This window comes from Nerophis lumbriciformis, linkage group LG33, assembly GCF_033978685.3.
Source record: "Nerophis lumbriciformis linkage group LG33, RoL_Nlum_v2.1, whole genome shotgun sequence".
Taxonomy (NCBI): domain Eukaryota; kingdom Metazoa; phylum Chordata; class Actinopteri; order Syngnathiformes; family Syngnathidae; genus Nerophis; species Nerophis lumbriciformis.
In genome coordinates, this window is record NC_084580.2 from 24222972 (window position 1) to 24295060 (window position 72089).

A 72089-nucleotide genomic window follows, 5' to 3' on the forward strand; every position below is an offset into this window, starting at 1 on the left:
CAAGTCCTGCATTTTGAGTTTTGAGTCATTTCAAGTAATTTCAACGACAGACTAATATATTTACACAGAGTGTGTATTCTTTTAAAACGCTGTATTTATTTATTTATTAAAACAAGTGCATTTGAAATAGCAGGAAAAATAATAGTGCTGACATTGCACTTTATAATAGCACTATTAAAGGCCTACTGAAATGCCATTTTCTTATTCAAACGGGGATAGCAGGTCCATTCTATGTGTCATACTTGATCATTTCGCGATATTGCCATATTTTTGCTGAAAGGATTTAGTAGAGAACATCGACGATAAAAGTTCGCAACTTTTGGTCGCTGATAAAAAAGCCTTGCCTGTACCGGAAGTAGCAGACGAGTAGCGTGACGTCACAGGTTGTGGAGCTCCTCACATTTGCACATTGTTTACAATCATGGCCACCAGCAGCGAGAGCCATTCGGACCCAGAAAACGACAATTCCCCCATTAATTTGAGCGAGGATGAAAGATTTGTGGATGAGGAAAGTGAGAGTGAAGGACTAGAGGGCAGTGGGAGCGATTCAGATAGGGAAGATGCTGTGAGAGGCGGGTGCAGAGCCTGCCCAAGGCGGAGAGACATGAAACAAAAACCTATATGTAGGTCTGACTTAGACCTACATTTCATAATAGTACATTCTCGGGCTAATATCAACAGGAAGTTGGCAATTCCCCCTTCAAGACAAAAAAGTACTAAAAACAGTCACTTTTGCCTCTTTGAGCTGTAATTTGACCCCCTTAACATGCTTCAAAACTCACCAAACTGAACACACACATCAGGACTGGCAAAAATTGTGATCTAATAAAAAAACCTAACCCCAAATCTCAAATGCTTAGGGCCCCGCGGCCACCAGGGGGCCCCCAAAAGCAATTAACAAAAAATTATTATTTTTTATTTTTTTGCATGTACAAGTCTGACTGATGATTTCTAAATGATCAAAGATATATTATTGTACAAAAACACAATTTTAGGTCAACATTTTTGCACATTGCTGTTTCAGGTTTTTGTTACCAAAAATAATAAAGTGAATCAGAATCAGCTTTATTGTCCAGTTATGTTTAACACACGTGGAATTTAACTTCAGTAGACTGCGCTCTCTTTGTACAAAGTAAACATTAAATATGAACAATTAACTAAAAATATAAACTAGTAATTAAAGACTAATATGTCTGATTGTGGCGGTCCGCTCCCTGTATGATCAGTGTCAGAGCTTGGTTCGCATTGCCGGCAGTAAGTCGGACACGTTTCCGGTGAGGGTTGGACTCCGCCAAGGCTGCCCTTTGTCACCCATTCTGTTCATAACTTTTATGGACAGAATTTCTAGGCGCAGTCAAGGCGTTGAGGGGATCTGGTTTGGTGGCTGCAGGATTAGGTCTCTGCTTTTTGCAGATGATTTGGTACTGATGGCTTCATCTGGCCAGGATCTTCAGCTCTCATTGGATCGGTTCGCAGCGGAGTGTGAAGCGACTGGGATGAGAATCAGCACCTCCAAGTCCGAGTCCATGGTTCTCGCCCGGAAAAGGGTGGAGTGCCATCTCCGGGTTGGGGAGGAGATCTTGCCCCAAGTGGAGGAGTTCAAGTACCTCGGAGTCTTGTTCACGAGTGAGGGAAGAGTGGATCGTGAGATCGACAGGCGGCTCGGTGCGGCGTCTTCAGTAATGCGGACGCTGTATCGATCCGTTGTGGTGAAGAAGGAGCTGAGCCGGAAGGCAAAGCTCTCAATTTACCGGTCGATCTACGTTCCCATCATCACCTATGGTCATGAGCTTTGGGTTATGACTGAAAGGACAAGATCACGGGTACAAGCAGCCGAAATGAGTTTCCTCCGCCGGGTGGCGGGGCTCTCCCTTAGAGATAGGGTGAGAAGCGCTGTCATCCGGGGGGAGCTCAAAGTAAAGCCGCTGCTCCTCCACATCGAGAGGAGCCAGATGAGGTGGTTCGGGCATCTGGTCAGGATGCCACCCGAGCGCCTCCCTAAGGAGGTGTTTAGGGCACGTCCGACCGGTAGGAGGCCACGAGGAAGACCCAGGACACGTTGGGAAGACTATGTCTCCCGGCTGGCCTGGGAACGCCTCGGGATCCCCCGGGAGGAGCTGGACGAAGTGGCTGAGGAGAGGGAAGTCTGGGCTTCCCTGCTTAGGCTGCTGCCCCCGCGACCCGACCTCGGATAAGCGGAAGAATATGGATGGATGGATGGATGTACAAGACTGATGAGACAAGATGTGTCACGGCCAGGGCGCATTGGAATGCGTCCTCATCCTTGCGCGCTGCAAGCACCGCGGGACACGCCCACGACTGTGGCGCAGATCTAGGGACGCGCCGCGCGCGTCTCCGCCCTGCAGCTGCCGCCAGCTGCAATCAATTGCCGGCAATCATCACACCTGCCTGGAATGAAGGAGCTGACTTCATAAGCCTGGACATCTTGGCATGCCGGCGCCGGAATATAATCATCTGTTGGCGTATAGTAAGCGATCATCCTGCTTGATGCAATACTGTTCTCTCTGTCTGTTTTCCCTTCCGTGTTTCATTGTTGTGTCATCCTACTGCAGACCTCCGTTCCTGTGTTTTGACGTTGCTGTGTGTCTCGTCATTTCTCGTCGTCGTTCCCCTGCTTCTCGGACTGCTCCTTGGATCTCGACCTCCCGCTTGGACACGGATTCCCCTCTTCCCCTGGACTTCCTCATCTCTCGTTCAACACTTGGTAACGCACACCTCAGTTAAATACTACACATAGTCTTACACCATAAACACTCTTGGATTTTGCCACACTCCATTTCCTTAGTTCGTATATTTAGTGTTGTTTATTATTATATATATTACTATATATAATAAATCATTGAACATTACTGCCATCTAGTGTCTGTTGCCGTCACCTCCCCTGCAAACCTTAACAAGATGACACTTTTACTGTAAATACAAAGCTTTATCACTTGGACTGTTCAACCCCAGGCCACTCTTGTAGCTGAATGTTTTCTACATTTTAAGATTAGGAACCATATGTGGAACTCTGGACATCATTCGTTCATTCATTGGTATTATTTATGTTCTTAACTGGGCCACCCACATATCTTTATAAATGACATGTCATTTGTAAAGACATGCCAGGCTGACAATAGGATCATGTAAACAACACTGCCAGAGCCGCAATGATTTATAGTAGGTGTGTGAATGATCAATCAATATTATTGGCAGAAATAGAGGGCCCCAAAATCAAATTTTGCTTAGGGCCCCATGGAGGCTTGGGCCGGCACTGGGCGGGTGGGACCTGATATTCAGCTGGGAATGACTAAAACAGTAAATAAACACAAGACGTATATATACTCTATTAGCCACAACACAACCAGGCTTATATTTAATATGCCACAAATTAATCCCGCATAACAAACACTTCCCCCCTCCCGTCCATATAACCCGCCAATACAACTCAAACACCTGCACAACACACTCAATCCCACAGCCCAAAGTACCGTTCACCTCCCCAAAGTTCATACAGCACATATATTTCCCCAAAGTCCCCAAAGTTACGTACGTGACATGCACATAGCGGCACGCACGTACGGGCAAGCGATCAAATGTTTGGAAGCGTACTCACGGTACCGTGTCTGCGTATCCAACTCAAAGTCCTCCTGCTAAGAGTCTCTGTTGTCCCAGTTCTCCACAGGCCAATGGTAAAGCTTGACTGTCATCTTTCGGGAATGTAAACAATGAAACACCGGGCTGTGTTTGTGTTGCTGCAGCCGCCCTCAATACACCGCTTCCCACCTACAGCGTTCTTCTTTGCTGTCTCCATTGTTCATTGAACAAATTGCAAAAGATTCACCAACACAGATGTCCAGAATAATGTGGAATTTTGCGATGAAAACAGACGACTTAATAGCTGGCCACCATGCTGTCCCAGCAGGATATTTCAGCGAAATTTAAACTTGCACTTTAGTAAGCTAACCCGGCCGTATTGGCATGTGTTGCAATGTTAAGATTTCATCATTGATATATAAACTATCAGACTGCGTGGTCGGTAGTAGTGGCTTTCAGTAGGCCTTTAACCAGTCATTTTAAACATTTAACTCATTCCTTTACAGAATAAACACATTTAAAAAACAAGTGCAACTGTACTTATTTGCACAAAAGTGTATTTCCGTGGCGTATTTCATTGTAACTAGTTCCACAGCAGTTTCTATCCTGTTCTTACTTTATCTTATTGATCTCATCTCATACTGTATGTGTGTTGATGTGTGCGTACACATGAAAAACATAACAAATACATGAACGTAACAATGAACAGAGTTGTAATTTTTAGATGTCAGGGCCCTATGCAATATTTACACATATTGTTAATATAGTATACATTTTAATTGACCTTTATTTGACTATGTTTGTCTTTTTGTAGGTGGCTAAAATACGCGGTGCTGCTGACCGCCGTCTAACGTTACGTTACTGTGTGTGATACATTGACTAACGTAATGTTACTGTGTGTGATACATTGACTAACGTTACGTTACTGTGTGTGATACATTGACTAACGTAATGTTACTGTGTGTGATACATTGACTAACGTAACGTTATGTGTAGGTACCTCATGCAACCCTGCTTAAAAAAAAAAATCACTTGACAAAAAGTATGAATAATGTAGCGAACTGCAGTGGACGCAACAGATTGCCGTGTTTGCAATGACGTTATAACCACAGACATCTTATAAGTAGACGGAGCATTGGTTGCTGTGACGCGAGAAATTCGGCCGCCATCTTGAAGTGGTGATGAGAAGCCGGCGAGCAGCCTAAACTGACAGTTGACAGGTAGAAAACAAAGATGGTGTTCAGCGTTTTCCTACTCAAATGAGCGGACTGTTGAAAATAGGAATCGGGGGATTACTTTTCACAAGTAAGATTTGACATTAACGTACTATTGGTTGTATTTTGTGAAAAGAATATTAGCACAGAGTTGAGAAGGAGCAAAGATCTTCAATATTTGTATGTGGAAATCACTAAGAAATCTTTTGGGGGAGGATGACGCCCCTACAGGGGTTTGCTTTACAAACTTTCAGCCCCACCTAAAACAAAATTCACCAGCCGCCCCTGATTATGATGCATTCTCATTTTAGGCAAAGTATAAGACAATACTTTCTTAACAGTATACTTGTAACCAGGAATAAGTCTTCAAGTAACAATATTCAAATACTAACATTGTTGGGTTGAACAGAATTTGGTTTTATTCTGAATCCAGTGAAACAGATTGGTGGTTTTAGCTGATATGAAGACTTTCAGGTGTTTATATATGTTTTTGTTTAAGTATTTGGCAGACGCTTTTATCCAAAGTCCATCCATCCATCCATCCTCTTCCGCTTATCCGAGGTCGGGTCGCGGGGGCAGCAGACTAAGCAGGGAAGCCCAGACTTCCCTCTCCCCAGCCACTTCGTCCAGCTCTTCCTGTGGGACCCCGAGGCGTTCCCAGGCCAGCCGGGAGACATAGTCTTCCCAACGTGTCCTGGGTCTTCCCCGTGGCCTCCTACCGGTCGGACGTGCCCTAAACACCTCCCTAGGGAGGCGTTCGGGTGGCATCCTGACCAGATGCCCGAACCACCTCATCTGGCTCCTCTCGATGTGGAGGAGCAGCGGCTTTACTTTGAGCTCCCCCCGGATGGCAGAGCTTCTCACCCTATCTCTAAGGGAGAGCCCCGCCACCCGGCGGAGGAAACTCATTTCGGCCGCTTGTACCCGTGATCTTGTCCTTTCGGTCATAACCCAAAGCTCATGACCATAGGTGAGGATGGGAACGTAGATCGACCGGTAAATTGAGAGCTTTGCCTTCCGGCTCAGCTCCTTCTTCACCACAACGGATCGATACAGCGTCCGCATTACTGAAGACGCCGCACCGATCCGCCTGTCGATCTCACGATCCACTCGTCCCTCACTCGTGAACAAGACTCCGAGGTACTTGAACTCCTCCACTTGGGGCAAGAACTCCTCCCCAACCCGGAGATGGCACTCCACCCTCTTCCGGGCGAGAACCATGGACTCGGACTTGGAGGTGCTGATTCTCATCACAGTCGCTTCACACTCGGCTGCGAACCGATCCAGTGAGAGCTGAAGATCCTGGCCAGATGAAGCCATCAGGACCACATCATCTGCAAAAAGCAGAGACCTAATCCTGCAGCCACCAAACCGGATACCCTCAACGCCTTGACTGCGCCTAGAAATTCTGTCCATAAAAGTTATGAACAGAATCGGTGACAAAGGGCAGCCTTGGCGGAGTCCAACCCTCACTGGAAACGTGTCCGACTTACTGCCGGCAATGCGGACCAAGCTCTGACACTGATCATACAGGGAGCGGACTGCCACAATCAGACAGTCCGATACCCCGTACTCTCTGAGCACTCCCCACAGCACTTCCCGAGGGACACGGTCGAATGCCTTCTCCAAGTCCACAAAGCACATGTAGACTGGTTGGGCAAACTCCCATGCACCCTCAAGGACCCTGCCGAGAGTATAGAGCTGGTCCACAGTTCCACGACCAGGACGAAAACCACACTGTTCCTCCTGAATCCGAGGTTGGACTATCCGGCGTAGCCTCCTCTCCAGTACACCTGAATAGACCTTACCGGGACGGCTGAGGAGTGTGATCCCACGATAGTTAGAACACACCCTCCGGTTCCCCTTCTTAAAGAGAGGAACCACCACCCCGGTCTGCCAATCCAGTGGTACCGCCCCCGATGTCCACGCGATGCTGCAGAGTCTTGTCAACCAAGACAGCCCCACAGCATCCAGAGCCTTAAGGAACTCTGGGCGGATCTCATCCACCCCCGGGGCCTTGCCACCGAGGAGCTTTTTAACTACCTCAGCAACCTCAGCCCCAGAAATAGGAGAGCCCATCACAGACTCCCCAGGTACTGCTTCCTCATAGGAATACGTGTTGGTGGGATTGAGGAGGTCTTCGAAGTATTCCCTCCACCGATCCACAACATCCGCAGTCGAGGTCAGCAGAACACCATCCTCACCATACACGGTGTTGATAGTGCACTGCTTCCCCTTCCTGAGGCGGCGGATGGTGGTCCAGAATTGCTTCGAAGCCGTCCGGAAGTCCTTTTCCATGGCCTCACCGAACTCCTCCCATTTCCGAGTTTTTGCCTCTGCGACCGCTGAAGCCGCACACCGCTTGGCCTGTCGGTACCTGTCCGCTGCCTCAGGAGTCCTATGAGCCAAAAGAACCCGATAGGACTCCTTCTTCAGCTTGACGGCATCCCTCACCGCCGGTGTCCACCATCGGGTTCTAGAATTACCGCCACGACAGGCACCAACTACCTTGCGGCCACAGCTCCAATCAGCCGCCTCGACAATAGAGGTGCGGAACATGGTCCACTCGGACTCAATGTCCAGCACCTCCCTCGTGACATGTTCAAAGTTCTTCCGGAGGTGGGAATTGAAACTCTCTCTGACAGGAGACTCTGCCAGACGTTCCCAGCAAACCCTCACAATGCGTTTGGGCCTTACCAGGTCTGTCCGGCATCCTCCCCCACCATCGCAGCCAACTCACCACCAGGTGGTGATCGGTAGAAAGCTCCGCCCCTCTCTTCACCCGAGTGTCCAAAACATGAGGCCGCAAATCCGATGACACAACTACAAAGTCGATCATGGAACTGCGGCCTAGGGTGTCCTGGTGCCAAGTGCACATATGGACACCCTTATGTTCGAACATGGTGTTCGTTATGAAAAATCTGTGACGGGCACAAAAGTCCAATAACAAAACACCGCTCGGGTTCAGATCCGGGCAGCCATTCTTCCCAATCACGCCTCTTTTATTTTTTTATTTTTATTCTCCTTTTATCCAAAGTGACATACATAAAAAATACGTATAAAACAATGACTGTAAACATGATCATTTAAGGGAAGAATGTAATATAAAATATCAATACAAAGTGTCAAGACAGAATAAACTCTCTGCTGCTGCAGCAACAGAGATACAGTCTATAAGATATATAGATATCTAACGTATTCATGCATTGTTTATGTAGGATATACGCATGTTTATATAACTTAATAATATTGTTTCTTCAACTTAAAAATAGTTGACCGTTTTTTCCCCCCTTCTCTGGGATTATATTCCCAGTTTTGATCTCGGACATCTGGTCGCTTATAGCATATAAGAATATTCTATTGCTGTTAAGCAAACTGTGAATAATAAAACATGTGTCCTTTATCATAGCTACACGTATGACGATAAAGTGCGTGACGATCAGTGGTATTCAGTGAGGTAAAATGAATTAAATGTCATTGCTCCTGCCAAATGAATTGCACTGAGTGGAGCGGATCACCACTCCAAGATGGCGGCCCCGCGTCTCGTCAGCGCCAGCAGGCAGTAGCGCTCCATGCTGCGTACCCTGAGAAGATGTCTATGCCTGCGACATGTGAATGTTTTATTAATGTTTTGTATAAAAAATAGATTATCTAGGGATAAAAGGGAACAACAATAAAAACATGTGGAAGGGTAGATAAAAAAAATAAAAAAATCAGGCAGTAATATCGCTACAATTCCTACCACTTTCACTCTTGTCATTGCAATGAATGCCGCACGGGGGCGCCACTGAACCCCGTCATTAAAGGTTTGTTTGATATACTTTGAATTGTTTTTTTTAGAAACAAGACATTTTTTTATATCACATTATTATTGAAATAAATATTAGAGAAAAGAAAAGCATGGTAACAGTAACAGCAGATAATATCTTATATAGAGATGCCTCTTCGTCCACTCGGCTGTGACGTCATTCCCAGCTTCCGGGGTAAACGGCAGAACTGAACAGTCAGTCTTATTATTTGTTCTCCACTTTGAAATATTTACGTCGTTTAAAATACATCTTTGATTCTTTATTTAAGGATACAGTCGTCTCGGTGCTGCGAGAAGCACTTTGCTGCTTCTCCTGCTCGTTTATTGTCTGTTAGCATAGCTCGCTAGTTAGCTTAGCTTGTTAGCTGCTAACAGAAGTTATCAACACATCGCTAAGTAGAGATCAAGTGTGAGAGTAAAGTGTTGTGATTGTGTGAAAATGTCTACATTACACATGTTGAGAGCGTTGGTGGATCAGCGACTAACTGCTGCCGTCGAGGAAATATTTGTAGTGTTAGAAAGAACGATAGCAGAATACAAGGCGGAACTTTCTAGAACAAAAGAAGAGAATAATCAACTACTGGACGCTGTTTTCAAGAAACATCAAGTTGTGTTACACAGAACAGGTTTGTTGACTTCTTACTCTCACATCTTTACTAACTTTATATTTGACTAACAACAAGAAAATGACATTTGGAATATATAATATAATCACAATGACCAGTGGCGGAACAAGTCAGAGCTGGGCCGGGGGCGGGGCCCCCTAAACCCAAATAATAAAGCTAATTCTAACATCATTTCTGACAATCCAACCATACCTCGCTTTCCGCCCCCCCTGTGACCCCAAAAGGGACAAGAGGTAGAAAATGGATGTAAAAAGACACATAATAGAATGATATTTATATCCTTTAGATGCATGAAAGATAAAGTAGAGTTAATGAAACATGTGGAATAGATTGTGTTTTACACCCTCTGTTGTTTAAAAAGGGTACAGTTAGGGCTGGACCGTTATGACAAAAATAATAATCACCATTATTTTGATTGATATTGTAATCACGATGAATTACACAATTATTCATTCATTTGAAAACAGCAGTATTTATTTTACTACCAAAACTCAACTGTAAATATAGTTTAAAAAAAACGAATGTAATAAACCACAACAAGTAAAATAATAGTCAAAATACATTTAAATGACAATGGCAATATAAAAAACTATACAATTATTTTTTTTAGACACCACAACCCGGCTAACTTCTGACACCCCAACCAGGCTATCTTCTGACACCCCAACTCGGCTAACTTATGACACCCCAACTCGGCTAACGTCTGACACCCCAACCCGGCTAACTTATGACACCCCAACCCAGTTAACTTCTGACACCCCAATTCGGCTAACGTCTGACACCCCAACCAGGCTAACTTGTGATACCCCAACCCGGCTAACTTCTGACACCCCAACTCGGCTAACTTCTGACAACCCAACCCTGACGGCCCAACGAATAAAATATAACTTCTGACACCCCAACCCGGCTAACTTCTGACACCCCAACCCGGTAACTTCTGACACCCCAACCAGGCTAACTTGTGACACCCCAACCAGGCTAACTTGTGACACCCCAACCAGGCTAACTTCTGACACCCCAACCCGGCTAACTTCTGACACTCCAACCCGGCTAACTTCTGACACCCCAACTCGGCTAACTTCTGACAACCCAACCCTGACGGCCCAACGAATAAAATATAACTTCTGACACCCCAACCAGGCTATCTTCTGACACCCCAACCCGGCTAACTTCTGACAACCCAACCCTGACGGCCCAACGAATAAAATATAACTTCTGACACCCCAACCCGGCTAACTTCTGACACCCCAACCAGGCTATCTTCTGACACCCCAACCCGGCTAACTTCTGACACCCCAACCCGGCTAACTTCTGACTCCCAGACCTTGCTAACTTCTGACACCCCAACCCGGCTAACTTCTGACACCCAGACCTTGCTAACTTCTGACACCCCAACCCGGCTAACTTCTGACACCCCAACTCGGCTAACTTCTGACACCCCCAACCCGGCTAACTTCTGACAACCCAACCAGGCTAACTTCTGCCACCCAGACCTTGCTAACTTCTGACACCCCAACCCGGCTAACTTCTGACACCCAGACCTTGCTAACTTCTGACACCCCAACCCGGCTAACTTCTGACACCCCAACTCGGCTAACTTCTGACACCCCCAACCCGGCTAACTTCTGACACCCCAACCAGGCTATCTTCTGCCACCCAGACCTTGCTAACTTCTGACACCCCAACCCGGCTAACTTCTGACACCCAGACCTTGCTAACTTCTGACACCCCAACCCGGCTAACTTCTGCCACCCAGACCTTGCTAACTTCTGACACCCCAACCCGGCTAACTTCTGACACCCCAACCAGGCTAACTTCTGACACCCCAACCAGGCTAACTTCTGACAACCCAACACGGCTAACTTGTGACACCCCAACCCAGTTAACTTCTGACACCCCAACTCGGCTAACTTCTGACACCCCCAACCCGACTAACTTCTGATATCACAACCCGGCTAACTTTTGACATCACAACCCGGCCAACTTGTCACACCCAAACCCGGCTAACTTGTGACACCCCAACCAGGCTAACTTGTGACACCCCAACCCGGCTAACTTCTGACACCCCAACCCGGCTAACTTCTGACACCCCAACCAGGCTAACTTCTGACACCCCAACCAGGCTAACTTCTGACAACCCAACCCGGCTAACTTGTGACACCCCAACCCAGTTAACTTCTGACACCCCAACTCGGCTAACTTCTGACACCCCCAACCCGGCTAACTTCTGACACCCCAACCCGGCTAACTTCTGACAACCCAACCCTGACGGCCCAACAAATAAAATATAACTTCTGACAACCCAACCCGGCTAACTTCTGACACCCCAACCAGGCTAACTTCTGACACCCCAACCCGGTAACTTCTGACACCCCAACCAGGCTAACTTCTGACACCCCAACCCGGCTAACTTCTGACACCCCAACCCGGCTAACTTCTGACACCCCAACTCGGCTAACTTCTGACACCCCAACCAGGCTAACTTCTGACACCCCCAACCCGGCTAACTTCTGACTTCACAACCCGGCCAACTTCTGACACAGTTAAAATTTGAGGCCTGCAAAGTTTGATATCAGTCGCCGCTATACGGAGTCCATAAAAACGTTTTGCTATATAAAATGTGTGGCCGGTGGCTGCTATAGACAAGGTATACAACACTACTTTTTTCTGCGGGGGGAATCTTTGTGAGCGCCATAGACAGTTGGCCGCTAACACAGGTTTGACTGTATTATAGTTTTTATATTCACGTGTTCTTTTATCATGACCAGCCCCCTAAAACCATGTCAACATCTCCCCAATCTTGTTCACTACGTTTGTGCTGGATTGTGCCGCAAACATTTTTTGTCAAACAATAGTTTTCATGTTTACTTTTTAGAATTTTTATGTACGGTAGCTAATATGTTAATATTCATACTTTGTCAAAATGTCTCTCAACTTCTACGTGTATTGAATATTTTCATAGAGCATTAAAAACGGTTAAAAACCTTTGAAATATGTACAAACCCCGTTTCCATATGAGTTGGGAAATTGTGTTAGATGTAAATATAAACGGAATACAATGATTTGCAAATCATTTTCAAGCCATATTCAGTTGAATATGCTACAAAGACAACATATTTGATGTTCAAACTCATAAACTTTTAATAACTTAGAAATTCATGGCTGCAACACGTGCCAAAGTAGTTGGGAAAGGGCATGTTCACCACTGTGTTACATGGCCTTTCCTTTTAACAACACTCAGTAAAGGTTTGGGAACTGAGGAGACACATTTTTGAAGCTTCTCAGGTGGAATTCTTTCCCATTCTTGCTTGATGTACAGCTTAAGTTGTTCAACAGTCCGGGGGTCTCCGTTGTGCTATTTTAGCCTTCATAATGCGCCACACATTTTCAATGGGAGACAGGTCTGGACTGCAGGCGGGCCAGTCTAGTACCCGCACTCTTTTACTATGAAGCCACGTTGATGTAACACGTGGCTTGGCATTGTCTTGCTGAAATAAGCAGGGGCGTCCATGGTAACGTTGCTTGGATGGCAACATATGTTGCTGTATGTACCTTTCAGCATTAATGGCGCCTTCACAGATGTGTAAGTTACCCATGTCTTGGGCACTAATACACCCCCATACCATCACACATGCTGCCTTTTTACACTTTGCGCCTATAACAATCCGGATGGTTCTTTTCCTCTTTGGTCCGGGAGACATGACGTCCACCGTTTTCAAAAACAATTTGAAATGCGGACTCGTCAGAAACACTTTTCCACTTTTGTATCAGTCCATCTTAGATGAGCTCAGACCCAGCGAAGCCGACTGCGTTTCCGGGTGTTGTTGATAAACGGTTTTCGCCTTGCGTAGGAGAGTTTTAACTTGCACTTGCAGATGTAGCGACCAACTGTAGTTACTGACAGTGGGTTTATGAAGTGTTCCTGAGCCCTTGTGGTGATATCCTTTACACACTGATGTCGCTTGTTGATGCAGTACAGCCTGAGGGATGGAAGGTCACGGGCTTAGCTGCTTACGTGGAGTGATTTCTCCAGATTCTCTGAACCCTTTGATGATATTACGGAGCGTAGATGGTGAAATCCCTAAATTCCTTGCAATAGCTGGTTGAGAAACGTTGTTCTTAAACTGTTCAACAATTTGCTCAGGCATTTGTTGACAAAGTGGTGACCCTCGCCCCGTCCTTGTTTGTGAATGACTGAGCATTTCATGGAATCTACTTTTATACCCAATCATGGCACCCACCCGTTCCCAATTAGCCTGTTCACCTGTGGGATGTTCCAAATAAGTGTTTGATGAGCATTCCTCAACTTTATCAGTATTTATTGCCACCTTTCCCAACTTCTTTGTCACGTGTTGCTGCCATCAAATTCTAAAGTTAATGATTATTTGCACACAAAAAAAATGTTTATCAGTTTGAACATCAAATATGTTGTCTTTGTAGCATATTCAACTGAATATGAAAAGGATTTGCAAATAACTTTCATGCAGAGAAGGAAATCACAACTAAAAAAAAAATCACTATTTTTTTCGTACGGTGTTGATCTGGAAATGTTTGCCTCTGCATTTTGATGGTGTGGACATGTGGCACAGAATGGAGATGTTGACATGCGGAGTAAGCACTCTTCATTCTCTAGCTAGTGTGTGTGTGTGACAATCATTGGTACTTTAACAGGTGACTTTTCAAATGATGCTACATATTAGCAATTATAGCAATGCTTTCGCCCCACACTTGACAAAGTACGGTTGTCTGTTCGACATATTCCCACTTGAAGCCAAACCACCGCCAGACGATGGACCCCCTGCTGTTTTTTTGAGGGAATTAATTATTAATTTGTTACCAGATTCGCACCTTCTTTCGCTCGTATTACCGCTAGCATCACAGCTGACGTTAGCCATGCTGCTACCTCTCTGCTCGGGGAGGGCGTATACGTATGTGACGTATGTCGTGACAGTATGTGATGTGTGTAAGAAGGTGCGCTTGCTGTCTGTGAGAGGGAGGGACAGGAAAGAGCGAGTAGAGCCTGTAGTTTAATGCCCGCAGCTAAAAGCAACTGCGTGAGAACGCATACTCGAATATCACGATATAGTCATTTTCTATATCGCACAGAGACCAACCCGCGATATATCCAAGCATCACCCGGCCACCACAACATGATCACTACGTGGAAATAACCAGACAAATCTAAATGCGACAACAAACATCTTTATTTCTTATGCATAATTACCGTATTCTCCGGACTATATAGTGTGCCGGTATGTAGGCAACACCCATTAGATTTTAGAAGAAAATATTTTTTCCCCCATATATTAGCTGCACCGGACTATAAACCACAGACATATTCGTTGTGAAATGAGTTATTTACACATTATTTTTTGTAAATGTCTATTTACATACCTTTGTGCCTGTAACAGGGCAGTAAAACGGCCGATTAAACAAAACAGAAGTCATCGTCATGGACCCACTGGCTGCGCAAGCTAGCTCTCCAATCAGCTAAACGGACTCGTAAACTCCACGGTGACGTTTTGGCGAATTTACTGAGGAATTTGTGAAACGGACACAATACAAAAATAATGCCATTGTAGGTTAATAATACTAACACGGGTGTTTGTAAATGTGTTGGCATATTAGCTAATGATGCTAGCTTCATTACATTGCGATAGCACGTACAAATATGCATGAAAACACTCCGACAGACATCGCACCTGGGATGGTTTCTTAACCTTTGTGTAATGTTCATATTGTTGTTACTCAGCCAGCATTTGTGGGTCTGAAGGACCCGTTGCTTTTTGTGGCTTTTAATGCCTCACAATCAAACACTTTTATGTTAAAATACTGAACAGATGTTTACCTTATCCCAATAAACATCTGTTCAGTATTTGAACATAAAAGTGTTTGATTGTGAGGCATTAAAAACCACAAAATGCAACGGGTCCATCAGACCCACAAACGCTGGCTGAGTAACAACAATATGAACGTTGCACGGAAAATGTCTCTGCCAGTTTCTGCATCCCACAGGGATTCTTCTTTTGTGTTTCTGCACACACAAGGTTGCAACATTGTTTGTCAACACTGTCTGCTCTCATTTTCTCGCACATTTGACCCTCTGATGTTCTGTGTACCTACACTCTGTCCCCCTCCTGTCTAGGCCTGCTGTGTGTGTGTGTGTGTGTGTGTGTGTGTGTGTGTGTGTGTGTGTGTGTGTGTGTGTGTGTGTGTGTGTGTGTGTGTGGTACACAGAACATCAATTTCCACACTTCTATTAGCCCCCGAGGCGTTCCCAGGCCAGCCGGGAGACATAGTCTTCCCAACGTGTCCTGGGTCTTCCCCGCGGCCTCCTACCGGTCGGACGTGCCCTAAACACCTCCCTAGGGAGGCGTTCGGGTGGCATCCTGACCAGATGCCTGAACCACCTCATCTGGCTCCTCTCGATGTGGAGGAGCAGCGGCTTTACTTTGAGCTCCTCCCGGATGACAGAGCTTCTCACCCTATCTCTAAGGGAGAGCCCCGCCACCCGGCGGAGGAAACTCATTTGGGCCGCTTGTACCCGTGATCTTGTCCTTTCGGTCATAACCCAAAGCTCATGACCATAGGTGAGGATGGGAACGTCGATTGACCGGTAAATTGAGAGCTTTGCCTTCCGGCTCAGCTCCTTCTTCACCACAACGGATCGATACAGCGTCCGCATTACTGAAGACGCCGCACCGATCCGCCTGTCGATCTCACGATCCACTCTTCCCTCACTCGTGAACAAGACTCCGAGGTACTTGAACTCCTCCACTTGGGGCAAGATCTCCTCCCCAACCCGGAGATGGCACTCCACCCTTTTCCGGGCGAGAACCATGGACTCGGACTTGGAGGTGCTGATTCTCATCCCAGTCGCTTCACACTCGGCTGCGAACCGATCCAGTGAGAGCTGAAGATCCTGGCCAGATGAAGCCATCAGGACCACATCATCTGCAAAAAGCAGAGACCTAATCCTGCAGCCACCAAACCGGATCCCCTCAATGCCTTGACTGCACCTAGAAATTCTGTCCATAAAAGTTATGAACAGAATGGGTGACAAAGGGCAGCCTTGGCGGAGTCCAACCCTCACCGGAAACGTGTCCGACTTACTGCCGGCAATGCGAACCAAGCTCTGGCACTGATCATACAGGGAGCGGACTGCCACAATCAGACAGTCCGATACCCCATACTCTCTGAGCACTCCCCACAGGACTTCCCGAGGGACACGGTCGAATGCCTTCTCCAAGTCCACAAAACACATGTAGACTGGTTGGGCAAACTCCCATGCACCCTCAAGGACCCTGCCGAGAGTATAGAGCTGGTCCACAGTTCCACGACCAGGACGAAAACCACACTGTTCCTCCTGAATCCGAGGTTCGACTATCCGGCGTAGCCTCCTCTCCAGTACACCTGAATAGACCTTACCGGGAAGGCTGAGGAGTGTGATCCCACGATAGTTAGAACACACCCTCCAGTTCCCCTTCTTAAAGAGAGGAACCACCACCCCGGTCTGCCAATCCAGTGGTACAGCCCCCGGTTTGGGTCAAATGTGGGGGGAAGTCTGGAGACAATGTATTCCTTTACCAGCCTCTCCAAGCACTTCATTACAGATGTTTTTTGGGATAAGGTTCAGTATTTTAACATAAAAGTGTTTGATTGTGAGGCATTAAAAGCCACAAAATGCCACGGGTCCTTCAGACCCACAAACACTGGCTGAGTAACAACAATATGAACACCACACAAGGGTTAATAAACAATTAAAACGGGTCCCACAGACCCAAACACCACAGAAGGGTTAAGTAAGTATTGTTTTAGTTATATTGTAAAACTTACAAACGTTGCTTAGAGTGATCAATGAAGAATCCATACGAGTAGAAACGCTATGGATGACTAGAAGACCGAATGGCATTCCAACTTCCGGGTAAACAAAAGGGCAATGCAGCACCCACAGAGAATAAACTCATCTAAAAAATGACGCCATGGCACAAACAACAACACACTTACTCAGTGTTTGCTTGTTTGTTTTTTTAAACTACTTGCATTATGGCCGTCAGCAAAAAAAAATCCATAAATCAGACGCACTGTTTTATAAGCCACAGGGGGCAAAGTGTAGAGAGGAAAAAAAGCGGCTTAAAGTCTGCAATGTTAATATTTGCTTACATGTCCCTTGGCAAGGTTTACTGCAATAAGGCGCTTTTGGTAGTGTCACTATCTCCCATGTAACTATGTTTTTATTTTTTTTACTAGCTTGCTCAAAGAGGGGCGTATTTTAGAAGTGTTGTACTAGTGATAAAGATCTTTTTAGAAGATCTGAAGGGGGAATTGCCATATATCCGAATTTAAGTGTTACTTCTTTTATTTCACAATCATATTACAAAACAGCTTGTGTTTTTTCTTCCAATTGTGGTCTTTTGGTTGTCTGCAAATACTGTGTGCTAACCTTGAATATGGAATGTAAGAAAGAGAGATACTCCTTCTTCTTATCTGTTCTTATGTCCCAGGTGCGGAGGACAACGGGCATGTGTTTGGGCTGGAGGGACAAGACTGCGAGGGTGGGAGGGAGAGAGACTTTATAGAATAGGCAGACCATCTTAGCTAAGCGATTGAATGTTCTATGCTGGACTGGTCTCATTTATATTTACAAAGCTTTGCAAATATATTACAAAATACCTATTCTGTCTCTGGTGGTTCTTTTACTCAGCTTTAAGTGTCGTAAAGAGCTTGGGAGCGACGACCAGAATTCCCTGGTCCAAACGCAACAGTAGCCATCCACAAGCTTCTGCTTGAATTTTTTGACCACTCCTCTTGACACAATTGCTGCAGTTCAGCTAAATGTGTTGGTTTTCCTGACATGGACTTGTTTCTTCAGCATTGTCCACACATTTAAGTCAGGACTTTGGGAAGGCCATTCTAAAACCTTCATTCTAGCCTGATTTAGCCATTCCTTTACCACTTTTGAGGCGTGTTTGGGGGGTCATTGTCCTGTTGGAACACCCAACTGCGCCCTGGGCTGATGATTTTTAGCTTGTCCTGAAGAATTTGGAGTTAATCCTCCATTTACTCTCTGTAAAGCAGCTAAGGCTGAAACGACGCGTCGACGTAGTCGACGTCATCGGTTACGTAAATACGTCGACGCCGTTTTTGTGCGTCGGCGCGTCGCATATTTACGTCACACTACTGTCATGGCGGAGCGCAAAGCAGACGATGCGAGCGAGGGGAAAAAAGCACGCCAAAAGTCGTCAAAAGTGTGGGAGTATTTCAATAAACGGCCTAATAATGTTGTTGTATGCACACTGTGTCGAGCGGAAATGGCCTATCATAGCAGCACAACGGCTATGAACGAACATTTGAAAAGAAAATCCCCGACAGCGTTCTTGCCATCACCATCAACAAGTCAATCGTCCGCGTGCGTATACGTTGTCATTATTACACAAAAACATGAATGTGTCATTTGTATCTGCGTTGTAAATTCATAAACTAAAGCACCGTTTCGCTCTGAGAGGCGCGTTTGGCGTGCCTGTTCAGTGTTTACAAAGACGCGCTCCTCTTTAACGCTGTGGAGAGGCGGCGGCGGCCAGCGAGCGGCGAGGCGGGGCGCGCCGGGAGCGACGCCGCAATCGTGCCCAGGTGCGCGATCCGCGCAGTTGGGAGAGAAAAGACTTTGTGTAAAATGAAAAGATTGTAAACCTGGCAAAGCCGTCTGGCGTTCAGTCTGTCGGTCCTGAAAGAACCCCACGGCACAAGACGTGTCACAAACGCTAACGTTAATTAGTTGTGCAAATACCTTTTACAACATTAACAGTTACATATACTATGTACAAACCAACAATTAACTTTCACTTTAATCATACTATCATTGTTGTGTTATTAAGCAAAATAAGCAATACTTTTACTTTTGTTGAAATGTTTACACTGTACACTTTTTTGAATTGGATGTTTAGCTTTATTTTTGCACATTTTAGCAAATAAGCAATACTTTTACTTTTGTTGAAATGTTTACACTTGTTACAGAATATTTCCGTTTTGCACTTTTTTGTATTGGATGTTTATCTTTATTTTTGCACATTTTAAAGCAAAATAAGCAATACTTTTACTTTTGAAATGCTTATACTATTGCAGAATATTAAGATTTGCACTGGATGTTTACTTTTATATTTGCACATTAAAAAGCAAATAAGCTACTTTTAATTTTGTTAAATGTTAAAAGTTTTAAATGTTTACATTGTTACAGAATATTTTGTCATGTTGTTGTCAATGTTGACTGAGTGGCCATACTTTTTTTTTTGTAAATAAAAGCCATGCCTTTTGAAAAAACTGGCCTACATTTATTTTTTCCTCTTCATTTTAAATAAAAAAAAATCGGTAAAAGGAAAAATAATCTATAGATTAATCGAAAAAAATAATCTATAGATCAACCGATTAATCGAAAAAATAATCTATAGATTAATCGATAGAAAAATAATCGTTAGCTGCAGCCCTAAAAGCAGCAGTTCCATTGGCAGCAAAACACGCCCAGAGCATAATACTACCACCACCATGCTTGACGGTAGATCTGGTGTTCCTGGGATAAAAGGTCTCACATTTTCTCCTCCAAACATATTGCTGGGTATTGTGGCCAAACGGCTCCATTTTTGTTTCTTCTGACATCACATGGACAAAGATAAGACCTTATGGAGGAAAGAATTATGATGTTCCTTACTTTTGATCGCGACTGCATGCTGGTGCTGGACAATGTCTCATGTGACTAAGCAAAACTGGCCTTTTTCTAAAGCTCGTGTTTGTCTTCTCGTGTTCCGCAGACGTCGATGACGAGCAGGAGGAAGAACCACCACCCTTCTGCATAAACAATGAAGAGGAGGTACCACAGCCCCAATATATTAAAGATGAAGAGGAGGAACACAGCATCAGTCAGGAGGGAGAGGACATTGAAGGACTGGTGGAGTTCCCAGTGACTGGTGTCCCTGTGACGAGTAAAGAAAATGAGGTCAAAAGTGAAAGTGATGAGAAGAGAGGGGCGGAGCCTCCAAGCAGCAGCTCAACACAACACATGACAACAGAAGCTGATGGAGACCACTGTGGAGGATCACAAGCTGTCCATGTTTTAGCTCCACTATCAGATAGTGAGGACACAACGTCACACTCTCCTGACACAGATGATGAAGATGATAAGACGTGGGACCCTGACAACGCTCACTTCAAATGTTCTCACTGTGACAAAAGTTTTGGCCTCAAAAAGACTCTTAATAGACACATGAAAAATCACACCGGAGAGAAACCACTTCCGTGCTCGACGTGTAATCAAGTATTCAGCATAAAAGCAGACCTGATAAAACACGCGAGAACACACACTCAAGAGAAACCTTTTTCTTGTTCAGTGTGCGGCGAATCTTTCACAGGGAGTGAAAGTTTGAAAAGACACACGAGAAGACACCCTGGAGTGAAACTATGTTTCTGTTCGGTGTGCGGGAAAGGTTTTGTTAAAAAGGACAGTTTGAATAAGCACATGTCAATACACACGGGAGAAAAACCCTTTCCCTGCGCAACCTGTGGCGCATGTTTTTCAAGGAAGGACCGTTTGAGAGAGCACACGAGAAGGCACACCGGAGAAAAACCTTTTCCCTGCTCAACCTGCGGTTTGTGTTTTTTCAGGAGGGACCGATTGACAGAGCACACAAGAACGCACACCGGAGAAAAACCTTTTTCCTGTTCTGTGTGTAACTCAAATTTTGGCCGAGGTGATTATTTGAAAAACCACATGAGGATGCACACCGGAGAAAAACCCTTCTGCTGTACAACCTGTGGTTTACGTTTCACGAGGAAGAGCAGTTTGAATTATCACACGAGAATACACACCGGGGGGAAAGTGCTGAGTTGCAGTGTGTGTGATCAAAGATTCTCTCATGAGGACCAACTCAACAAACACAAGTGTGTCGGTGAGAACAGCAGCAGTAAAATAGAAACGCGCTCCGCAGACCCCCACCAGGATCCGGATGTTGATCAGGACCAACACCGAAATGTAATCACTTGCTCCTTATCCCATTTCTGACATGTCCTGAAAGTTTCATTAACATCCAACCAGACTTTTGTTATGATGCAAACTACCTGCCTGACTGTCAAACAAAGTTACTTTTAGTTACTTTTCAATTACTTCAATGGCAAACATGTTTCTTAGTTACACATCCTGGAAAACAACATCCACACAACAGTTTATATTTTTTAGAGGTTCTGCCTTCAAAAGCCTGCACAACCTGCTACTCCGGGCCGGAACGTAGTCTTCTGTTCGAGTGCACTACCCCTTCGTTCCCGAGTTTCGAGCTGTGCGCCTCGTCTCACCCCGCGTTTCCTCTGCTTCCCTGACTGCCTCTCGGATCTGGACCTCCCGCTTGGACACGGACCTTCTTCGCCTCGCTATAGCGCCCCCGCTCACGGACCTCCGAGCTCTGCCTTGTCCCTCCTGATCTTCCGCCTCTCGCTCAACACCACCGGTCACACTCAACAGCTAATCTCCACACATAGTCACACTTTGGATCTAGTCACACTCCATTCTCTCGTTTTATTTAGATTATTGCTTGTTGTTATAAACGTATATAGTGTGTATGTATATACAATACATCATAGAGTTAAATACCGCACCCCCTTGTGGTCTGTGCCGTCTACTCCCCCCGTACACAACACTTTTGTACGATAGACATTTTTGTTTGTACTAGCAATTTTGTATCCTTTGCATGTGACCTTGTAGAATAAGATATCTGTTTTTCATGAATAATGCTCTGAATCTTTGAGACGGTCAACAAAAAACAAGTCTATTTTTTTAATTGGTCAATTGATTGGCAATCAGGGCACACCCGTTCCAAGTTGCCAGTCAGGCTTCTTTTTATGCCTTTTGTCAGTGCTGGATCATTGCTTGCCCTTGCTTAAGTGATCGTCGTTTCGCCTGTGCTTGTAATGGCAAGGTTCCCGTGCACTTCCCAGCTGCACTATTTCTACCTTGTTTTTGAGTATTGACTTTATTGACGCAAAGTAAAGCGAACCACCGAACGTAACAATAACAATGTACAATATTAACCTTGGAGACTGGACTTCTACGGTATCTCCCTCCAGCTGCTTCTTTGTCAAACACACCATCAGCAGCTTGTACATACTTTCATGGATACGTGTTTGCCTTTTAGACGTTGTTTTGACATTATCTGCTGTAACAGGACAAGAATACTTGTAATGTTGTGTTCGTAAGTTTTGAGTAAGATGATAAAAGTGATATTAGACAATCAGACACTATGTTATTATGCTAATAGGCCATGTTATTCTTAAATGATCTATTAAATTAATTTCATGGCAAGCATATATACATACATATGTGTACATATATATGTATATTTATAAACAATAAGTATCACTGTTGGCGTTAACGCATTTTTTTATGTATTTTTACGAATTGAAATAAAAAAGGATTCGCATTTCCGCATTTTTTTTTAAACCGACCCTGCCTTCTCAGTGTCAAAACTTTTTTTTAACCCATAATTCGCTTTCATATTGTTTATATTTGCCGGTGTCGTGCAAAATTCTGTATCGCCTGCCGCGGGAGAGCGCGTTTGGGTGGAGTTCTGTTCCGGGCGGTATAGCTCGGTCGGTAAGAGTGGCCGTGCCAGCAACTTGAAGGGTTCCAGGTTCGATTCCCGCTTTTGGCCAACCTAGTCAACTGCCGTCGTGTCCTTGGGCAAGACACTTTACCCGCCTGCTCCCAGTGCCACCCACACTGCTTTAAATGTAACTTAGATATTGGCGCTTTGAGTCACTAGAGAAAAGCGCTATATAAATATAATTCACTTCACTTGACTTCCTTGTTCAGACAGTGGCGGCACTTCCGTCTTATTAGCGATATGTGAATGATACAAAATGTGGATTCTTACGCTCATGCTTTGATTGTTAAAAATGTTGTTGGTGTAACATGTGACATTCCTACCCCAATAAATGATGTACATGATGTGTTGTACTTGGAGTTGATGAGGTAGCGAACTGCAGTGGACGCAACACATTGCCGTGTGTGCAATGACGTTATAACCACAGACATCTTATAAGTAGACGCAGCATTGGTTGCTGTGACGCGAGAAATTGGGCCGCCATCTTGAAGTGGTGATGAGGAGCCGGCGAGCAGCCTAAACTGGCAGTTTTGATCTTGGACGTCTGGTCACTTGTAGCAGGGCCGGCCCGTGGCATAGGCCGTATAGGCAAATGCTAAGGGCGCCGTCCATCAGGGGGCGCCACGCCAGTGCCACAAATGTTGGAGAAAAAAAAAAGAAAAAAAGAGTTGTTACTATTATTTCTAAATACAAAAAAATAATCTCACGTTAATTAAAATGCAAAGTAAAGCCTATTTAATAGAAATATTATTTGTTACAACATTACGCCCCCCCCCCCCCCCCCCCCCTTCCCGTATCATGACTCTTTTTGGACGTCACCACATCAAAAAATCAACACAAGATGTCAAAACGGCCAAAACTGTCAGGTGCCCAGGGAAGAAAAAAGAGAAAAGAAGAGGAGTAGAAACGAGAAAAGACAGAGGTAGCAGGTAGGTAACGTTAGCCTACATGAAATTATTTGTCTGTTACAGAATGTGATAGTAACCTGGCTTTTTAGCATTAAGCTAATGTTACATGATTCGGCATTTGCTAATCAATAAATAGCTAGTTCTGTTTTAACGTCGGGTTAATATTGTGGAGGGGGCTAAATTGTTATGGAAAATAATAATGTAACGTTAGGTAATTACAGTACTCCCACCTTACATTCCTCAGGGACATTTGTATTAGATCTTTTAAGCAGGTGTTTTTTGTTTACATTATTGCCTTCTGGTTAGCTAATGTTTGCCCTGCAGGTAATAGTCACTTTTCCACCCCTTTATATATTAGGTATAGTTGTAAGTAAAAAAAAAAAAAGGTCAAAGACAAAGCTATTCGGGTTCTTGTGAGTATATACACTTCACTGCCGATGTGGGGGGCGCGCCACCTAAAATCTTGCCTAGGGCGCCAGATTGGTTAGGGCCGGGCCTGACTTGTAGCATATAAGAATATTCTATTAATGTCAAGCAAACTATGAATAATAAAACATGTGTCCTTTATCATAGCTACACGTATGACAATAAAACCGCGTGACAATCAGTGGTATTCAGTGAGGTAAGATGAATTAAATGTGATTGCTCCTGCCAAATGAATTGCACTGAGTGGAGCGGATCACCACTCCAAGATGGCGGCCCCGCGTCTCGTCAGAGCGCGCCATGCTGCGTACCCTGAGAAGATGTCTATGCCTGCGACATGTGATGTTTGAATGTTTTATTAATGTTTTGTATGGAAAATAGATTATCTAGGGATAAAAGGGAACAACAATAAAAACATGTGGAAGGGTAGATAAAAAAAAAAAAATCAGGCAGTAATATCGCTACAATTCCTCCCACTTTCACTCTTGTCATTGCAATGAATACCGCACGGGGGCGCCACTGAACCCCGTCATTAAAGGTTTGTTTGATATACTTTGAATTTATTTTTTAGAAACAAGACACTTTTTTATATCACATTGTTATTCAAATAAATACTAGAGAAAAGAAGAGCATAGTAACAGTAAAAGCAGATAATATCTTATATAGAGATGCCTCTTCGTCCACTCGGCTGTGACGTCATTCCCAGCTTCCGGGTAAACGGCAGAACTGAACAGTCAGTCTTATTATTTGTTCTCCAGTTTGAAATATTTACGTCGTTTAAAATACATCTTTGATTCTTTATTTAAGGATAAAGTCGTCTCGATGCGCTAGAAGCACTGTGCCGCTTCTCCTGCTATCTTTGCTCGCTAGTTAGCTTAGCTCGCTAGTTAGCTCAGCTCGTTAGCTGCTAACAGAAGTTATCAACACATCGCTAAGTAGAGATCAAGTGTGAGAGTAAAGTGTTGTGATTGTGTGAAAATGTCTACATTACACATGTTGAGAGCGTTGGTGGATCAGCGACTAACTGCTGCCGCTGAAGAAATATTTGTAGTGTTAGAAAGAACGATAGCAGAATACAAGGCGGAACTTTCTAGAACAAAAGAAGAGAACAATCAACTACTGGACGCCGTTTTCAAGAAACATCAAGTTGTGTTACACAGAACAGGTTTGTTGACTTCTTACTCTCACATCTTTACTAACTTTATATTTGACTAACAACAAGGAAATGTTATTTGGAATATATAATATAATCACAATGACCAGTGGCGGAACAAGTCAGAGCTGGGCCATGGGCGGACCCCATGACGGGGCCCCCTGAACCCAAATAATAAAGCTAATTCTAACGTCATTTTTGACACCCTAACCCGGCAAACTTCTGGCACCCCGACCCAGCTAACTTCTGACACCACAACCAGGCTAACTTCTGACACCCCAACCTGGCTAACTTCTGACACCCAGACCTTGCTAACTTCTGACACCACAACCAGGCTAACTTCTGACACCCCAACCTGGCTAACTTCTGACACCCAGACCTTGCTAACTTCTGACACCCCGACCTGGCTAACTTCTGACACCCCGACCAGGCTAACTTCTGACACCCAGACCTTGCTAACTTCTGACACCCCAACCCGGCTAACTTCGGACACGCCGACCCGGCTAACTTCTGACACCCCAACCCGGCTAACTTCGGACACCCCGACCCAGCTAACTTCTGACACCCCAACTCGGCTAACTTCTGACACCCTAACCCGGCTAACTTCTGAGACCCCAACCCAGCTAACTTCTGACACCCCAACCCGGCTAACTTCGGACACCCCGACCCAGCTAACTTCTGACACCCCAACTCGGCTAACTTCTGACACCCTAACCCGGCTAACTTCTGAGACCCCAACACAGCTAACTTCTGACACCCTGACCCAGCTAACTTCTGACACCCTGACCCAGCCAACTTCTGACACCCAGACCTGGCTAACTTCTGACACCCAGACCTGACTAACTTCTGACACCCAGACCTGGCTAACTTGTAACACCCCAACCCAGCTAACTTCTGACACCCCAACCCGGCTAACTTCTGGCACCCCAACCAGGCTAACTTCTGACACCCCTACCAGGCTAACTTCTGACACCCAGACCTGGCTAACTTCTGACACCCAGACCTGGCTAACTTCTGACACCCAGACCTGGCTAACTTCTGACACCCAGACCTGGCTAACTTCTGACACCCCAAACAGGCTAACTTCTGACACCCAGACCTGGCTGACTTCTGACACCCAGACCTGGCTAACTTGTAACACCCCAACCCAGCTAACTTCTGACACCCCAACCCAGCTAACTTCTGACACCCCAACCCAGCTAACTTCTGACACCCCAACCCGGCTAACTTCTGACACCCAGACCTAGATAACTTCTGACACCCCAACCCAGCTAACTTCTGACACCCCAACCCGGCTAACTTCTGACACCCCAACCCAGCTAACTTCTGACACCCCAACCCGGCTAACTTCTGACACCCAGACCTAGCTAACTTCTGACACCCCGACCCAGCTAACTTCTGACACCCCAACCAGGCTAACTTCTGACACCCCAACCAGGCTAACTTCTGACACCCAGACCTGGCTAACATATGACACCCCAACCTGGCTAACTTCTGACACCAAGACCTTGCTAACTTCTGGCACCCCGACCAGGCTAACTTCTGACACCCCGACCAGGCTAACTTGTGACACCCCAACCCGGCTAACTTGTGACACCCCAACCCGGCTAACTTGTGACACCCCGACCCGGCTAACTTGTGACACCCCGATCCGGCTATCTTCTGACACCCCGACCAGGCTAACTTCTGGCACCCCAACCAGGCTAACTTCTGATACCCCAACCAGACTGTGAGACATTCTGGTGGTCCTGGCGCGAATCCATCTATACCTCCTTCCAGAGGGTAGCAGGTTGAAGAGGTCATGTGCTGGCTGGCATCTGTCCTTCAGGATGTTGTGTACTCGCTTTAGGCAGCGAGTTGTGTACATGGCACTCATCTCTGGGAGTATCGTCCTTGTAATTTCCCCTGCCGCTTTAACCACTCGCTGGAGGGCCTGTTGGTTCGCTTTAGTGTTGGGTATTGTGGCCAAACAGCTCAATTTTTGTTCCATCTGACTAAGGCTGCAGCTAACGATTATTTTTCTATCGATTAATCTATAGATTATTTTTTCGATTAATCGGTTAATATATAGATTATTTTTTCGATTAATCTATAGATTATTTTTCCTTTTACCGATTATTTTTTAAATTTAAAATGAAGATGAAAAAATAAATGTTGGCCAGTTTTTTCAAAAGGCATGACTTTTATATACAAAAAAAAAAGTATGGCCACTCAGTCAACATTGACAACAACATGACAAAATATTCTGTAACAATGTAAACATTTAAAACTTTCAACATTTAACAAAATTAAAAGTAGCTTATTTGCTTTTTAATGTGCAAATATAAAAGTAAACATCCAGTGCAAATCTTAATATTCTGCAATAGTATAAGCATTTCTAAAGTAAAAGTATTGCTTATTTTGCTTTAAAATGTGCAAAAATAAAGATAAACATCCAATACAAAAAAGTGCAAAACGAAATATTCTGTAACAGTGTAAACATTTCAACAAAAGTAAAAGTATTGCTTATTTTGCTTAATAACACAACAATGATAGTATGATTAAAGTGAAAGTTAATTGTTGGTTTGTACATAGTATATGTTACTGTTAATGTTGTAAAAGGTATTTGCACAACTAATTAACGTTAGCGTTAAAGAGGAGCGCGTCTTTGTAAACACTGAACAGGCACGCCAAACGCGCCTCTCAGAGCGAAACAGTGTTTTAGTTTATGAATTTACAACGCAGATACAAATGACACATTCATGATTTTGTGTAATGATGACAACGTATACTCACGCGGACGATTGACTAGTTGATGGTGATGGCAAGAACGCTGTCGGGTGTTTTCTTTTCAAATGTTCCTTCATAGCCGTTGTGCTGCTATGATAGGCCATTTCCGCTCAACACAGTGTGCATACAACAACTGTCAAGTGTTTGGCTTTTTTCGCTGTGCTTATCCCACACTTGAAGGGATGTACCAATGCTGAATGTGGCTTCTGGATTTCACTCAAAAGACCAGACCGTAGTTACTTTTTCCTTTTATTTTCCTTTAGTTTGCAACAGTTTTTCCAACCAAGAAACAGCTTCTTTTTTCTTCTTTAGTCTTTTTAGCAGTCTTTAGCAGTGTTAATAGACTTTAGTTTCTTTAACTGTCTTTAGTAGCCTTTAGTAGCCTTTAGCTTCTTTAGTAGGTGAAAAACCTTTAAGGACAAAACACCACAAGATTAACATGCTGTAAAAAATCAATCAATTATCAATCCCATAATTTACAACTATTAATTAGCTATCAAACTCTTAACCATTAAACAAGTGCAAGAAAATGGACACATCTTTTCCCTTTAAGTTAAAACAGATTTTAAATAAATTGTCTCAACATAAATGCACCAAGATACATATAAAATACATTTAACACCAGAAACACAATAGATAAATGCAACAGAAAACTCAATATGCAAATACATAAATACCTAACCAATTAACCACCTATTTAGATACATATTTAAAATCCATATTCAATATAAATATATTATTAATTTAGCAGTGAAACACTCAATCTTAAACGCTGTCTACTGGTAGAAAAATGCCCCTTTTTCTACGCCCTCACCAACACAGTTAAATCCAACACTTTAAATTGAGCGACTTCACCCTCCTGATGAAGCAAACTGCTCCAACATTTATCAAACTAAGCAAAGAATATCAACACTAAACAACAGTTACATAACACACTGTGTGTATTTAGCCTCCAGACTAAGCACGCTACATGCACACAACCCCCCCCCCCCCCCCCCCCCCCCCCCATCTCACCAGCGCAACAGGTGCGCCACACCCACGAAGAGAAATATTAAATCTTACATACTTTTGTCACAACTCTGGGTTTTCTGTAAAGAACTAAACCTTTTCTCCACTCTGCGCTGGCGTCTTTTGTACTCCTTGATTTGACACAGCGGTCTAATTACCGGGCTCGCGCACCAGCAGATGAGACAGTAGCGCGCCGCGTTATACCTGCGCGCGAACGTAAACTGATCGGCTCTGATTTTATAAGCCGACTGGCCGAAATAATGCCGAATTATATACATTTGTTTATTGAAATACTCCCACACTTTTGACGACTTTTGGCGTGCTTTTTTTCCCTCGCTCGCACCGCTCGCATCATCTGCTTTGCGCTCCGCCATGACGGCAGTGTGACGTAAATATGCGACGCGTCGAAGCATAAAAACGACGTCGACGTATTTACGTAACCGATGACGTCGACTACGTCGACGCGTCGTTTCAGCCTTAGTCGAATGACTGCATCGCATGAGCCCTATTTAAATGGGCTCAGAGAAGTCAATAGGCGTCGTCAATCATAATCACTCACATGAAGTTAAAGGCCTACTGAAAGCCACTACTAGCGACCACGCAGTCTGATAGTTTATATATCAATGATGAAATCTTAACATTGCAACACAGCTTTAGCTTACTAAAGTGCAATTTTAAATTTTGCGCGAAATGTCCTGCTGAAAATGTCTCGGTAGAGGACATTTTGGGACAGCATGGTGGCCAGCTATTAAGTCGTCTGTTTTCATCGCAAAATTCCACAGTATTCTGGATTCTTTTGCAATTTGTTCAATGAACAATGGAGACAGCAAAGAAGAAAGCTGTGGGTGGGAAGCGGTGTATTGCGGCAGGTGTTGTGCCGGATAACACAGCCGGCGTTTCATTGTTTACATTCCCGAAAGATGACAGTCAAGCTTTACCATTGGCCTGCGGAGAACCGGGACAACAGAGACTCTTACCAGGAGGACTTTGAGTTGGATGCGCAGAAGCGGTACCGTGAGTACGCATGCAGCTGCGGCTTCCAAACATTTGATCGCTTGCCCGTGCGTGCGTGCTGCTATGTGCATGTCACGTACGTAACTTTGGGGACTTTGGGGAAATATATGTGCTGTATGAACTTTGGGGAGGTGAACGGAGGTGTTTGTTATGCGGGATTAATTTGTGGCATATTAAATATAAGCCTGGTTGTGTTGTGGCTAATAGAGTATATATATGTCTTGTGTTTATTTACTGTTTTAGAATATCAGGTCCCACCCGCCTCTCACAGCATCTTCCCTATCTGAATCGCTCCCACTGCCCTCTAGTCCTTCACTCTCACTTTCCTCATCCACGAATCTTTCATCCTCGCTCAAATTAATGGGGGAATCGTCGCTTTCTCGGTCCGAATCGCTCTTGCTGCTGGTGGCCATGATTGTAAACAACCTGTGACGTCACGCTACTCGTCTGCTACTTCCGGTACAGGCAAGGCTTTTTTTTATCAGCGACCAAAAGTTGCGAACTTTATCGTCGATGTTCTCTACTAAATCCTTTCAGCAAAAATATGGCAATATCGCGAAATGATCAAGTATGACACATAGAATGGACCTGCTATCCCCGTTTAAATAAGAAAATCGCATTTCAGTAGGCCTTTAAGAGGCCATGCTACGAAGCTCATTTGATTTGATTGAGTTGTAAAAATGATATATATTAGAGATGCGCGGATAGGCAATTATTTCATCCGCAACCGCATCACAAAAGTCATCAACCATCCGCCATCCACCCGAACTAACATTTAATAAAAACCGCACCCGCCCGCACCCGCCCGTTGTTATATGTCTAATATAGACGATGCAAGGCATTAGTGAGGTTATAAAGCTTTTGCCTGTTAAAGAAAGGAGACTGATCCAATGCAGCAGAGACATTCAATGCGTGCCACGCTGTCACGGCCCAGACGCACACCAGCGCGCAATCATCTGGGAGCCGCGCCGAGCGCACCTCCAAGCGCGCTCGCACCACTCAAACTGCTGCAGGCAGCTGCGTTCTATCTTGTTTTAACATCCTGTGGCACTCTTCTGGGATCACGGCGGACGAAACTGCTCATGCTCAGGGTGTTTGCGGAGGTTCGGGGGTTTTGCACAAATGTGACGCACCATGTTAGACGTCCCGGTTTTGTGACTGTCGTAGACATAAACAGCGTCGCAGCTCTTGCAAATCACGTAGCCAGCATTACTATCATCCTGATTTACAACCTCATAAAAACGAGTCCACGCTGAACTTTTCTGGCCTTTTTTTCCCCCTGGTCTTTAGTATTCCCTTTTTTAGTTTGTCGCGTACCACGTTTGCTGCCGGCGTTGCCATCTCTCTTTTTTTTCTTCTTCTGTTGTGGCATATGCTGCAGGTGCCTGCTCGTTTTTCGTATGTGGGTAACAACATTTAACTACCGTATTTTCCGCACCATAAGGCGCCCTGGGTTATAAGCCGCGCCTTCAATGAACGGCATATTTCAAAACTTTGTCCACCTATAAGCCGCCCCGTGTTATAAGCCGCATCTAACTGCGCTAAAGGAATGTCAAAAAAACAGTCAGATAGGTCAGTCAAACTTTAATAATATATTAAAAACCAGCGTGATGTGGGCGCGCATGGAGTCGTATATCAACATGGACGGAGCTGCGTGAAAAAAGCCACCCGGCCTCTTCGCGTAAACTTCCCTTAACCACTCGCTCATCTTTTCTTCATCCATCCATCCCTTCGAGTTAGCTTTTATGATGACGCCGGCTGGAAAGGTCTCTTTTGGCAAGGTCTTCCTTTTGAATATCACCATGGGTGGAAGTTTCTGGCCATTAGCATGGCAAGCTAGAACCACAGTGAAGGATGACTTCTCATTCCCTGTGGTGCGAATATTCACCGTACGTGCTCCCGTTGTATCCACAGTGCGGTTCACAGGAATATCAAAAGTCAGTGGAACCTCGTCCATGTTGATAATGTTCTCTGGCCGGATCTTTTTTTCAGCTATCTTGTTTTTACAATATGCACGGAAAGTAGCCAGCTTTTCTTGAAAGTCTTTAGGCAGTTGCTGTGAAATAGTAGTCCGTGTGCAGATGGAGAGATTGCGTCTTTTCATGAACCAGAAACCTGTCGCTTAGTAGGAGCCATTTTGTGGTCTTTACAGATGTAAACACACAAAGGAAATGAAACGTAATATCCGCGCCCTTCTTCTTCTTCTACGGGGGCGGGTGGTTGCTTACAGTAGAAGAAGAAGCGCTTCCTGTTCTATGGGGGCGGGTGCTTACCTTGGCGGTTGCTTGCGTAGAAGAAGAAGCACTTCCTCTTCTACGGGGAAAAAAGATGGCGGCTGTTTACCGTAGTTGCGAGACCGAAACTTTATGAAAATGAATCTTAATATTAATCCATATATAAAGCGCACCGGGTTATAAGCCGCACTGTCAGCTTTTGAGTAAATTTGTGGTTTTTAGGTGCGGCTAATAGTGCGGAAAATACGGTATTCCCTTTTTTAGTTTGTCGCGTACCACGTTTGCTGCCGGCGTTGCCATCTCTTTTTTTTTTCTTCTTCTTCTGTTGTGGCATATGCTGCAGGTGCCTGCTCGTTTTTCGTATGTGGGTAACAACATTTAACTATGTATATATATTTCCCAATTGGTTTAACTGCCACCCGCCTGAATCTATTTAAAATCTAATTTTTTTAAATTTCAACCGCCCGACCCGACCCGCGGATAAAATCTAATTTTTTTTATTTCAACTGCCCGACCCGCGGATAATCCGCGGACTCCGCGGTTGTGTCCGCAAACCGCGCATCTCTAATATACAGGTAAAAGCCAGTAAATTAGAATATTTTGAAAAACTTGATTTATTTCAGTAATTGCATTCAAAAGGTGTAACTTGTACATTATATTTATTCATTGCACACAGACTGATGCATTCAAATGTTTATTTCATTTAATTTTGATGATTTGAAGTGGCAACAAATGAAAATCCAAAATTCCGTGTGTCACAAAATTAGAATATTACTTAAGGCTAATACAAAAAAGGGATTTTTAGAAATGTTGGCCAACTGAAAAGTATGAAAATGAAAAATATGAGCATGTACAATACTCAATACTTGGTTGGAGCTCCTTTTGCCTCAATTACTGCGTTAATGCGGCGTGGCATGGAGTCGATGAGTTTCTGGCACTGCTCAGGTGTTATGAGAGCCCAGGTTGCTCTGATAGTGGCCTTCAACTCTTCTGCGTTTTTGGGTCTGGCATTCTGCATCTTCCTTTTCACAATACCCCACAGATTTTCTATGGGGCTAAGGTCAGGGGAGTTGGCGGTCCAATTTAGAACAGAAATACCATGGTCCGTAAACCAGGCACGGGTAGATTTTGCGCTGTGTGCAGGCGCCAAGTCCTGTTGGAACTTGAAATCTCCATCTCCATAGAGCAGGTCAGCAGCAGGAAGCATTAAGTGCTCTAAAACTTGCTGGTAGACGGCTGCGTTGACCCTGGATCTCAGGAAACAGAGTGGACCGACACCAGCAGATGACATGGCACCCCAAACCATCACCCAACCATGCAAATTTTGCATTTCCTTTGGAAATCGAGGTCCCAGAGTCTGGAGGAAGACAGGAGAGGCACAGGATCCACGTTGCCTGAAGTCTAGTGTAAAGTTTCCACCATCAGTGATGGTTTGGGGTGCCATGTCATCTGCTGGTGTCGGTCCACTCTGTTTCCTGAGATCCAGGGTCAACGCAGCCGTCTACCAGCAAGTTTTAGAGCACTTCATGCTCCCTGCTGCTGACCTGCTCTATGGAGATGGAGATTTCAAGTTCCAACAGGACTTGGCGCCTGCACACAGCGCAAAATCTACCCGTGCCTGGTTTACGGACCATGGTATTTCTGTTCTAAATTGGCCCGCCAACTCCCCTGACCTTAGCCCCATAGAAAATCTGTGGGGTATTGTGAAAAGGAAGATGCAGAATGCCAGACCCAAAAACGCAGAAGAGTTGAAGGCCACTATCAGAGCAACCTGGGCTCTCATAACACCTGAGCAGTGCCAGAAACTCATCGACTCCATGCCACGCCGCATTAACGCAGTAATTGAGGCAAAAGGAGCTCCAACCAAGTATTGAGTATTGTACATGCTCATATTTTTCATTTTCATACTTTTCAGTTGGCCAACATTTCTAAAAATCCCTTTTTTGTATTAGCCTTAAGTAATATTCTAATTTTGTGACACACGGAATTTTGGATTTTCATTTGTTGCCACTTCAAATCATCAAAATTAAATGAAATAAACATTTGAATGCATCAGTCTGTGTGCAATGAATAAATATAATGTACAAGTTACACCTTTTGAATGCAATTACTGAAATAAATCAAGTTTTTCAAAATATTCTAATTTACTGGCTTTTACCTGTATATATATATATGTGGATGGATCCCTGCAGCCATTACAAGGCTTTTTTTTTAGAGCAGACATGTCTCTAAAGATTAGTGATGGGTCCGGCAACACCGATGCATCGGCGCATGCGTCGAGCTCATAGAGCAAAACCCTGTGTCGGTGCGCGTACCGCTTTTAGAAAGTCACGTGACCGATCATGAGCTGTTTTGGTCACGTGACCGATACGCCAACTGTGTCGCACTGACGCCTCCTCTGTGCCCTGTGAGCGGCTCTTTTCTACAGCCGGAGAAATAATAACTAAGAAGAGAAATCGTCTAAAATGTAATACGTCGGAAAAACTTTTTTTTTTTTTTTTTAATAAAAATGTGTAAAAAAATTAAATTAAAAAAATTCCCAGTCCACAATCATCCACAACACGTTCTCTTAGATTTCCATGTTATGATACATGTTCACATTATTTATTGACTGTATCTAAAAAAGATACAAATATATTTTTATTTAAATGAAGATACGAAATAATCCTAAATGAAATACAATGACTTGGTTTATATTATTGTATATACTAGGGCAGGGGTCACCAACGCGGTGCCCGCGGTCACCAGGTTGCCCGTAAGGACCAGATCAGCCTGTTCTAAAAATAGCTCAAAGAGCAGCACTTACCAGTGAGCTGCCTCTATTTTTTAAATTGTATTTATTTACCAGCAAGCTGGTCTCACTTTGCTCGACATTTTTAATTCTAAAAGAGACAAAACTCAAATAGAATTTGAAAATCCAAGAAAATATTTTAAAGACTTGGTCTTCACTTGGAATAAGCGGTAGAAAATGGATGGATGGATGGGTCTTCACTTGTTTAAATAAATTCATTTATTCTTTACTTTGCTTCTTATTACTTTTAGAAATACAATTTTAGAGAAAAAAATACAACCTTAAAAATGATTTTAGGATTTTTAAACAAATATACCTTTTTTACCTTTTAAATTTCTTCCTCTTCTTTCCTGACAATTTAAATCAATGTTCAAGTAAATGTATTTATTTTTTATTGTAAAGAATAATAAATATTTTAGCTTTTGGTTTTTCGACAAAGAATATTTGTGAAATATTTCTTCAAACTTACTATGATTAAAATTGAAAAAAATTATTCTGGCAAATGTAGAAAATCTGTAGAATCAAATTTAAATCTTATTTCAAAGTATTTTGAATTTCTTTTAACATTTTTGTTCTGGAAAATCTAGAAGAAATACTGATTTGTCTTTGTTAGAAATATAGCTTGGTCCAATTTGTTATACATTCTAACAAAGTGCAGATTGGATTTTAACCAATTTAAAACATGTCATCAAAATTCTAAAATGTATCTTAATCAGGAAAAATTACCAATGATGTTCCATAAATTATTTTTTTAATTTTTTCAAAAAGATTCAAATTAGCTAGTTTTTCTCTTCTTTTTGTCGGTTGAATTTTGAATTTTAAAGAGTCGAAATTGAAGATAAACTATGTTTAAAAATTTTATTTTAATTTTTTTCGTGTTTTCTCCTTTTTTAAACCGTTCAATTAAGTGTTTTTTTTTCATCATTTATTCTCTACAAAAAACCTTCCGTAAAAGGGGGAAAAAAAAGTACGACGGAATGACAGACAGAAATACCCATTTTTTTTTATATATATACATTTATTTATTTAGCTATTCTTGTTTAAATCACACTTACGTGTAACTTACAAATGACAATATATTTATTTATTTAAGTGTGTATCAAACTGGTAGCCCTTCGCATTAATCAGTACCCAAGAAGTAGTTTTTGGTTTCAAAAAGGTTGGTGACCCCTGTACTAGGGCATCAAATCAGTGTCAGTTGAGTCGGTCCATAGGTTGCCTGTAGGGATTTTTAATGTCCAGCAGATGTCAGTATTTAGTGACACAGTATCGACACAGTATCAATACAGTTTTGCAATGTGTCGAAACGCTTCATGACGCCTCATCAACCCATCACTACTAAAGATGAATGTGAAAATCACTGTAATTATTGTCCACCAGCAGGGGGAGCTCATCACTAGTACTACTGTGTGGAGGCTGGCATGTGGTACATTATTTACTGTGTGTGTATGACTTATTCAGAGGGAGAACATCACATTTTAACGTATGGCGTCTACCATTAAGGATTGCAGGAATGACTTTTAGGATGTTTTTATATGAATAAGGTGGATTGGGCGTTGGCTTGGGAAGGCATTCCCCTGAAGGTTCTTCTTCATGTGTCAGCTGGAAGTACCCTGGCTGCTGTGAGGGGAAACTGATGAGATTGGGAGATCATATGTTGGTGCAGGACAATGTCTCATGTGACACACAAATTATTCTCTGCATTTCACCCTTGATCACCTACCGTATTTTCCGCACCATAAGGCGCCCTGGGTTATAAGCCGCGCCTTCAATGAACGGCATATTTCAAAACTTTGTCCACCTATAAGCCGCCCCGTGTTGTAAGCCGCATCTAACTGCGCTAAAGGAATGTCAAAAAAAACAGTCAAATAGGTCAGTCAAACTTTAATAATATATTAAAACCAGCGTGATGTGGGCGCGCATGGAGTCGTATATCAACATGGACGGAGCTGCGTGAAAAAAGCCACCCGGCCTCTTCGCGTAAACTTAAACTTACCTTAACCACTCGCTCATCTTTTCTTCATCCATCCCTTCGAGTTAGCTTTTATGATGACGCCGGCTGGAAAGGTCTCTTTTGGCAAGGTCTTCCTTTTGAATATCACCATGGGTGGAAGTTTCTGGCCATTAGCATGGCAAGCTAGAACCACAGTGAAGGATGACTTCTCATTCCCTGTGGTGCGAATATTCGCCGTACGTGCTCCCGTTGTATCCACAGTGCGGTTCACAGGAATATCAGTTGCTGTGAAATAGTAATCCGTGTGCGGATGGAGAGATTGCGTCTTTTCATGAACCGGATCCCTGTCGCTTAGTAGGAGCCATTTTGTGGTCTTTACAGATGTAAACACACAAAGGAAATGAAACGTACGGTAATATCCGCACGCTTTTTCTTCTTCTACGCGGGCGGGTGGTTGCTTACAGTAGAAAAAGAAGCGCTTCCTGTTCTATGGGGGCGGGTGCTTACCTTGGCGGTTGCTTGCGTAGAAGAAGAAGCGCTTCCTGTTCTACGGGGAAAAAAGATGGCGGCTGTTTACCGAAGTTGCGAGACCGAAACTTTATGAAAATGAATCTTAATATTTATCCATATATAAAGCGCACCGGGTTATAAGGTGCACTGTCAGCTTTTGAGAAAATTTGTGGTTTTTAGGTGCGCCTTATAGTGCGGAAAATACGGTACTCCTTTTCGGACATGATGTAAAGAGAAATGATATGAAATTGTGTGATGTATTATGCTGTAAGTGTGTTCATGTTCCAAATAAACTAAACAAAACAAAGAAAGAAAGAAAGAAAAAAATTTCAATTTACTAAAAATTCAGTATATAAAAAATTCAGTGCAAAAATATTTGTTGTAAAAAAAATTCATCCATCCATCCATCCATCCATCCATCCATCCATCCGTAAAAAGAATTCAGTGTTTAAAAATGTTTTTAAAAATTCAGTGTAGTAACATTCAGTGTAAAAAAAATTAAGTGCATTAAAATTCAGTGTAAAAATCATTTAGTGTTTAAAAAGTCCGTCTAAAAAAATTCAGTGTAAAACATTTAGTGTAAAAAAAATGTCAGTGGATAAAAATTAAATGTAAAAATAATTCAGTGTAAAAAAATTAAGTGTTTTAAAATTCAGTGTATAAAAATTTCAGTGCAAAAAATATTCAGTCTTTAAAAATTCTGTCTAAAAAAATTCAGTGTAGAAACATTCAGTGTCAAATAAATGTCAGTGCATAAGCATTCAGTGTATAAAAATGTAGTGTAAAAAAAAATTCAGTGTTTTAAAATTCAGTGTATAACAATTCAGTGTATAAACATTTCAGTGCAAAAAATATTCACTGTAAAAATAATTCAGTCTTTAAAAATTCTCTTTAAAAAAATTCAGTGTTTGAAAATTATCTCTCAAAATTCTGTGTAGAAAATTTCAGTGTATAAAAATGTCAGTGCAAAAAAAAAAAAATTCAGTGTTAAAATAATTCAGTGTTTAAAAATTATGTGTAGAAAATTTCAGTGTAAAAATAATTCAGTGTTTAAAAATTCTGTCTAAAAAATTCAGTGTAGAAACATTCAGTGTCAAATAAATGTCAGTGCATAAGCATTCAGTGTATAAAAATGTAGTGTAAAAAAAAATTCAGTGTTTTAAAATTCAGTGTATAACAATTCAGTGTATAAACATTTCAGTGCAAAAAATATTCACTGTAAAAATAATTCAGTCTTTAAAAATTCTCTTTAAAAAAATTCAGTGTTTGAAAATTATCTCTCAAAATTCTGTGTAGAAAATTTCAGTGTAAAAAAAACTCAGTGTTTAAAAATTCAGTGTATAAAAATGTCAGTGCAAAAAAAAAAATTCAGTGTTAAAATAATCCAGTGTTTAAAAATTATGTGTAGAAAATTTCAGTGTAAAAATAATTCAGTGTTTAAAAATTATGTCTCATGTGACTGAGCAAAGCTGGACTTTTCTAAAGAATGTTTGTTTTCTCCTGTCCCGCAGACCTCGATGAAGAACCTCTACCTCGTGAGCAGGAGGAGGAACCACAGTCCCCCCGTATACATGAGGAAGAAGAGGTACCACATTTCCAACACATTAAAGAGGGAGGGGAGGAGCCACAGCCTTCCCACATTAAAGAAGAAGCAGAGGAGCCACAGCCTTCCCACATTAAAGAGGAAGGGGAGGAGCCACAGCCTTCCCACATTAAAGAGGAAGGGGAGGAGCCACAGCCCTCCCACATTAAAGAAGAGGGAGAGCATCTTGAAGGACTGGTGGAGTTCCCAGTGACTGGTGTCCCTGTGAAGAGTGAAGATGATGAGGTCAAAGGTGAAAGTGAGGAGAAGAAAGGGGCGGAGTCTCCAACACAACACATGACAACAGAAGCTGATGGAGACCACTGTGGAGGATCACAAGCAGACAAGCTCTTACCTCCACTATCAGATAGTGAGGACACAACGTCACACTCTCCTGACACTGATGATGAAGACTCTCAAGATGATGATGAAGACTCTAAAGATGATAAGACGTGGGACCCTGACAACACTCACTTCAAATGTTTTCACTGTGACAAAAGCTTTGCCTTCAAATCGTCTGTAAACAGACACATGAAAAATCACACTGGAGAGAATTCATTTCCGTGCTCGGCGTGTAATCAAGTATTCAGCATCAAAGCAGACCTGAGAGAGCACGCGAGAACACACACTCAAGAGAAACCTTTTTCTTGTTCAGTGTGCGGCGAGTCTTTCACGGGGAGTGAAAGTTTGAGAATACACATGAGAAGACACCCCGGAGTGAAACCTGTTATCTGCTCAGTGTGCGGGAAAGGTTTTGTCCGAAATGCCAACTTGAATAGACACATGAAGACACACACCGGGGAGAAACCTTTTTGTTGCTCAATCTGCGACTTGTCTTTTACAAGGAAGGATCATTTGAAAGAGCACGCAAGAAAACACAGTGGGAAAAGACCTCATTCCTGTTCCGTCTGTGGTACCTACTTTAAAATGAGAAGCTCTTTGAAAAGACACAAGAGAAGACACACCGGGAGAAAAGTGTTGAGTGAAAGATTATCCAATGAGGACCAAGTTAACGAGCACAAGTGTGCTGGTGAGAACAGCAGCAGTAAAATAGAAAACCACCACCAGGTCAAATCTCCCAGGCAGAACTCAAATGATGATCAGGATCAACACCAAAATCTGATCACTTGTTCCTTATCCCATTTCTGACATGTCCTGAAAGTTGCATTAACCTTTAGTTACTTTTCAATGACTTCAATATAAACATGTAAATGTGTTTCTTAGTTACACATCCTGGAAAACAACATCCACACAACAGTTTATATTTTTTAGAGGTTCTGCTTTCAAAAGCCTGCACAACCTGCTACTCCGGGCCGGAACGTAGTCTTCTGTTCGAGTACACTACCCCTTCGTTCCCGAGTTTCGAGCTGTGCGCCTCGTCTCACCCCGCGTTTCCTCTGCTTCCCTGACTGCCTCTCGGATCTGGACCTCCCGCTTGGACACGGACCTTCTTCGCCTCGCTATAGCGCCCCTGCTCACGGACCTCCGAGCTCTGCCTTGTCCCTCCTGATCTTCCGCCTCTCGCTCAACACCACCGGTCACACTCAACAGCTAATCTCCACACATAGTCACACACCATTCACACTTTGGGTCTAGTCACACTCCATTCTCTCGTTTTATTTAGATTATTGCTTGTTGTTATAAACGTATATAGTGTGTATATATATATATAATACATCATAGAGTTAAATACCGCACCCCCTTAGTTACACATCCTGGAAAACAACATCCACACAACAGTTTATATTTATTATTCTACCTTTTTAGTTGTGTACTAACACATCAACGTGTACTTCTGCTAACATTTAAGAAGTGATGATGATGTTGTGGTTCAGTGTGCCCCTTCACAGGCTTGCTGTCTCCAAATCAAGTCTCCACCGCGGTGGTGCCAGCGGTCCTACCACTTGTACTTGTACACTATACAATATAATTATGCACACCTTTTGTAAGATAGACATTTTTTGTTTGTACTAGCAATTTGATACCAGAGTTGTATCTTTGTAGAATAAAATATCATTTCTTCGTGATGTTGCGTTTTGGACCAGTTGTTCCTCCCAGGGAATTCAAGTCACAATTCACTCCCAAGCTCTTTACGACACTTTAAAGCTGAGTTGAAAAACCACCAGAGACAGAATAGGTACCGTATTTTCCGCACCATAAGGCGCCCTGGGTTATAAGCCGCGCCTTCAATGAATGGCATATTTCAAAACTTTGTCCACCTGTAAGCCGCCCCGTGTTGTAAGCCGCATCTAACTGCGCTAAAGGAATGTCAAAAAAACAGTCAGATAGGTCAGTCAAACTTTAATAATATATTAAAAACCAGCGTGATGTGGGCGCGCATGGAGTCGTATATCAACATGGACGGAGCTGCGTGAAAAAAGCCACCCGGCCTCTTCGCGTAAACTTAAACTTACCTTAACCACTCGCTCATCTTTTCTTCATCCATCCCTTCGAGTTAGCTTTTATGATGACGCCGGCTGGAAAGGTCTCTTTTGGCAAGGTCTTCCTTTTGAATATCACCATGGGTGGAAGTTTCTGGCCATTAGCATGGCAAGCTAGAACCACAGTGAAGGATGACTTCTCATTCCCTGTGGTGCGAATATTCACCGTACGTGCTCCCGTTGTATCCACAGTGCGGTTCACAGGAATATCAGTTGCTGTGAAATAGTAATCCGTGTGCGGATGGAGAGATTGCGTCTTTTCATGAACCGGATCCCTGTCGCTTAGTAGGAGCCATTTTGTGGTCTTTACAGATGTAAACACACAAAGGAAATGAAACGTACGGTAATATCCATGCGCTTTTTCTTCTTCTACGCGGGCGGGTGGTTGCTTACAGTAGAAGAAGAAGCGCTTCCTGTTCTATGGGGGCGGGTGCTTACCTTGGCGGTTGCTTGCGTAGAAGAAGAAGCGCTTCCTGTTCTACCGGGAAAAAAGATGGCGGCTGTTTACCGAAGTTGCGAGACCGAAACTTTATGAAAATGAATCTTAATATTAATCCATATATAAAGCGCACCGGGTTATAAGGCGCACTGTCAGCTTTTGAGAAAATGTGTGGTTTTTAGGTGCGCCTTATAGTGCGGAAAATACGGTATTTTGTTGTATATTTTCAAAGCTTTGCCAATATACATTTTGAGACCAGTCTAACCCTAGAACATTCTATTGCGCCTCCCAAAATGGTCTGTCCTCCCAACGCCAAAAAACCCCTCTTTCCTTCCCCCTCCCTAGCCATAATACAAGCACAACGTCTCCCTAGCCATAATACATTCCAAAGAACTCAAGGTTATCACACACAGTTTACTTGCTGACAGAGCGTCAAGAGAAGAAATGGAAAACACGAGCTGTTTTCAAATATGACAAAGAAATGGAAGAAGAACAACTTACATTCGGATATATGTAAATATCTGCCTCCGACAATGACTACCGTATTTTCCGCACCATAAGGCGCCCTGGGTTATAAGCCGCGCCTTCAATGAACGGCATATTTCAAAACTTTGTCCACCCATAAGCCGCCCCGTGTTGTAAGCCGCATCTAACTGCGCTAAAGGAATGTCAAAAAAACAGTCATGGAATCGTATATCAACATGGACGGAGCTGCGTGAAAAAAGCCACACGGCCTCTTCGCGTAAACTTAAACTTACCTTAACCACTCGCTCATCTTTTCTTCATCCATCCCTTCGAGTTAGCTTTTATGATGACGCCGGCTGGAAAGGTCTCTTTTGGCAAGGTCTTCCTTTTGAATATCACCATGGGTGGAAGTTTCTGGCCATTAGCATGGCAAGCTAGAACCACAGTGAAGGATGACTTCTCATTCCCTGTGGTGCGAATATTCACCGTACGTGCTCCCGTTGTATCCACAGTGCGGTTCACAGGAATATCAGTTGCTGTGAAATAGTAATCCGTGTGCGGATGGAGAGATTGCGTCTTTTCATGAACCGGATACCTGTCGCTTAGTAGGAGCCATTTTGTGGTCTTTACAGATGTAAACACACAAAGGAAATGAAACGTACGGTAATATCCGCGCGCTTTTTCTTCTTCTACGCGGGCGGGTGGTTGCTTACAGTAGAAGAAGAAACGCTTCCTGTTCTATGGGGGCGGGTGCTTACCTTGGCGGTTGCTTGCGTAAAAGAAGAAGCGCTTCCTGTTCTACCGGGAAAAAAGATGGCGGCTGTTTACCGAAGTTGCGAGACCGAAACTTTATGAAAATGAATCTTAATATTAATCCATATATAAAGCGCACCGGGTTATAAGGCGCACTGTCAGCTTTTGAGAAAATGTGTGGTTTTTAGGTGCGCCTTATAGTGCGGAAAATACGGTATTTTGTTGTATATTTTCAAAGCTTTGCCAATATACATTTTGAGACCAGTCCAACCCTAGAACATTCTATTGCGCCTCCCAAAATGGTCTGTCCTCCCAACGCCAAAAAACCCCTCTTTCCTTTCCCCTCCCTAGCCGTAATACAAGCACAACGTCTCCCTAGCCATAATACATTCCAAAGAACTCAAGGTTAACACACACAGTTTACTTGCTGACAGAGCGTCAAGAGAAGAAATGGAAAACACGAGCTGTTTTCAAATATGACAAAGAAATGGAAGAAGTACAACTTAAATTCGGATATATGTAAATATCTGCCTCCGACAATGACTAATGGTCTGATTCTCTGACATGTTTTAACAAAAAAAATGTATATTCTTTCAATTGGGGCTGTGACACTGAGGTTGGTGCCGTGACCCGGATTGGCTGACACTGAGGTCTCGTAATGTGTTATTTTCAAATGTCTTCATTTTAAAGATTTTCCCACGTTGAGTTCATTTAAAATTTTATAATGAAACATGGCGCCCCCCCCCTTGGCTAACAACTATGTTTTTTTTTATTGATTATAGTCCTAATTTGCATCCTAAATGCAAAGTTATTCCACGCAACAGTGAGTTATAACAGAGATGCACTTCTGGACATCGGAAAAGCTCACCATTCATAGTCTGACGGACTTCAACTTTCTGCTACGATGAGACCCCGCTAACCACAGCCAGACCAAAACAACAACAAGGCGGCGAGGCACGAGAGCCGGGCTACATGCTAGACTAAAGGCTAGAGCTACATGACCACCACTATATACAAATATATATATATATGGTGATATCTCTAAAGGATATCACCACATGGGCTCAGGAACACTTAAGAAAACCACTGTCACTAAATACAGTTGGTCGCTACATCTGTAAGTGCAAGTTAAAGCTCTACTATGCAAAGCCAAAGCCATTTATCAACAACACCCAGAAACGCCGCCGGCTTTCTCTGGGCCCCGAGATCATCTAAGATGGACTCGTGCAAAGTGGAAAAGTGTTCTGTGGTCTGACGAGTCCACATTTCAAATTGTTTTTGGAAATCGTGTCATCCGGACCAAAGGGGAAGCGAACCATCCAGACTGTTATCGACACAAAGTGTAAAAGGCAGCATGTGTGATGGTATGGGGGTGCATTAGTGCCCAAGGCATGGGTAACTTACACATCTGTGAAGGCACCATTAATGCTGAAAGGTACATAACAACATATATTGCCATCTAAGCGCCGTCTTTTTCATGGACGCCCCTGCTTATTTTAGCAAGACAATGCACGTGTTACAACAGCGTGGCTTCGTAAAAGAAAGAGTGCGGGTACTTTCCTGGGTCCGCCTGCAGTCCAGACCTGTCTCCCATCAAAAATGTGTGGCGCATTATGAAGCGTAAAATATGACAAAAGGAGACCCCCGGACTGTTGAACGACCGAAGCTCTACATAAAACAAGAATGGGAAAGAATTCCACTTTCAAAGCTTCAACAATTAGTTTCCTCAGTTCCAAATTGTTTATTGAGTGTTGTTAAGTTAATTATTATTTGCAAAAAATAAAAAATAAAGTTGATGAGTTTGAACTTTAAATATGTTGTCTTTGTAGTGCATTCAATTGAATATGAGTTGAAAAGGATTTGCAAATCATTGTATTCCGTTTATATTTACATCCAACACAATTTCCCAACTCGTATGGAAACGGGGTCTGTAATTAACACAGCCTGCCAAACCCTAAATATTCCTCAACTGATGTACTAGCATTTATTTAGGTGCAAGTATCACAGAATAACAATACAAAACATCTTCGACAAAGCACGATCGTAATGTAAGACATTTTTTTTTTTTTTTTTAATGTGGTTTAATCGGATGTGTAGCGTAGCGCTTTTATTTTGAAACCGGAACTCGGATTGGTTTGAGAAGGTGTCTTGACATGTTTCGAACGTTAGTTTTTTTTCAACGTGAAAGTGATTGAAAATTGTGGCGGATTAATAAATTAATCATATTGTAAGTGTTGTTTTATGTTTTACGGAAAAATAAAATTAATTTAATTCACTTGTTCATTTTCACATGATTGTTCTCTGCACTGTCTAAAAAAATAAATAAATAAATAAATAAATACCGCAGGTCGTGACGTTGCAAAAGCTCTGTCGTAAAAATTGCCGTAGATGAAAACTGACGTAACCAAGCGCATGCGTGGACCGATCGAGTCTCGGATAGTTCTTCATGTTTCGTGGTCTCAAGTAGAACGTACATGTACACATATATGTCGTGTATTAGAGCAAACATCGATTAATAGTTGTTTCTTTACGGACACATTAGCGTGGTTGCACTTTGTTGCATTCGCTAATTTAGCTTGCTAGTTAGCTTAGCTTGCTAGTTAGCTTAGCTTGCTAGTTAGCTTAGCTTGTTAGCTGCTAACAAAGAGACGCGGACGTTATCAACACATCGCTAAGTAGAGATCAAATGTGAGTGTAAAGTGTGAAAATGTGCGAAAGAACGATAGCGGAGTGCGAAGAGGAACTTTCTAGAACAAAAGAGGAGAACTATCAACTACTGGACGCTGTTTTCAAGAAACATCAAGTTGTGTTACACAGAACAGGTTTGTTGACTTCTTACTCTCACATCTTTACTAACTTGATATTTGACTAATAACATTATTCTTCAATGTATTGTTAATAGGAAGGTGAATTGTCTTGTGAGGATGACGCAATACAATAACAAAGTGTATCAACATGTTTACACAAAACTCACACATCCACCAAATATATTTTTACACCGTAATCAATATAATTAATAGTTTCGTGGCTAATTTCACTTCCCGATTGTGACCTACATGCATCAATAAGTGAAAGTAAACATTTAAAAGTTAAAGTAGCAATGATGGTCACACACACACACACACACACACACACACACACACACACACACACACACACACACACACACTATGTGTGGCCAAATTATTCTCTGCATTTCATCCTTGATCACCTACTTCTTTTCGGACATGATGTAAAGAGAAATGATATGAAATTGTGTGATGTATGTATGTATGTATGTAAGTGTGTTCATGTTCCAAATAAACTAAACAAAACAAAGAAAGAAAGAAAAAAATTCAGTGTATAAAAATTTCAATTTACTAAAAATTCAGTGGATAAAAATTCAGTATATAAAAAATTCAGTGCAAAAATTTTTGTCGTAAAAAAAATTCAGTGCATACAAATTCAGTGTAAAAAAATTCAGTGGATACAAATTAAGTGTAAAAAAATTCAGTGTAAAAAGAATTCAGTGTTTAAAAATGTTTTTTAGACAAAAACACTTGTGATTTAGGGCTATATAAATAAATAAATAAATAAATAAACATTGATTGATTGATTGAATTTAATTTTTTTTTTTTAAAGTACCTTATCTTCACCATACCTGGTTGTCCAAATTAGGCATAATAATGTACCGAGGATGTCATTGTGGCTTGTGCAGCCCTTTGAGACACTTGTGATTTAGGGCTATATAAATAAACATTGATTGATTGATTGATTGATTTTAAAAATTCAGTGTAGTAACATTCAGTGTAAAAAAAATTAAGTGCATTAAAATTCAGTGTAAAAAAAATTAAGTGCATTAAAATTCAGTGTAAAAATAATTTAGTGTTTAAAAAGTCTGTCTAAAAATATTCAGTGTGGAAACATTTAGTGTAAAAAAAATGTCAGTCGATAAAAATTAAATGTAAAAATAATTCAGCGTATGAAAAATCTGTCTAAAAAATTCAGTGTATAAAAATGCAGAGTATAAAAATTTCAGTGCAAAAAATATTCAGTGTAAAAATAATTCAGTGTTTAAGAATTCTGTCTAAAAAAAATTCAGTGTAGAACATTGTGTAAAAAAATGTCAGTGTATACAAATTCAGTGTATAAAAATGTAGTGTAAAAAAAATTCAGTGTTTTAAAATTCAGTGTATAACAATTCAGTGTATAACAATTTCAGTGCAAAACATTTTCACTGTAAAAATAATTCAGTGTTTAAAAATTCTCTTTAAAAAAATTCAGTGTTTGAAAATTCTCTCTCAAAATTCTGTGTAGAAAATGTCAGTGTTAAAAAATTGAGTGCATACAAATTCAGTGTAAAAAATAACTCAGTGTTTAAAAATTCAGTGTGTAAAAATTCAGTGTAAAAAAATTCAGTGGATACAAATTAAGTGTAAAAAAATTCAGTGTAAAAAGAATTCAGTGTTTAAAAATGTTTTTTTTAAATTCAGTGTAGTAACATTCAGTGTAAAAAGAATTGAGTGTTTAAAAATGTTTTTAAAAATTCAGTGTAGTAACATTCAGTGTAAAAAAAATTAAGTGCATTAAAATTCAGTGTAAAAAAAATTAAGTGCATTAAAATTCAGTGTAAAAATAATTTAGTGTTTAAAAAGTCTATCTAAAAATTCAGTGTAGAAACATTTAGTGTAAAAAAATGTCGGTCGATAAAAATTAAATGTAAAAATAATTCAGCGTATGAAAAATCTGTCTAAAAAATTCAGTGTATAAAAATTCAGAGTAAAAAAAATTCAGTGCATAAAAATTCAGTGTAAAAATAACTCGGTGTTTAAAAAATCTGTGTAAAAAATATTAAGTGCATTAAAATTCAGTGTAAAAATAATTTAGTGTTTAAAAAGTCTGTCTAAAAATATTCAGTGTGGAAACATTTAGTGTAAAAAAAATGTCAGTCGATAAAAATTAAATGTAAAAATAATTCAGCGTATGAAAAATCTGTCTAAAAAATTCAGTGTATAAAAATTCAGAGTAAAAAAATTTCAGTGCATAAAAATTCAGTGTAAAAATAACTCTGTGTTTAAAAAATCAGTGTAAAAAATATTAAGTGCATTAAAATTCAGTGTAAAAATAATGTAGTGTTTAAAAAGTCTATCTAAAAAATTCAGTGTAGAAACATTTAGTGTAAAAAAATGTCGGTCGATAAAAATTAAATGTAAAAATAATTCAGCGTATGAAAAATCTGTCTAAAAAATTCAGTGTATAAAAATTCAGAGTAAAAAAATTTCAGTGCATAAAAATTCAGTGTAAAAATAACTCGGTGTTTAAAAAATCAGTGTAAAAAATATTAAGTGCATTAAAATTCAGTGTAAAAATAATGTAGTGTTTAAAAAGTCTATCTAAAAAATTCAGTGTAGAAACATTTAGTGTAAAAAAATGTCAGTCGATAAAAATTAAATGTAAAAATAATTCAGCGTATGAAAAATCTGTCTAAAAAATTCAGTGTATAAAAATTTCAGTGCAAAAAATATTCAGTGTAAAAATAATTCAGTGTTTAAAAATTCTGTCTAAAAAATTCAGTGTAGAAACATTCAGTGTCAAATAAATGTCAGTGCATAAACATTCAGAGTATAAAAATGTAGTGTAAAAAAAAAAATCAGTGTTTTAAAATTCAGTGTATAACAATTCAGTGTATAAACATTTCAGTGCAAAAAATATTCACTGTAAAAAATAATTCAGTGTTTAAAAATTCTCTTTAAAAAAATTCAGTGTTTGAAAATTCTCTCTCAAAATTCTGTGTAGAAAATGTCAGTGTAAAAAAATTGAGTGCATAAAAATTCAGTGTAAAAATAACTCAGTGTTTAAAAATTCAAATCAGTGTTAAAATAATTCAGTGTTTAAAAATTATGTGTAGAAAATTTCAGTGTAAAAATAATTCAGTGTTTAAAAAATATGTCTAGAAAAATTATGTGTAGAAAAAGGTCAGTGGATGAAAATTCAGCGTAAAAAAATTAAGCGCATAACAATTCAGTGGATACAAATTCAGTGTAAAAAAAATCAGTGTAAAAAGAATTCAGTGTTTAAAAATGTTTTTAAAAATTCAGTGTAGTAACATTCAGTGTAAAAAAAATTAAGTGCATTAAAATTCAGTGTAAAAATAATTTAGTGTTTAAAAAGTTTGTCTAAAAAAATTCAGTGTAGAAACATTTAGTGTAAAAAAATGTCAGTCGATAAAAATTAAATGTAAAAATAATTCAGCGTATGAAAAATCTGTCTAAAAAATTTAGTGTATAAAAATTCAGAGTATAAAAATTTCAGTGCAAAAAATATTCAGTGTAAAAATAATTCAGTGTTTAAGAATTCTGTCTAAAAAAAATTCAGTGTAGAACATTGTGTAAAAAAAATGTCAGTGCATACAAATTCAATGTATAAAAATCTAGTGTAAAAAATAATTCAGTGTTTTAAAATTCAGTGTATACAATTCAGTGTATAAACATTTCAATGCAAACAATTTTCACTGTAAAAATATTTTAGTGTTTAAAAATTCTCTCTAAAAAAATTCAGTGTTTGAAAGTTCTCTCTCAAAATTCTGTGTAGAAACATTCAGTGTAAAATAAATGTCAGTGCATAAATATTCAGTGTATAAAAATGTAATGTAAAAAAAATTCTGTGTTTTAAAATTCAGTGTATAACAATTCAGTGCAAAAAATATACACTGTTAAAATAATTCAGTGTTTAAAAATTCTCTCTAAAAAAATTCAGTGTTTGAAAATTCTCTCTCAAAATTCTGTGTAGAAAATTGCAGTGTAAAAAAAATGACTGTAAAAAAATTGAGTGCAAAAAAATTCAGTGTAAAAATAATTCAGTGTTTAAACATTATGTGTAGAAAATTTCAGTGTAAAAATAATACATTGTTTAAAAAGTATGTCTAGTAAAATTCTGTGTAGAAAATTTCAGAGTGAAAGTATTTCAGTGTTTCAAAATTATGTCTCGAAAAATTCAGTGTAAAAAAAGGTCAGTGGATGAAAATTCAGTGTAAAAAAATTAAGTGCATAACAATTCAGTCTAAAAGTATTTCAGTGGATAAAAATTCAGTGTTTAAAAATGCTGTTTAAAAAAATTCAGTGTAGAAACATTCAGTGTAAAAAAAATCCAGTGTTTTAAAATTCAGTGTGTAAAAATTCAGTGTATAAAAATGTCAATGCAAAAAAAAAATTCAGTGTTAAAATAATTCAGTGTTTAAAAATTATGTGTAGAAAATTTCAGTGTAAAAATAATTCAGTGTTTAAAAATTATGTCTAGAAAAATTCTTTGTAGAAAATTTCAGAGTAAAAGTATTTCAGTGTTTCAAAATTATGTCTAGAAAAATTCTGTGTAAAAAAAGGTCAGTGGATAAAAATTCAGTGTAAAAAAAATTAAGTGCATAACAATTCAGTCTAAAAGTATTTCAGTGGATAAAAATTCAGTGTTTAAAAATGTTGTTTGAAAAAATTCAGTGTAGAAATATTCAGTGTAAAAAAATTCAGTGTTTTAAAATTCAGTGTATAAAAATTTCAGTGCAAAAAAATTCAGTGTAAAAAAATGTCAGTGTAAAAATAATTCTGTGTTTAAAATTCTGTCTAAAAAAATTTTGTGTAAAAAATGTCAGTGGATAAAAATTCTGTGTCAAAAAATTAAGTGCATAAAAATTAAGTGTAAACATTATTCAGTGTTTAAAAATTATGTCCAAAAAAATTCAGTGTAGAAACATTCAGTGTAAAATAAATGTCAGTGCATAAACATCCAGTGTAGAAAAATGTAGTGTAAAAAAAATTCATTGTTTTAAAATTCAGTGTATAACAATTCAGTGTATAAACATTTCAGTGCAAAAAATATTCACTGTAAAAATAATTCGGTGTTTGAAAATTCTCTCTAAAAAAATTCAGTGTTTGAAAATTCTCTCTCAAAATTCTGTGTAGAAAATTTCAGTGTAAAAAAAATCACTGTAAAAAAATTCAGTGCATAAAAATTCAGTGTAAAAATAACTCAGTGTTTAAAAATTCAGTGTATAAAAATGTCAGTGCAAAAAAAATTCAGTGTTAAAATAATTCAGTGTTTAAAAATTATGTGTAGAAGATTTCAGTGTAAAAATAATTCAGTGTTTAAAAATTATGTCTAGAAAAATTCTGTGTAGAAAATTTCAGAGTAAAAGTATTTCAGTGTTTCAAAATTATGTCTAGAAAAATTCAGTGTAAAAAAAGGTCAGTGGATAAAAATTCAGTGTAAAAAAATTAAGTGCATAACAATTCAGTCTAAAAGTATTTCAGTGAATAAAAATGCAGTGTTTAAAAATGCTGTTTAAAAAAATTCAGTGTAGAAACATTCAGTGTAAAAAAAAATTCAGTGTTTTAAAATTCAGTGTATAAAAATTTCAGTGCAAAAAAAAATCAGTGATAAAAATTCAGTGTAAAAAAATTTCAGTGAAAAGAAAATCTGTTTATAAAAATTCAGTGTAAAAATAATTAGGTGTTTAAAAATTCTGTCTAAAAAAAAATTCTGTGTAAAAAATGTCAGTGGATAAAAATTCAGTGTAAAAAAATTAAGTGCATAAAAATTCAGTGTAAACATAATTCAGTGTTTAAAAATTATGTCTAAAAAAATTCAGTGTAGAAAAAGTCAGTGGATAAAAATTCAGTGTAAAAAAATTAAGTGGATAAAAATTCAGTCTAAAAGTAATTTTGTGTAAAAAAAAATTCAGTGGCTAAAATATCAGTGATAAAAATTCAGTGTAAAAAAATTTCAGTGAAAAGAAAATCTGTTTATAAAAATTCAGTGTAAAAATAATTCGGTGTTTAAAAATTCTGTCTAAAAAAATTCTGTGTAAAAAATGTCAGTGGATATAAATTCAGTGTAAAAAAATTAAGTGCATAAAAATTCAGTGTAAACATTATTCAGTGTTTAAAAATTATGTCTAAAAAATTCAGTGTAGAAAAAGTCAGTGGATAAAAATTCAGTGTAAAAAAATTCAGTGCATAAAAATTCAGTCTAAAAGTAATTCTGTGTAAAAAAAATTCAGTGTATAGAAATTTCAGTGCAAAAAAAAAATCAGTGATGAAAATTCAGTGTAAAAAAATTTCAGTGAAAAGAAAATCCCTTTATAAAAATTCAGTGTAAAAATAATTCGGTGTTTAAAAATTCTGTCTAAAAAAATTCTGTCTAGAAAAATGTCAGTGGATAAAAATTCAGTGTAAAAAAATTAAGTGCATAAAAATTCAGTATAAACATAATTCAGTGTTTAAAAATTATGTCTTAAAAAAATTCAGTGTAGAAAAAGTCAGTGGATAAAAATTCAGTGTAAAAAAATTAAGTGCATAAAAATTCAGTCTAAAAGTAATTCTGTGTAAAAAAAAAAATTCAGTGGCTAAAAATTCAGTGTAAAAAAAATTCAGTGTATAAAAATTTCAGTGATAAAAATTCAGTGTAAAAAAATTTCAGTGAAAAGAAAATCTGTTTATAAAAATTCAGTGTAAAAATAATTCGGTGTTTAAAAATTCTGTCTAAAAAAATTCTGTCTAAAAAAATGTCAGTGGATAAAAATTCAGTGTAAACATAATTCAGTGTTTAAAAATGATGTCTAAAAAAATTCAGTGTAGAAAAAGTCAGTGGATAAAAATTCAGTGTAAAAAAATTAAGTGCATAAAAATTCAGTCTAAAAGTAATTCTGAGTAAAAAAAAAATTCAGTGGCTAAAAATTCAGTGTAAAAAAAATTCAGTGTATAAAAATTTCAGTGCAAAAAAAAATCAGTGATGAAAATTCAGTGTAAAAAAATTTCAGTGAAAAGAAAACCCCTTTATAAAAATTCAGTGTAAAAATAATTCGGTGTTTAAAAATTCTGTCTAAAAAATTCTGTATAAAAAATGTCAGTGGATAAATATTCAGTGTAAAAAAATTAAGTGCATAAAAATTCAGTGTAAACATAATTTAGTGTTTAAAAAGTATGTCTGAAAAAATTCAGTGTAGAAAAAGTCAGTGGATAAAAATTCAGTGTAAAAAAAATAAGTGCATAAAAATTCAGTCTAAAAGTAATTCTGTGTAAAAAAAAATTCAGTGGCTAAAAATTCAGTGTAAAAATAATTAAGTATTTAAAATTACTGTCTGAAAAAATTTCAGTGTAAAAAAAAATCAGTGTTTTAAAGTTCAGTGTATAAAAATTCAGCGTGTAAAAATTTCAGCGCCAAAAAAATTCAATGTAAAAATAATTTAGTGTTTAAGAAATCTGTTTAAAAAAATTCAGTGTGAAAATAATTCAAAGTAAAAATTATTCCATGTTTAAAAATTAAAATTTGCTGCTTCAAAAAGCAAGACTCACTTCCGGTAAATTAGGACTGACAAAGTCAGTTACCTGGGCATATCACAAGCATTTCAAGGATACTTTCAAACTATAGAAATGACTCCAATGGTTGAAATGTGCACTTTTAAGCGATATACGGGTTACTACGGTAACGATAGGAAGCTCCTCTTCATGCGGACCGGGCACAAACAGAGTGGGCGGGGCTTGTTTACACAGCAGCGACAAGCCTGATACGCGAGTGTCAAACGGAGACAGATTTCTACACCAAAGTTCTGCAGAAAAGTGATATTATACCCAATATGTGGACGTCTTTATATCCTTTGCGTTTATGTTTCGCAGTGTTTGATACTGGATTATAAAAGATGTCGATCAAGGAGGTGGCCTGAGAAGTAGAGGAGCAATATTCTCAATATTCAGTGTTTTATTGTTCATAGTTAATATTGTATATCCCACTTTCTGTTCGAATGGTTCCATCAAGCCTATTTGGGCGAAGCTCGGCGGGCCAAATGAAAAGATGTGAATCTTAATCTATTCAACACGATTCTTAATTAAAACCGAGTCTCGCAATATATAATAACTATAATAAAACCTTTTCAAAACATGTTACGGGTTACAAAAGCTCTTTTTTCCCCGCCTACCGTATGAGTTGAGTTGAGTTGAGTTGAGTTTGAGTTTATTTGGAACATGCAAGTATACAACATGATACATCACAATCTCCAGTTTCTCTTTTCAACATGTTGGAAAAGGAGTAGGAAGAAGCAGAGCTTATTTAATCCTACCCCTTTTTCTTTTACATAACAGTTGCTAAAACTTTTGTTCACTTCCTGTTCTCAATTTATTCACAATATACTCCATAAGTAATCACAATAAAATAAGTACCGTATTTTCCGCACTATAAGGCGCACCGGATTATTAGCCGCACCTTCAATGAATTACATATTTCATAACTTTGTCCACCAATAAGCCGCCCCGGATTATAAGCCGCGCCTACGCTGCGCTAAAGGGAATGTCAAAAAAACAGTCAGATAGTTCAGTCAAACTTTAATAATATATTGAAAACCAGCGTTCTAACAACTCTGTCCCAAAATGTACGCAAATGTGCAATCACAAACATAGTAAAATTCAAAATGGTGTAGAGCAATAGCAACATAATGTTGCTCGAACGTTAATGTCACAACACACAAAATAAACATAACGCTCACCTTCTGAAGTTATTCTTCATTCGTAAATCCTTCGAATTCTTCGTCTTCGGTGTCCGAATTGAAAAGTTGCGCAAGCGTGGGATCCAAAATGGCCGGTTCCGTCTCGTCGAAGTCATCGGAGTCAGTGTCGCTGTTGTTGTCCAGTAGTTCTGTGAATCCTGCCTTCCGGAAAGCTCGGACCACAGTTGTGACCGAAATATCTGCCCAGGCATTTACGATCCACTGGCAAATGTTGGCGTATGTCGTCCGGCGCTGTCTGCCCGTCTTAGTGAAGGTGTGTTCGCCTTCGGAGCTGTGTGAAAAAAGCCACCCGGCCTCTTCGCGTAAACTTCCCTTAACCACTCGCTCATCTTTTCTTCATCCATCCATCCCTTCGAGTTAGCTTTTATGATGACGCCGGCTGGAAAGGTCTCTTTTGGCAAGGTCTTCCTTTTGAATATCACCATGGGTGGAAGTTTCTGGCCATTAGCATGGCAAGCTAGAACCACAGTGAAGGATGACTTCTCATTCCCTGTGGTGCGAATATTCACCGTACGTGCTCCCGTTGTATCCACAGTGCGGTTCACAGGAATATCAGTTGCTGTGAAATACGGTAGTAATCCGTGTGCGGATGGAGAGATTGCGTCTTTTTATGAACCGGATCCTTGTCGCTTAGTAGGAGCCATTTTGTGGTCTTTACAGATGTAAACAGGAAATGAAACGTACGGTGATATCCGCGCGTTTTTTCTTCTTCTTCCGGGGGCGGGTGGTTGCTTACAGTAGAAGAAGAAGCGCTTCCTGTTCTATGGGGGCGGGTGCTTTCCTTGGCGGTTGCTTGCGTAGAAGAAGAAGCGCTTCCTGTTCTACCGGGAAAAAAGATGGCGGCTGTTTACCGAAGTTGCGAGATCGAAACTTTATGAAAATGAATCTTAATAAAGCGCACCGGGTTATAAGGCGCACTGTCAGCTTTTGAGAAAATGTGTGGTTTTTAGGTGCGCCTTATAGTGCGGAAAATACGGTAAATAAATAATAATTGGTGAAGTAAGTTACATTTCATATGTTGAGATAAGTAAGATTATTTTGTGAGTGAAAGAATGAAAGAATGGATGAGTTAAATAAATACAGAATGTTTATCATGGTTCTTCTTCTTTGTACTTTGTAAACACTTTAAGTTTGAAGAGTTTCTTGAAGTGGATCATATTAGTACATTGTTTGATTGCTTTGCTTAATCCATTCCATCATTTAATTCCACATACTGATATACTGAAGGTCTTAAGTGTTGTATGTTGGGGGCGGCATGGCGTAGTGGGTAGAGCAACCGTGCCAGAAACCTGAGGGTTGCAGGTTCGCTCCCCGCCTCTTACCATCCAAAAATCGCTGCCGTTGTGTCCTTGGGCGGGATACTTCACCCTTTGCATACTTCACCACTCACACCGGTGAATTGAATGATGAATGATAGGTGGTGGTCGGAGGGGCCGTTGGCGCAAATTGCAGCCACGCTTCCGTCAGTCTACCCCAGGGCAGCTGTGGCTATGAAAGTAGCTTACCACCATCAGGTGTGAATGATTGATGGGTTCTACATGTAAAGCGACTTTGGGTACTTAGAAAAGCGCTATATAAATCCCAGTTATTATTATTACGTGCATACAAATGTTTTAAATTACATTTCTCCCCAAGATTATATTTCTCCTCTTTTTTTGAGAAGAATTGTTGTATATTCTTGGCTAGCAGGTTATAGTTTGCTTTGTGTATCATTTTAGCTGTTTGCAAATTCACTATGTCGTAGAATTTCAGTATCTTTGATTGAATAAATAAAGGATTTGTGTGTTCTCTATATCCAACATGATGTATTATTCTAACTGATCTTTTTTGTAACACCGTTAATGAATGAAGTGTACTTTTGTAATTATTTCCCCATATTTCTGCACAGTAACTCAGATATGGTAACACTAGTGAGCAGTAGAGAATATGAAGTGATTTTTTTTGTCTTGAACATGTTTTGCTTTATTCATTATTGACGTGTTTCTTGCTACTTTATGTTGTATATTTTTTACGTGAGATTTCCAGTTCAATTTATCATCAATCATTATACCTAGAAATTTGGTTTCATTTACTCTTTCAATTTCTATTCCGTCTATTTGTATTTGTGTTTGACTTTCTCTTCTACTGTTACCAAATAGCATTATTTTACTTTTACTGAGATTCAACGATAGTCTGTTTTTGTCAAACCATCTTTTTAATTTGTTATTATTTGTAGTATCTTCTGTGTGTTCTCTCCTGAACAAAACGCTGTTGTATCATCCGCAAATAATACTAACTTTAAATCTTTTGTAACTTTACAAATGTCATTTATATAGAGATTGAATAATTGAGGTCCTAGTATTGATCCCTGAGGTACACCACAGGATATATTTAGCGTTGTAGAGGTGTGTTCGCCTAGTTTCACGTATTGTTTCCTGTTCATTAGATAACTTCTTATCCAGTTTAAGACTAACCCTCTGATGCCATATCGTTCTAGTTTTTTGATGAAAATATTGTGATTAATTGTGTCAAATGCTTTAGTTAGATCCATAAAAACTGCTGCCGCACATTTTTTATTATCTATAGCATTGGTCATTTCTTCTGTAATTTCAATGAAAGCCATGGAAGTTGAAACATTAGCTCTGTATCCATATTGATTTTCTTCCAGTATTCTATTTTTATTTATGAAACTCTCTAATCTGTTATTGAACAGTTTTTCAATGATTTTAGAAAATTGATGTTTAATAATGCAGCAAATAATCGCAGAGATGGCCTAAAAATTATTATTCTCTCAAACAACTCTTGAGATTTTTTTTTAATGGATTCAAAATCGTAAAATGTTTTTTAAAAAAAAGCTGGCACAAGTGGCAAAAAAGACTGAGAAAGTTGAGGAATGCTCATCCAACACAGGTGAACAGGCTAATGGGGAACAGGTGGGTGCCATGATTGGGTATAAAAGCAGCTTCCATGAAACAAGGACGTGGCGAGGGTCACCACTTTGTCAACAAATTGTTTAAGAACCACATTTCTCCACCAGCTATTGCAAGAAATTGAGGGATTCCACCATCCACGCTCCATAATATCATCAAAAGGGTCAGAGAATCTGGAGAAATCACTGCACGTAAGCGGCAAGGCCGAAAACCAACACAGAATGCCCGTGATCACCGATCCCTCAGGCGGTACTGTCTATAGTTTAGTCAAGTAGCTTTTTTTCGATGTGCTAGTGAGAATTGCACACCTTTGTGGAGAGGAGGGGCCAAACAAGAAGACTGCATTTTATAAATTGTATAAAAAATTTTTTTTTTACATTTTACAGTTTTTGTAGAAAAAGGATCCATGTTGTCCCTACAGTACACAACACAGGTGTCAAACTCAAGGCCCCGGGGCCACATCTGGCCCGCCACTTCATTTCATGTGGCCCTCATAATAATAAAAACCCTTCCGGGCTAAACGCATTTCTTCTTTCACCGCATAACGTGAATAAATCCTGTACAAAATATTCTAATGATGTACGAACCCCGTTTCCATATGAGTTGGGAAATGGTGTTAGATGTAAATATAAACGGAATACAATGATTTGCAAATCCTTTTCAAGCCATATTCAGTTGAATATGCTACAAAGACAACATATTTGATGTTCAAACTTATAAACTTTTAACAACTTAGAATTTCATGGCTGCAACACGTGCCAAAGTAGTTGGGAAAGGGCATGTTCACCACTGTGTCACATGGCCTTTCCTTTTAACAACACTCAATAAACGATTGGGAACTGAGGACACTAATCGTTGAAGCTTTGAAAGTGGAATTCTTTCCCATTCTTGTTTTATGTAGAGCTTCTGTCGTTCAACAGTCCGGGGGTCTCCGCTTTTACGCTTCATAATGCGCCACACATTTTCGATTGGAGACAGGTCTGGACTGCAGGCGGGCCAGGAAAGTACCCGCACTCTTTTTTTTTAAGAAACCACGCTGTTGTAACACGTGCTGAATGTGGCTTGGCATTGTCTTGCTGAAATAAGCAGGGGCGTCCATGAAAAAGACGGCGCTTAGATGGCAGCATATGTTGTTCCAAAACCTGTATGTACCTTTCGGCATTAATGGTGCCTTCACAGATGTGTAAGTTACCCATGCATTGGGCACTAATACACCCCCATACCATCACACATGCTGCCTTTTACACTTTCACCCTAGAACAGTCTGGATGGTTCGCTTCCCCTTTGGTCCGGATGACACGATGTCCAATATTTCCAAAACAATTTGAAATGTGGACCCGTCAGACCACAGAACACTTTTCCACTTTGCGTGAGTCCATCGTAGATGATCTCGGGCCCAGAGAAGCCGGCGGCGTTTCTGGGTGTTGTTGATAAATGGCTTTGGCTTTGCATAGTAGAGCTTTAACTTGCACTTACAGATGTAGCGACCAACTGTAGTTACTGACAGTGGTTTTCTGAAGTGTTCCTGAGCCCATGTGGTGATATCCTTTACACACTGATGTCGCTTGTTGATGCAGTACAGCCTGAGGGATGGAAGGTCACGGGCTTAGCTGCTTACGTGCAGTGATTTCTCCAGATTCTCTGAACCCTTTTGATGATATTACGGACCGTAGATGGTGAAATCCCTAAATTCCTTGCAATAGCTGGTTGAGAAAGGTTGTTCTTAAACTGTTCAACAATTTGCTCACGCATTTGTTGACAAAGGGGTGTACCTCGCCCCATCCTTTCTTGTGAAAGACTGAGCGTTTTTTGGGAAAGCTGTTTTTATACCCAATCATGGCACCCACCTGTTCCCAATTAGCCCGCACACCCGTGGGATGTTCCAAATAAGTGTTTGATGAGCATTCCTCAACTTTATCAGTATTTATTGCCACCTTTCCCAACTTCTTTGTCACGTGTTGCTGCCATCAAATTCTAAAGTTAATGATTATTTGCAAAAAATATGTTAAATATTCAGTTGAATATGGGTTGAAAATGATTCGCCAATCATTGTATTCCGTTTATATTTACATCTAACACCATTTCCCAACTCATATGGAAAAATTGAAAATGAGATAAAATTGTTTAACGAGATATTCGTACAAGCGGCCCTCTGACATGAGTCATGTCTGAAAAATATTTTCCCTAATATGAAACATGTAAATTTATACACCTCGAACTTTCATTATTGTGCAGGAAGTTGGCTTTTCACCATCTATGGTTTGTAATATCATCAAAAGGCTCAGAGAATCTGGAGAAATCACTGCACGTAAGTGGCAAGGCTGAAAACCAACCTTCAATCCCTCAGGCGGTACTGCATCAAAAAGCGACATCGGTGTGTAAAGGATATCACCACATTTTAACACCTTTATTTTCCTGTGTTTGTTTCTGTCTTACCATCAACTTTGACCATCAAAATAAAAGATAGCATGATGCTGCCTCCGCCTGTGCTTACTTTTTTCGTGTTTGTCTCCTTGTGTCCGTGCAGAACGTCTTCCGTGCCCCCGCATTAAAGAGGAAAAAGAGGAGCAACAGTCCCCCTGCTTTAAAGAAGAAACGTCTCCTCATATTAAAGAGGAAGAGAAGGTGTCACAGCCCCCCTACATTAAAGAGGAGGAGGAAGAACACAGCATCAGTCAGGAGGGAGACCATCTAGAAGGACCGGAGGAGTTCCCAGTGAAGAGTGAAGATGATGAGGTCAAAGGTGAAAGTGAGGAGAGGGAAGGGGCGGAGCCTCCAACACAACACATGACAACAGAAGCTGATGGAGGATCACAAGCGGACACGCTCTTAGCTCCACTATCAGATAGCGACGACGCAACGTCGCACATCGACGCAAACACGGACTCACACTTGAGAACGCACACCAGAGGAAAACCGTTCGGTTGTTCCGTTTGCGGCGCACAATTCCCTCAGAAGACAACCATGCTGGCGCACGCCAGGACGCACACGGGGGAGAAACCTTTCCGTTGCTCGGTCTGCGGCAAGCGCTTCGCTCAACGGGCGCACATGCTCTCCCACGCCAGGACGCACACGGGGGAGAAACCTTTCAGTTGCTCGGTGTGCGGCGGCGCGTTCGCGCAGACGTCCTCTTTGAATCGGCACATGAGGACTCACACCGGAGAGAAACCCTTCAGCTGCTCGGACTGCGGCAAGAGCTTCTCCCAAAAGGTGAACATGCTCTCGCACATGCGAACGCACACGGGAGAAAAACCTTTTAGTTGCTCAGTGTGCAGCGTCGCATTTTCTTTCTTATCTTCTCTGGATCGACACATGGAGAGGCACTGATGGTCCACTCTTTGTTGGCTTTTACCGGGGAAATTTAGTCTCAATAATATATTTTGTCCGATGCTGTTTTTGATTATTTTCAACTAATTGTGGACAATTCTAAATGTTTGTGTGGCCTAAATGCGTCAATGTGTGCACAAACGGGACAAGCGGTAGAAAATTGATGGCTCAAGTTCAAATTCCAAATGAGCTAATAGTTGCAAAAAATAAAGTTTTCAAGTGTGAACATGAAATATCTTTTCTTTGCAGTCTATTCAATTGAATATAAGTTGAAAAGGATTTGTTGTATTCTCTTTTTATTTACCATTTACACAACCTGACAACTTCACTGCTTTTGTAGTAGAGTAGATATAGTAGAGTCTAGTACTGTTTAGTGGAGTAAATATAGTAGGGTAGCTAGAGTATATAGTAGTCTAGTATAGTGCAGTTCATTGAGTAGATAGTGGATTGTATAGTAGAGTCTAGTATAGCGGAGTTAATGAGTAGATAGTAGATTATAGAGCAGATATAGTAGAGTCTAGAAAAGTTTGGTCTAGTAGAGTGGAGTAGATATTGTAGAGTCTAATATAGTGGAGTAGATATATTAGAGTCTAGTATAGTGGAGTATATAGTAGAGTCTAGTTTACTGGAGTAAGTAAAGTATAGGGGAATGCATATAGTATAGACTAGTATAGTGGAGTGGATGTAGTAGAGTCTAGTATAGTGGAGTGTATATAGTAGAGTCTAGTATAGTGTAGTAGATATAGTAGAGTCTAGTATAGTGGAGTATATTGTAGGGTCTAGTTTACTGGAGTAAGTATAGTATAGTGGAATAAAGATAGTATAGACTAGTGGAGTAGATATAGTAGATCTAATATAGTAGATGTAGTATAGTGGAGTAGATATAGTAGAGTCTAGTATAGTAGAGTCTAGTATAGTGTAGTAGATATAGTAGCGTCTATTATAGTGGAGTATATAGTAGAGTCTAGTTTACTGGAGTAAGTATAGTATAGTGGAATAAATATAGTATAGACTAGTGGAGTAGATATAGTAGATCTAATATAGTAGATCTAGTATAGTGGAGTAGATATAGTAGAGTCTAGTATAGGGTAGTAGATATAGTAGAGTCTAGTGTAGTGGAGTAGATATAGTAGAGTCTAGTAAAGTGGAGTAGATATAGTGCAGTCTAGTATAGTGGAGTAGATATAGTAGAGTAGATCTAGTATAGTGGAGTAGATATAGTGTAGTCTAGTTTAGTGGAGTAGATATAGTAGAGTCTAGTGTAGTGGAGTAGATATAGTAGAGTATACATAGTATATATTGTAAAGTGGAGTAGATATAGTAGAGTCTAGTATAGTGGAGTAGATATAGTAGAGTAGATATAGTGGAGTAGATATAGTAGAGTCTAGTATAGTAGAGTAGATATAGTAGAGTCTAGTACATTGGAGTAGATATAGTAGAGTTTAGTACAGTGGAGTAGATATAGTAGAGTCTAGTATATTGAAGTAGATATAGTAGAGTCTAGTACAGTGGAGTAGATATAGTAGAGTCTAGTATATTGGAGAAGATATAGTAGAGTCTAGTACAGTGGAGTAGATATAGTAGAGTCTAGTACAGTGGAGTAGATATAGTAGAGTCTAGTACAGTGGAGTAGATATAGTAGCGTCTAGTATAGTGGAGTGGATATAGTAGAGTCCAGTATAGTGGAGTAGATATAGTAGAGTCTAGTACATTGGAGTAGATATAGTAGAGTTTAGTACAGTGGAGTAGATATAGTAGAGTCTGGTATATTGTAGTAGATATAGTAGAGTCTAGTACAGTGGAGTAGATATAGTAGAGTTTAGTACAGTGGAGTAGATATAGTAGCGTCTAGTATATTGGAGAAGATATAGTAGAGTCTAGTACAGTGGAGTAGATATAGTAGAGTCTAGTACAGTGGAGTAGATATAGTAGCGTCTAGTATAGTGGAGTAGATATAATAGAGTCCAGTATAGTGGAGTAGATATAGTAGAGTCTAGTACATTGGAGTAGATATAGTAGAGTTTAGTACAGTGGAGTAGATATAGTAGAGTCTAGTTTAGTGGAGTAGATATAGTAGAGTCTAGTACAGTGGAGTAGATATAGTAGAGTTTAGTACAGTGGAGTAGATACAGTAGCGTCTTGTATATTGAAGTAGATATAGTAGAGTTTAGTACAGTGGAGTAGATATAGTAGAGTCTAGTATATTGAAGTAGATATAGTAGAGTCTAGTACAGTGGAGTAGATATAGTAGCGTCTAGTATATTGGAGAAGATATAGTAGAGTCTACTACAATGGAGTAGATATAGTAGAGTCTAGTATATTGGAGAAGATATAGTAGAGTCTAGTACAGTGGAGTAGATATAGTAGAGTCTAGTACAGTGGAGTAGATATAGTAGAGTCTAGTTTAGTGGAGTAGATATAGTAGAGTCTAGTTTAGTGGAGTAGATATAGTATAGTCTAGTACAGTGGAGTAGATATAGTAGTGTCTAGTTTAGTGGAGTAGATGTAGTAGAGTCTAGTACAGTGGAGTAGATATAGTAGAGTCTAGTTTAGTGGAGTAGATATAGTAGAGTCTAGTTTAGTGGAGTAGATATAGTAGAGTCTAGTTTAGTGGAGTAGATGTAGTAGAGTCTAGTTTAGTGGAGTAGATATAGTAGAGTCTAGTTTAGTGGAGTAGATGTAGTAGCGTCTAGAAAACTCCTGCTTTCCAAGAAAAGTACAAAGCTTTTGTGTTTTTTGACTGACGACGAACATGTTTTCATTCTCTTTTGCATTGTTTCAATAAACTGCTTGTTTTTTTGTTGTTTTTTTACCACCTTCTGGCCTTTATTTTGAAGGGCAAATGGTACGAACCGTGTACTCGTGCATGTATTTGTGGCGGTCCTCATTTATACCTGTGTGAAGTTGACCTGAAATTCTTTGTACATCGTTGCGTTGTTCACAAATATCCATCCATCCATCCATCCATCCATCCATCCATTTTCTTCCGCTCATCCGAGGTCGGGTCGCGGGGGCAGCAGCCTAAGCAGGGAAGCCCAGACTTCCCTCTCCCCAGCCACTTCGTCCAGCTCCTCCCGGGGGATCCCGAGGCGTTCCCAGGCCAGCCGGGAGAGATAGTCTTCCCAACGTGTCCTGGGTCTTCCCCGTGTCCTCCTACCGGTCGGAGGTTCCCTAAACACCTCTCTAAGGAGGCGTTCGGGTGGCATCCTGACCAGATGCCCGAACCACCTCATCTGGCTCCTCTCCATGTGGAGGAGCAGCGGCTTTACTTTGAGCTCCTCCCGGATGACAGAGCTTCTCACCCTATCTCTAAGGGAGAGACCCGCCCCCCGGCGGAGGAAACTCATTTGTACCCGTGATCTTGTCCTTTCGGTCCTAACCCAAAGCTCATGACCATAGGTGAGGATGGGAACGTAGATCGACCGGTAAATTGAGAGCTTTGCCTTCCGGCTCAGCTCCTTCTTCACCACAACGGATCGATACATCGTCCGCATTACTGAAGACACCGCACCGATCCGCCTGTCGATCTCACCATCCACTCTTCCCTCACTCGTAAACAAGACTCCGAGGTACTTGAACTCCTCCACTTGGGGCAGGGTCTCCTCCCCAACCCGGAGATGGCACTCCACCCTCTTCCGGGCGAGAACCATGGACTCGGACTTGGAGGTGCTGATTCCCATCCCAGTCGCTTCACACTCGGCTGCGAACCGATCCAGTGAGAGCTGAAGATCCTGGCCAGATGAAGCCATCAGGACCACGTCATCTGCAAAAAGCAGAGACCTAATCCTGCAGCCACCAAACCGGATCCCCTCAACGCCATGACTGCGCCTACAAATTCTGTCCATAAAAGTTCCGAACAGAATGGGTGACAAAGGGCAGCCTTGGCGGAGTCCGACCCTCACTGGAAACGTGTCCGACTTACTGCCGGCAATGCGGACCAAGCTCTGACACTGATCATACAGGGAGCGGACTGCCACAATCAGACAGTCCGATACCCCATACTCTCTGAGGACTTCCAGAGGGACACGGTCAAATGCCTTCTCCAAGTCCACAAAGCACATGTAGACTGGTTGGGCAAACTCCCATATGCACCCTCAAGGACCCTGCCCAGAGTATAGAGCTGGTCCACAGTTCCACGACCAGGACGAAAACCACACTGTTCCTCCTGAATCCGAGATTGGACTATCCGGCGTAGCCTCCTCTTTAGTATACCTGAATAGACCTTACCGGGAAGGCTGGGGAGTGTGATCCCACGATAGTTGGAACACACCCTCCGGGTTCCCCTTCTTAAAGAGAGGAACCATAACCCCGGTCTGCCAATCCAGAGGTACCGCCCCCGATGTCCACGCGATGCTGCAGAGTCTTGTCCACCAAGACAGCCCCACAGCATCCAGAGCCTTAAGGAACTCCGGGCGCATCCTTGCCACCGAGGAGAAGAAAAAGAAGTTCAATAATAAAATAAAAAACCTGTGTGAAGGGACAAGCGGTAGAAAATGGATGCATTCACACAATAAATGGCAACATGACTAAAAGCTACCAGATGTCGCCTGCATTTCAAAGTATCATGCAGTAGCCACAAAACGCCAGCAGATGGCAGCACAGTATTGTAATGGCCAGAGTCTACAGCCGGCTTGTTTATCTCGCGAGATCTGAGAACGCCAGCGCGAGAACAGGAGGAATACAAGCCAAGATGGCGTTCGATGGAAACGACGATATTGTTCTCGTTCATTTTGCTTGTCCTTAACAAGCACCTTCGCGCACACATATACGTCCTTTAATAACGTAAACATCGTCCATAATTGTTTGTCGTCGGGACACATTAGTCAGTTTAATGCTAGCTTAGCTTGCGAGTTAGCTTAGCTTAGCTTGTTAGCTGCTAACAAAGCGAACCGGAAGTTGTTTAAACATCGCTAAACGGAGATCAAGTGTGCGTTTAAAGTGTTGTGATTGTGTGGAAAATGTGCGAAAGGACGATGGAAGAGAACGAGGGGGAACTTTCTAGAACCAAAGAGGAGAAGGAGCGACAACATCAACTCCTGGACGTTTATTATAAGAAACATCATCAAGTTGTGTTACACAGAACAGGTTTGTTGACTTCTTACTCTCACAACTTTAATATCTTTATATTTGATTAGTAACAGAAATGATTGTGATGTTCTTTACAAGTGTATGTTCACTTTTGATGATGATACAACCATTTTCAAACGGATTACAAATGCATGAACATATTACGTCATTTCCGGTTGTATCATTTGGGCATAACTATTAATAATGTTAATGCTAATTTACTGTTCGTATCTGGTGACATTTCTATCTACACTTCTGTTCAAATGTAATAATCACGTATTCTACTGTTGGTGGATACTTTAGTTTGGGGGTGATACTACAAACTGGTATCGGTCCGATACCAAGTAGTTACAGGGGCGGTATCGCTGGGTTGCATACGACTTAGAAGTTGGAATCTCTAGAAAATGGATGGATGGATAATGATAGTATAAAATATAAAAATAGAAACAGATAGTTTAAAAAATAATAATGATGATAATGCAAAATAAAATAATATAAACAGATAGTTAAAACAATTATAATAATACAAAATAATAGAATATAAACAGATAGTTAAAAAAAGATAATAATAACAAATAAAAGAATATAAACAGATAGTAAATTAATATTAACAAATATATCAATTTACAAAAATAATAATATAAAATATAAAAATAGAAACAGTTTAAAAAATAATAATGATAAAGATACAAAATAAAAGAATATAAACAGATAGTTAAAAAAATTATAATAATACAAAATAAAAGAATATAAACAGATAGTTAAAAAAAAGATAATGATAATAATACAAAATGAAATAATATAAACAGATAGATAAAAAAATATGATAATAATACAAAATAAAAGAATATAAACAGATAACAACAAATAAAAGAATATAAACAGATAATTAAATAATATTCACAAATTTACAAAAATAACCACAAAAGGGACAAGCGGTAGAAAATAAATGGATGGATGGAAAATGATGGTATAAAATATAAAAATAGAAACAGATAGTTTCAAAAATAATAATGATGATAATGCAAAATAAAATAATATAAACAGATAGTTAAAACAATTATAATAATACAAAATAATAGAATATAAACAGATAGTTAAAAAAAGATAATAATAACAAATAAAAGAATATAAACAGATAGTAAATTAATATTAACAAATAAATCAATTTACAAAAATAATAATATAAAATATAAAAATAGAAACAGTTTAAAAAATAATAATGATAAAGATACAAAATAAAAGAATATAAACAGATAGTTAAAAAAATTATAATAATACAAAATAAAAGAATATGAACAGATAGTTAAAAAAAAGATAATGATAATAATACAAAATAAAGGAATACAAACAGATGGTTAAAAAAAATAAAATAATACAAAATAAAAGAATATAAACAGATAGTTAAAAAAAGATAATGATAATGATACAAAATAAAATAATATAAACAGATAGATGAAAAATATGATAATAATACAAAATAAAATAATATAAACAGATAATTAAATAATATTAACAAATAAACACATTTACAAAAATTACCCCAAAAGGGACAAGCGGTAGAAAATGGATGGATGGATGGATGGATAATGATAGTATAAAATATAAAAATAGAAACAGATAGTTTAAAAAATAAAAATGATAATAATACAAAATAAAAGAATATCAACAGAAAGTTAAAGATTTGATAATAATACAAAATAAAAGAATATAAACAGATAATAACACATAAAAGAATATAAATGGATAATTAAATAATATTAACAAATAAATACATTTACAAAAATAACCCCAAAAGGGACAAGCGGTAGAAAATGGATGGATGGACAGATAATGATAATATAACCTATAAATATAGAAACAGATAGTTGAAAAAATAATAATGATAATAATACAAAATAAAAGAATATAAACAGATGATTAAAAAAATGATAATAATGCAAAATAAAATAATATAAACAGATAATTAAAAGTTGATAATGATCCAAAATAAAACAATATAAACAGATAGTTAAAAAAAAGATAATAATAACAAATAAAAGAATATAAACAGATAGTAAAATAATATTAAAAAATAAATCAATTCACAAAAATAATAATTATAATAATGTAACATTTTAAAATAGAAACAGTTTAAAAAACAATAATGATAATACAAAATAAAATAATAAAAAACAGATAGTTTAAAAAAAGAGATATTAATACAAAGTACAATAATAGAATATAAACAGTTAGTTAAAAAAAGATAATGATAATAATACAAAATAAAGGAATATAAACAGATGGTTAAAAAAAATGATAATAATACAAAATAAAAGAATATAAACAGATAGTTAAAAAAAGATAATGATAATAATACAAAATAAAATAATATAAACAGATAGATAAAAAATATGATAATAATACAAAATAAAAGAATATAAACAGATAACAACAAATAAAAGAATATAAACAGATAATTAAATAATATTAACAAATAAACACATTTACAAAAATAACCCCAAAAGGGACAAGCGGTAGAAAATGGATGGATGGACAGATAATGATAATATAAAATATAAATATAGAAACAGAAAGTTGAAAAAATAATAATGATAATAATACAAAATAAAAGACTATAAACAGATAATTAAAAAAATGATAATAATGCAAAATAAAATAATATAAACAGATAATTAAAAATGATAATGATTCAAAATAAAACAATATAAACAGATAGTTAAAAAAAGATAATAATAACAAATAAAAGAATATAAACAGATAGTAAAATAATATTAAAAAATAAATCAATTCACAAAAATAATAATTATAATAATATAAAATTTAAAAATAGAAACAGTTTAAAAAACAATAATGATAATAATACAAAATAAAATAATAAAAATCAGATATTTTAAAAAAGAGATATTAATACAAAGTAAAATAATAGAATATAAACAGATAGTTAAAAAAAAGATAATAATACAAAATAAAATAATATAAATAGATAGTTAAAAAAAGATAATAACAAATAAAAGAATATAAACAGATAGTAAAATAATATTAACATATAAATACATTTACAAAAAAATTAATGATGATATAAAATATAAAAATAGAAACAGATAATTTAAAAAATAATAATGATGATAATAATACAAAATAAAAGAATATAAACAGAGAGTTAAAAACATTATAATAATACAAAATAAAAGAATATAAACAGATGGTTAAAAAAGATAATAACAAATAAAATAATATAAACAGATAGTAAAATAATATTAACATATAAATACATTTACAAAAATAATAATGATAACATAAATAGAAACAGATAGTTTAAAAAGTAATAATGATAATACAAAATATAAGAATATAAACAGATAGTTAAAAAATGATAATAATACAAAATAAAAGAATATAAACAGATAGTTTAAAAAATGATAATAATAAAAAATAAAATGATATAAACGGATAGTTAAAAAAAACAAAAAACAAATAAAAGAATATAAGCAAGTAGTAAAATAATATTAACATATAAATACATTTACAAAAATAATAATAAAATAAAATATAAAAATATAAACAGATAGTTTAAAAAATAATAATGATATCAATACAAAATAAAAGAATATAAACAGATAGTTAAAAAAAGATAATGATAATAATACAAAATTAAGGAATATAAACAGATAGTTAAAAAAAGGTAGTAATACAAAATAAAATGATACAAATAAATAGTTAAAAAAAAGATAATAACAAATAAAAGAATATAAACCTATAGTAAAATAATTTTAACAAATAAATAAATGTACAACAATAATAATGATACAAAATATAAAAATAGAAACAGATAGTTTAAAAAATAATAATGATAATAATACAAAATAAAAGAATATACACATAAAATAATAGAATATAAATAGATAGTTAAAAAAAGAAGAAGATAATAATAACAAAGAAAAGATTCTAAACAGATAGTAAATAAATAAATAGAAAAAAACTATAGCCAAAGAGGGAGTAATCTTTGTTTAAACAGTACAATCACTAATCAGAGAAAAGCATTACCAGGAAATGGATATTACAGGAGAGCCCAACTTTGAAGCTATGGATGGAAATCACAATGGACATTTATAAAATGGAGAAGATAACGGCTTTTATTAATTATAAATTGGAGAAATGTACTTCATTTTACTTCATTTTTTTAATGCCCTATTTGTCCAATAAACCTTTGCATATTTTTTGTTTTTCCCCAAAAAATATTTCAAAGTGTAATATTTGATGTGAAGTAATTAAAGCCTTAAATACGTCAATAAATCATAACAACATTGATTTGATTCATTATTATGATTTGAGCAAACACAGTTAAAAAAAATCACACTAACATTATTGGGGATCCAAAAAGGGTCCCACTTATAAAAGTGTTAAAAATAAGTCATACTTTTTTTTTTTTTTTACTTTCAACAATTTAATGTCCGGATCAACTTTACATGTATTTATTGATTAATTTTTTGTATTATTTTCATGTTTTTTGTTCATTTTTTAATGCCCTTTTTGTCCAATAAAACTTTGCAAATTTTTTGTTTTCCCCCCAAAAATACTGGGAAAATTCTTATGTCACGCCCCGTAAGCCTGATTTTATTTTTTCTAATAAATACTCTCTCAAGCATTTTTTTCCCCATGTTTGTCTTCCTGTGACCTGCAGACGTCAGTGAAGAACATCTTCCACCCGAGCCACAGCCCGCCCACGTTAAAGAGGAAGAACACGAGTGGCAGCCCACTCGCGTTAAAGACGAAGCAGACGAGCCACGGCCCTTTTGTTTTAAAGAGGAGGAGCCACAGCCCCCTCACATCAAAGAGGAAGCGGTGGAACACAGCGTCAGTCAGGAGGGAGAGCATATTGAAGGACTGGTGGAGTTCCCAGTGACTGGTGTCCCTGTGAAGAGTGAAGGTGACGAGGTCAAAGGTGAACGTGAGGAGACGAAAGGGGCGGAGCCTCCAACACAACACATGACAACAGAAGCTGATGGAGACAAACTTTTAGCTCCACTATCAGATAGCGAGGACACAACCTCACACAATAATGCATTGGAAAAACCTTGCAGTTGCTCAGTGTGCGGCCACGCCTTTTCTCAAATGTCCTCTTTGCACCGACACATGAGGACGCACACGGGAGAAAAACCCTTCCGCTGCCCGGACTGCGGCAAAAGCTTCTCGCAGAAGGTGACCATGGAGTCGCACGCGAGGACACACACCGGGGAAAACCCCTTCCGCTGCGCCGTCTGCGGCAACGCCTTCACCCAGATGTCCTCGCTGCGGCTGCACGCCAAAACGCACACCGGCGAGAAACCCTTCCGCTGCTCGCACTGCGGCAAGCGCTTCACCCAGAGGGCGCACATGCTCTCGCACGTGAGGACGCACACCGGGGAGAGACCGTTCAGTTGCCCCGTGTGCGGCAAGGCGTTCGCTCAGACGTCCACTTTGAATCAACACCTGAAGACGCACACGGGGGAGAAACCTTTCAGTTGCTCCGACTGCGGCAAACGCTTCACCCAAAAGGTCACCATGCAAGCGCACAAGAGAACGCACACGGGGGAGAAACCGTTTAGTTGCTCGGTATGCGGTAAGGCATTTTCTTTCCTATCCTCCTTGGATCGACACATGGAGAGGCACTGATGGTCGGCCTCATGTGACACGGGTGTGGTTTTTCTTTTGTGTTTTGTATAAATCCATCATGCACAGAGTTATGACATGTTTTTAGTTTCACACTTCACCATGGTCAAAGTAGAGCGGACATAATCATACTCCTTTTTTTCTCCTCTCATAGAATTTGTTAATACATTTTCTATTCGGGAACTCTAACTAATGGTAGAATATGTCACATTTTTTAATGAGGTTTAAAATGTTTATCAGGATTCTTCTATTTTGAGTGTTGTTGCGTTTCGGACCAG

General features: G+C 39.5%; 2 protein-coding genes across 4 annotated transcripts in view; both read left to right on the top strand.

Annotated features, from left to right (window-relative positions):
• The first annotated feature begins 8918 nt into the window (after window positions 1-8918).
• LOC133575714 (uncharacterized) lies at window positions 8919-41225 on the top strand. Of its 3 annotated transcripts, none has more exons than XM_061928502.1 (2): window positions 8919-9245; window positions 20048-23229. In XM_061928502.1, the coding sequence occupies exons 1-2, from the start codon at window positions 9059-9061 to the stop codon at window positions 21292-21294; spliced, it is 1434 nt and encodes a 477-aa protein (XP_061784486.1). In that variant the 5' UTR covers window positions 8919-9058; the 3' UTR covers window positions 21295-23229. The 3 variants fall into 3 exon arrangements, with proteins under 3 accessions (XP_061784486.1, XP_061784488.1, XP_061784487.1); XM_061928504.2 differs by lacking the exon at window positions 20048-23229 and adding an exon at window positions 39161-41225 and having other exon boundaries at window positions 8949-9245; XM_061928503.1 differs by lacking the exons at window positions 8919-9245; window positions 20048-23229 and adding exons at window positions 24917-25381; window positions 39161-41225.
• Window positions 41226-45757: 4532 nt separating this feature from the next.
• LOC133575609 (uncharacterized) overlaps window positions 45758-72089 on the top strand; it is a 29172-nt gene continuing 2840 nt past the window's right edge. Inside the window, exons 1-4 of the mRNA XM_061928300.2 lie at window positions 45758-46151; window positions 60293-61091; window positions 66032-66177; window positions 70844-72089. The exon at window positions 70844-72089 is cut by the window's right edge and continues 2840 nt beyond it. Of these exons, the coding sequence (XP_061784284.2) occupies window positions 46037-46151; window positions 60293-61091; window positions 66032-66177; window positions 70844-71814 (2031 nt within the window). The 5' untranslated portion in view covers window positions 45758-46036 and the 3' untranslated portion in view covers window positions 71815-72089. The remainder of the gene's footprint in view (window positions 46152-60292; window positions 61092-66031; window positions 66178-70843) is intronic.

Bases quoted from the DNA above. Each gene is read 5' to 3' on its own strand.
- LOC133575714 (XM_061928502.1), top strand. From the start codon at position 9,059: ATGTCTACATTACACATGTTGAGAGCGTTGGTGGATCAGCGACTAACT. The intron at 9,246-20,047 runs GTTTGTTGACTT...CGTGTTCCGCAG, and splicing joins AGTTGTGTTACACAGAACAG to ACGTCGATGACGAGCAGGAG.